The sequence below is a fragment of the Melanotaenia boesemani genome, chromosome 12 (genome assembly GCF_017639745.1).
Source record: "Melanotaenia boesemani isolate fMelBoe1 chromosome 12, fMelBoe1.pri, whole genome shotgun sequence".
NCBI lineage: Eukaryota > Metazoa > Chordata > Actinopteri > Atheriniformes > Melanotaeniidae > Melanotaenia > Melanotaenia boesemani.
Window position 1 is genome coordinate 29919426 of NC_055693.1, and position 72089 is coordinate 29991514.

Below are 72089 nucleotides of genomic sequence, written 5' to 3' on the forward strand. Positions count from 1 at the left end.
GACATGACTTTTGATAATTGAAAGGGTGTACTTTCTTTTTGACATGACGTTACACTTAAATATCTTCTGAAAAGGATGCACACAAGCATGTTTTTGTTAATGTCCAACTGCAGGGGCAGGCACACAGAGGGCAGGATGCTTGCACCTACGTAGTCTCAATAGTGTGTCATGTATGGGTACATATATCAAGCAAATTGATTTTGGCATTTCAGCTTTTATTAGTTGGTGGTTTTTAAATCAAGATGATGTGAATGCAGCTAACATTTTCTCAGACTTGTTTCTCTACATGCATTTGTAGTCCAAACCAAAGTACTAAGAGAAAAAAGGAAGAAAAAGTTGAAGTTGAATGTTAACTCTCCATTGGTTTGTCACTGCAAGTGACCCCTTCTGTATTACATGTACTCCTTATTCAAGGTTTCATCACAATGCATTAACCTGACAAAGCATCGTTGTCCTGGATAGAGGCCCAAAGCTCACAACAGGGGGTTATGAATAATTTCAAGGGGATTTGGGAAACACATGCAGCAGCATAGATGGTACAATGTTGTTATACTGCTTACAGACTTGTATTAAAATGTTGCACCAGTGCTACACTGAACACCACAGACAGAAATTGAGTTCAGCTGAGTGTTGCAATATATCATAGGTGGAGTTATTTACAGCACAGGTTAAAGAACAAGCCATCACAAATTACTGTAGCATAAAAAGAAATATGAATTAATGTAGCTTTGCAGGTAGCAATTTTTGTTTGGTTGTTTATTTGTTTTTGTTTTTGTTTATTGAGGGAGCTTAATTTTTTTTATCTATGAATGTATTTATGTCAAACACAATGTCATGTTCTTATTATTTTTGCTGCAGCAGCAAACAAAAAGCTCAATAGGTTTGCTGGCTGTTTTAATTTGATTGTAGCATTACTGCGTTTAGACAGTCTATGAAAGTTTTTTTTCTTTTTTTCTTCGTAGTTACCTTGTTGGTCAAGAGTTGTGTCCAAGTGCCTATTCTCTGGGATTTCTACACCATAGCACTGTGCACTATAGTGGACAAGTGAGTGTGAAGCCCTCTTCCTATCCATTGTAGCCATTGCAGAGACAAAACCAATTTTAAGTGTTACTGTTTTATGTTTTTCTGTGGTTGATGACTTCCTGTACTTGTCCTTATGTGGTAATTGCAACTCATCTATTTGTTCAAGCAGGTTAAACTAAAGAAAGTCATTATTTGCAACAAATATACTTGACTCAGTCGAGGTAGAAACTTGTTTTTCATTTAGCATATTGTATTTGATAAAATGTTCTTTATAGATATATGTGTATATATAGATATATGTAGGTGTCTTTGTTACTGTCTGTTTGTGCAGTTTTGACCTTTCATATAACAATGTTTGTGCTGGCCAGTGTGTAAAAAAAACTTTTACAGTTTTCTGAAGGAATGCACATGCCATCTGTGTTGGTACTTTGTAAGATGTGTCTTTGACAAAACCCAGTGTAAGTATACTTGTGACTGGTTAGTTTATTTTGCTAAAGGTCCCATATTATGCAGAACTCATGTTCTAAAGGTTTTCTAACAGTCATATGTGTCATTATAGCCTGTGTATGAGGTCCAAAGAGAATCTTTCCCTTTGTGACCTCATGAAGGGAAATAACCACTAGTAGTGGATACTGCCATTGACTCCTCCCCACCCCCACCGGCTAGCTGAGCCTGCCCTCTAAAATCTATGAGTGGGCAACAGCAAAAGCCAGATCCTCTCCCAGATAGGGGTGTGGGCAGGTACCACCAAGAGGCAAACTCCAGCAGTTAAATGTAAAGCATATGCGGAAGTGCAAAATATTGCAGTTCACCCCTCATCCACTAGGGGCTGACTCCAAAACAGAGCAAATCCCCATAGACTCCAATGTTAAAAAGACCAACTTCACAACAGAAATAAACATGTTTAAAGCCTGGTACAAAAAACATTTTAGGATAAAAAGTCCAAGTTTACCTTCATGACAACTGTGAGGGGGGTGATTTTTTTGTAACTCATCCGTTTGTATGTTTTTTAATCTTAAAATTCGGCATAATTAAGGGCGTGTCCTTTTGATTGACATGTATCCAATTTCCGCGGCAAGAAGGGTGAGTGTAGCGCAAACGCGTTTTTTAGCCGGCTAACAGCGCAGCGCCCCTTAACTTTAGCCCACTTACCTTCATTAGCCGGTTAGCTCTTTGCTACAGGCAGCTCGGCGTTTGATAGACGTCAATCATCCACCCCCATGCTCACAGCCCCCCTCTCAGCTCTGCCACTTTGCCCATTTTTGTTTTTTCCAGAAGCAACGGCAGGCGTGATGCTGCCAAGATGGCGATGGTAGAAACTGCCCAATGAGATTCACTTTTGCTCTTCAGAAACCTACGGGTGACGTCACGGAGGCTCCGTCCATCTTTTATAGTCTATGAGTACCACTCATGAACATTTATGGGTTCAGACACAGAAACAGCCCATTTTCAGTAAAGCTCAACAGAGCCATTTTTGGAATGGCTGAAATTATGGACCAAGGCTGAAAATGGGGTTATACACTTTCAAAACAATGTTGTTGGACCTCTGACATGAAATAGTTGAAAAAAAATGAATAATATGGGACCTTTAACTTGAAGGGGGATTAGTTCACAAGCTGTGTATTTCTGTGATGGAACTGAAAGGGCTCCAATAAGATTAGGATAATCATATCAATTTTCTATCTGTTTTAGAAAGTCCTGTGTTTGTTTTGTTTCTGAGTAATGATGGACACTTTACCAGCATTTGAAAATAAAAAATTCTTTCCTAGTACAGTTCAGTCGCCAACTGAGTTTCTGTATTTTGTCCTCTGATGCAGTTACATTCTCCAAAACCTAAATGTCATGTAGTACTTGAAAGTTTCTGAGTTTTATATTTCTACGTAACATTACCTAAAATTTGATACATTTTTCATTATAAGAAAGAAAGAAAAAGAGAGAAGTCAACTTAACACATGAGAAAACATTCTCATAAAATTTGGAAGGACTAGTTTTATTTTACTTTAAACATGAAGCTCTGCATCAAACTGGTAGGAAAACATAAGAATCAAATTAACACCTATTAAGATCACTTTAAGGACTCAGAAGTGCTTCTAACACCATTAGTTTCCCTGTTGTTACCCTCCTTGGAAAGAAACAACTAACAAAGATCACTTGGAGGTCCCAGAAGAAGCCCTACTAAAGATCTCTTTGAGTGGGTAATGTTAATGTTTAAAAGTCCACCGTCAGGAGAACATCGGACAGCAATGTTGTGTGTAGCAGGACTACAAGGAGAAAGCAGTTGCTAACGATAAAGAGAACAGCTGTCCATCTGCAGTTAAAAACAAATTAAGTGAACAGACCAGAAATTTAAGTGCAAATATTTAATTTATAGCAGGGATAAAGAGTCTACAATAAAGCATTAAAACATAATAGAGAGAGAGTGAAAGTATGATAGTATGGAGAGGATTTAGCTGCATCTAGGCCAGGATGGCTTTCCATCTTTGATGGAACAAAGAATCCTGGAATACACCTATGAATTTTAAAGTAGTGTCAGAAAATACAACACCTGTCAAAGTTCTGAACGTACCTCTTCATTCAAAAAGAGAAGGTAGGTGTGTCCAAACCTTTGACTGGTGCTGTATGTCTTCACAGTCTCAGGAGAAAGTGGGTCATGCAGCCAGACAGTGAGCCAAAGCACACAAATATTTCTACAAAAGAGATGTTACAGGATAGAAAAACAGCCAAATCAGTGTTCTTTAACCAATTGAAATGTTGTGGACTTCATAAATGTAGGTGGCTTTTCTAACATGAAAAAGCAACCTACATCTCAGAGTTTAAGCCATAAAAATCGTATTGAAGATGCACCTCCTCTGAAAAAGTAACCCAGTGCAAAAAAAACCTTGAAACTTGTGTGAAACAATTATTTGGCAAGATCTATTTTGAGAGTTCCAAATACATACAATCCAAAATGTTAACAAAGCTAATATCTGAATATTAAAAAAGGTCAAATTTAGGTTTTGGGTGTCTAACAGAGGTGGGAAGTAATAAAGTAAAAGTACTTCATTATTTAGGGAGCTTTTTTTAGTACTTTACTTGAGTATATATATATTGTTTTTCTTTGGTTTACCTTTACTCCCTACATTTTACTCCTATCATAAAGGGCCCACAAATTCTCAATAGGGTTTAGGTCAGGTAAGGGAAGGAGTCATGTCATTCATTCATTCCTTCATTTTTAATCCCTTTACTGGCTGGCTATGCAGTCATTAGAGGGATCTTTGATGGATGCGATGAAGCATTGTCCTGCATAAAAATCATGGTATTCTCAAACAATCCAGACTTTTCCTGCACCACTGCTTGAAGAATGTGTCCTCTAAGAACTGAAAGTGGTTTGGAAGTTAATAAACAGCTTGCGATGGACTGGTGACCTGTCCAGGGTGTACCTGCCCCTGCCTGCTAATTGCTGGGATAGGCTGCAGCTTCCCTGCAACCCAGTATTGGACTAAGCAGTAAAGAAAATGGATGGATGGATAGTTTGATTCAGTGCCCTACTCTGAGCAAGCAAGGACAGAAATAACTAAGAAATCCCTATTAGACCTCCAGCAGAACCAGACTTGGGAAGGGCAGCCATCTGCCTTGGGGTGGTAAAAGGACAGGACAACAACACAAACACAAAAATATTATGCCAGTGGTGCCTGCTCTGGGGAAGCAGGGGGTGAAAAGAGAGAAACAGGTTTATAACAACAAGAATTTACATTTATAGAGTGTAAAAAGAAAAGACTGCTACTCTGGAGATGCATGAACCTCTATCAAATGTACAAATAACAAGAACATACATAATAAACTCAGAAGTAGAAAAAAGTTGTCAGAAATCCCTAAATATATATAATATATAATATTCTTTCCACCTGGTACACATGAAATTGAATCCTCTGTATGCACACACAACATCAGCATGATTGATCATCTCAACTATTAACCACGCTGGCCATTGATTTTATGATCTCAGTGCATTTATACAGAATAATGTCCATGACATGGTTTTTGCTAGTGAAAGAAAAATTTGCCCCACCTGAAGGGCTTCTCATCAGGAAGGAAGAAAATAATGATATCAAAATTATTCCTAAACTATTGAACAAGCAGAATATAAATTCAAAAGGAATATTTGTGTTTAAGGGTCCACTAAAAACACTGCAAGCAAGAGGATTAAGTGACAACAATGGCTGCAAAACACATGGGAATAGCTTCACTACTGTAACTAATTACAAGGAGACTATAACCAAGGTTTGTGGACAAATACAGAGTTTAAATGAGTATATCTAGCCATTATTTTTTATTATTATTATTAAAACAACTGTGTAAACAGCATAAATGTAATATGTTGAGAAATAACACGCATGTAATTATATATTTAATTGGGTGTATAATTGCTCTGAACCCAAAGCCAATTTCATGATAGCATTATTTCCGAGTAGGAATGTTCTATTCCACATTGCAACACCCAGCCTTGGCTCCAACCCACCACCACCACCATTGTGTTACGCTCTTGCTTTGATTGCTTACTGAGGTGCTTCATGTTCAAAAAACAAGCGTATATTGAGGAAGAGTCTTCTGATTGCAGGGGCCAGGCAAAGGTAGTCACCTGTGAATGCACACTTACTGGCATGGAAAATTACAGGAGGTTATAAATAAACTAAATACTTTTGACAAACCTGCAGTTTTTTTTTTTTTTTTTTTTTTTTCAGGATGACCACAGTTGTAATCCAGTTGTACATGTCCGAGTTAGAATTGGACACAGACTATGAAAATGAACAGCAGGACAAACCACCACAACAAAGATTGCCCTTTTTTTGCCCATATCAAATTTATTTTTATTTTCAGTCTGAACAATGCAAATCTGATTTTTTTAATTCAACCCATACGTATCCGATCTGTGTCGAAGCGACCTCTGTCTGAACGGCCATTTTATCTGACTTTGATGTCACAGAAGTCGTATCACAATTCTGCTGCTTCACAATATTTACTGTGTTGTTGTCTTTTCCTGTTTTTTGGAAATTAAATCAATGACAAAACAACATCACAGTATATGAACGAATTAAGAAAAGTAAAGCAATGAATGGAGGGCCACATACTGTTCACACTTCAGCGTGATGAACGTCACATTGAAATTATAATGTGAACAGCCACAACATTATGTGTCCAAACATAAGGTGAGCTGACTACCGGAATACTGAATGAGCAGATTATTCCATCAGTGGATTTTTTTCCCCTGGTGGCATGGCAGTATTCCAAGATGACAGTACCAGGATTCATGAGGAATGGAGTGGTTCAGGGAACAGGAAACATCATTTTCACACATGGATTGGCCCCCGCAGAGTCCAGACCTGAACCCCATCTTTGGGATGTGCTGGAGGTGGCTTTGTGTAATGGTCAAACTCTCCCATCATCAGTTTGGTGAAAAATGAATGCAATGCTGTGATGTTGTTAAAGCTTATCAAAACAACAATGCTGCCATAATTAAAGCTAAAGGTGGTCCAACAAAATATTTTTTATTGTAGCCATTTTTTTGTTTTTGGTCAGGCAGTGTATAGACTTCCGTGTAGCTGAGGGAACAACCTCTACAGTATAGATCTTCAAAGAACAGGCCATTTGTACCCTTTTTATATTATGACAAGAGAGATGAACAAATTTTTAGCACTATCATCATTAATATGTATGGAAATCCTTTTTTTCAATTAATTTCTTATTAATGTAATCATAAAAAATGTGTTCTTTCTGGGGCTGGTTCACATCTTCATCCCTATGTGTGAATATAACATATAAAACTCTTATTGTCATCAGCTGGCAGTTTTGTGCTCTGACACATTCAGATCACAGAATTGTCAGTATAAATCAGACAGCGTTAACGTTTATGTACAGTCTGTCAAACGTTATCAATCACATGTTTACCACTTTATGTCTATGAATAGTTTTCTTTCAATTGTAGGGCGATTTACTCACCTCTGGCAACCCCAGAACCGGAACCTACCACCCTCCTGCATGAGAGATGCTAATTTAATCTGCCACCCTTAGTTTTAAATTGATATTTACAGCAACTTTTTAATCCTTTTTCTAAAGGCCAAGTCTTAGCATCATAACTTCTCCTCCGTTTGGTATAGTAGTAAGCACCTGACTGTGTTATCTGACTTTTGTAGCAGAATAAAAATACTGTTTCAATAAAATAAAATTCTTTAAATAAAATTCTACCAGCAACTTCTTGTCAGTATGGAACCTGAAGTTTACAGGAGCAGACACCACATAAGCATTGCTGCTACCGGTTGTTCCAGCTACTATGAATCTGTATTCACATCCACTCACAGTGAAGTTGTGGCTGAGAAGGGTTCAGGTCTGAATAGCAGTGTGAGTCAGCACATCAAATGTGGTGGGTCCTACATTTCATATATTATGGACTTGATACAATGATAGCAACGCTTCCTTGTAGCTGATGGTACAACCTTTACACTATTATGTTTATGTTTATTGAGATCCCCATTAGCGTCAGCAGCATGCTGCATCAGTTATTCTTCCTGGGGCCAGTTTACAGTAGAAAAAGTATACAATTCACATTTTTCACAGATTATTGATCTTTAAAGAACAGGCCGTTTGTACCATAGCTCAGGTATATGTAGCAAAAACAAAATATTAGTTGAAATTTCTTAACATAACGTAACTTAACATAAACATTATGTTTTAATGTTAAAGCATTTCACTTGTTTTAAGTAAAGTTTTAACTTATCTTGAGAATTATATACATCCAATTTTTCTGTTGTGTTATTTATTTGCATATTTTAGATGTATATTGCTTATATAGATGTCTATCATCTAACATATTGTGTACTATGGTATTATGCTTTGATACATTATTGCCCTGCAGGGGTGTAGCAAGTGGGGGATGTGGTGTGGTGCTACTGGCTGTGTTATAACCAGAAGATCTTACAGCTGTGGCTCCTGCAAAGCTCAAATAATAATGAAAATAATATAAAATAAATGCAAACAATAGGTTCTCTAATTAAAAAGGGCTTTTGCGTCAACATTCTGCTAGTTTTCTCTACCTCAACACGAGCTGAATGATAAACAAGAGAGACGATATCTGCGGCAGAAAAGCTGATCAGCTGATCACTGACAGTCAAGTCATGATTCAAGGAGCAACAAGAGAGGGAGGAGGAGGAAGATGTGCAGCACACAGACACAGAGCAACTGGAGCTAAACTGCACCAAAAGACAAAAAAAAAAAAAAAAAAAACAGGAAAAAGTGCGGGTGATTGACCCTCTCACCATGAAAAGTGCGAAAATACCAACATCCCCAACGGGTACAACGCAATATGTTAAGACTATGGTGACCAGAACAACATAACATGTTTTCCTGTGTGTTTCTCACAGAACTGGTTTCCTCACACAAAGAGCTTTGGATGTAGAGATCATCAAGGGTGACATAAGTAAAACCAGATTTATGATAAAAAATATAGGGCACACTTTCTCGTGTACTACCGTCACCTTTGATGCAGAAGGAAATGATAACAACAGGCTTTGCTAAGGAAAGTGCTAGCATGCATTGTCCTGGTGTATAAAGGATGCGGTGACTTATGGTGACACCTGGTTGTTTTGTAAATAGTAAAAAGAAATTAAAAAATAAAAAAAACTTGCGGTATTGCTTGCATTTTAATGTAAATAATTTCATTGAGGGGCCCAGGGTCCACAACTTGATAGGAGCCCAAAAGATTTGCAAGATATATTTGAAAAAATAATCATACCTTCATTAGAAAAAATACATATATATTTAATAAGAAAATATGGTACTAAAATAAACTATCTCTATGTTCTCAGTAAACTGCTAAACAAAAAAAAAAAGAATATTGATGTTGACCAACCACCCCCGTGAAAGTGCATGAAATGGTTTGGTCCTGTCTTAGCCATCAGGTCCCTCTTCAGCAGCAGTTTGCAAGAACCGAGCAGTTTATTAAACCTATCGATCACTAAAAATGCAGCACGGCAAGAAAAGAAAATCTAGTTTTTAAACAAGGACAGCGAGAAAGGAGAGAGATGAGAGACAAAAGAAAGGGTGTCAATATGTGACCCAGTTTTTCTCCAAGAAAGATGTGTGGCCTTTATAGTTTGTCAGTGGTTGAAATGAACCTGCTGTTCAGTGAAATAACTGAGGTGCACTTAATGACCCCCAGAGCAGCCGGTACTCAATGCAGGCTTTTGACTCTGCACCAAAATTTGACGGAATCTGCAGTGATGAAAGCATCTGTGTACCAGATTTTTATTTTGTATACATTAGATGCATTTAACACAAGAACAGCCAAGACGGTATCTTTAAAAACTTGCATATTTAAAAGTCCCAGCCACTGCAGATCAGGGGCCTCATGCATAAAACTGTGCGTAGTAAAGCTAACTATAGGTAGCGACTGCAGCACAAAAAGGAAATGTGGTGCACTTCAGTGTTCAGATCTATAAAGCGGGTGCACGCACGTCCCACGCCGTTTATAAATCTGAATCAACTTTAAATCGGGCGCACGTAAGGAAGCACCTTCCCACGCCCACATGGTGGCTATAAATGGTCAGATGAACGCCTGGAATAAATATTCATCACATCATTTCCATGAGTGCTTTGGAGGGACAAAAGAGGGAAGAAGCGGAATTTTTCAGGGTGTGAGACTGAGATCCTGATGGACCATCCTGAAATATGTAAAAATGTTTAATTGGTGGGCACAGCGTGGGCATTACTTGTGTCAGAAAGGCAGAATGGCAGCAGGTGGCAGATGCTGTCATCGCAGTGTCAGAAAACAAGACACGCCAGAGGTATAGGATGTTGCGGCTGGATATCTCAGTTGGTATAGCATCAGTCTGTCATGCGGGAGATCGAAGTTTGAATCCCACAGGGGTGAACAGTAACACCTTCCAGTTGGGGCCTCAGGCAACATGCTACAGCACACAGTAAATCGTTTTGGAGAAAAGTGTCTGCTAAATGACAGTAATGATGCCAGTAGTGTATTCTTCTGTTTCAATGTATAAAATAAATATTTACAGATACATCTGAGATTGGTAGCAGTTTATTTAGTGATAAATTATAGGTCCTGGGTGTTCCAGCTGGGTCGGTGGTGCTGCAGCTGTGATTGGAGAGGGTGAAGCTAGAGACTCCACGCAGCACCACAGCAGCCGTGTCCTCAGAGGAAGTCCTGCAGGTGCAGATAGACACACCGCTATTAACAATGTGGCCAAGGAGTTGCAGGAAATAGGGACTTTCTTGATGGAAATTAGGATAACAATTACAAAAGGATTGTGTAAAAATAAATAAATAAACAAAGGAAATCCATCTCTTGTGTGTTTCATAAGCTTTGACCACTTCTAGACGCTCCAGTCTGTCCCACTCTGCTGGATCTCAGAATAAATGACCGAAGCTTACTTTTCACATTTTCTTTTACTGGCTTGTAAAGTTTGGCAGCAGACTCTCCACCTCATCATTTCCTTGATTTTATTCTGGACCGTTGATGTTGCAGTTTCCCGTTTTCCCAAATTTTGTGCGTACGCTATGCTCAGAGTTTCCGTAGCGGTAGGAACATTCTCCTGCCAAGTTTGGTTTTTATAAATCCCAAAAGTTGACAATATTTGGCGTATGCCGGTTTTTGTACCTACGCCAGCTTTATGCAGAGGCCCCAGATCTTTTCTCCTGTTGCACCAGGCTTTGCCTCACGTGTTGCAGTCCCCCCCCCATCTATGTGCTACAGCTCACTTCTAGACTTCACAGAATAAAACAAAATGGTTTAAAACTCATTGGAGTTTTTCCGTTTAATTTTTCCTTTTAATTACTTTTTAATTTCACTTTACAGATCAGTGGAAGAAAACTGTTATATCAGCTGATCAATCAGCTGCTGTGTAAAATCATTCTGTCACAGATCTGTTAGAGAAAACGCAATATTTAACTTTCTTTAAAGGCTAAATAAGTAGCTTTTTTTTCTGTAAAAACAATTTAAAACTTTCTTATTTGTTGTGAGGGATAAAAAAAAAAGCTTCCCTATAAACAATCTGTCTCTCTACATCAACAATGTTTGGTCAAGCTTTTCTCCTTTCAAAATAGGAGTTATGTGATGGAATAAATTCATGCACTGTGTAGCTCTTTACTACTTCCTGGTTCCTTAACCAATCATATGCGTTAAGGAATTAAAATAAAATAAAGTTTGAGTCCATCAGTTAGTCTCTTCCGTAACCTAATGAACTTACAGCAAAATCAGGTTCATCAAGTCAGTAAAATGTTCTACAAACTAAAGTCATTCATGTTAATTATAATCAGTAACACAAGTTACTGAAAGCCTAATTTATTTAAAGCAACAATTGTCATAATTTTTTTAGTAAAGCCAAATAGTTAGATTTTACGGTGTGTGAATATAACATATAAAACTCTTATTGTCATCAGCTAGTAGTTTTGTTTTCTGACACATTCAGATCACACAATTGTCAGTATAAATCAGACAGCATCACCGTTTATGTGCAGTCTGTCAAATGATATCAATCACATGTTTACCACTTTATGTCTATGAATAGTTTTCTTTCAATTGTAGGGTGATTTACTCTCCTCTGGCAACCCCAGAACTGGAACCCACACACACCACCCTCCAGCACGGAAGATCCTAATTCAACTTGCCAACCTTAGCTTGAAATTGATATTTACAGCAACTTTTTATTGCTTTTTCCAAAGGCCAAGTTTTAGCATCATAACAGCAAATTGAAACCATTGATATGTTTTTTTTTCTAGATTTTCCTCAATTTGGTAAATCAGTAAACACCTCACTGTGTTAAAGAACTTTTGTTGCAGAATAAAAATTAAAGATATTAATAAAAGATTCTTTGATTGCTTTTTTTCATTCCTACATGTAAAATATAAAGAAATATTTCTGCCTGGACAAAGGTAAGAAGAGCAATGGCTTAAAAGAACACAAAAACACAGAATTTATCATGAAAAAAGAAAAGAATAGGAACACGATTTTTAATCTTATACACAGTTGCATCTCACAGAAACCTGCTGTTTTGTGAGCATGTCAACTTTTGGCCTATCCAGTTGGTACTTTGAGTACACAGGGCAGAAATCGATATAAGACTCATTACAGAGTGAAGTGTGTGCCTGCACTGCATTACTTTCCAAAGGTCCTTCGTCTCCAGAGTTGTGAATTGTACTGTAGCAGGTACAAGTCTCCTAAACCTTAAGGATTTTTTTTTATTTCTTTTTTGTGGTAAAATATAAATAGTACCACATTGCCTCTGTTTTAAACACTTAATTGGTTCAAATTATTCAGCGATATAAATGCAGACTCTCTGCATTTAACTAGGATGTGCAAGTGCTTCATCTGGATCAGAAATCAAGTAGGCCAACTTAAAAGCAATAATTCAACAAATGTCTGCAGAGCTGTGCTGAGTTATCCTAATTCATTGTGACCTGAACATTTGTGTTACGCATGGACTCCTCGGAGAAAAAGGAAGATTATCAAGACTTTATTAATCAACAGAGATTGGGTGAATAATCTTACGTCTGGGAGGAAACCGGTGGAGCTGACAGAGGAGCAGGCATCACTGAGCTGGGGTGGGGAAGACGATAAGTCCATGTAGGTGCATAGGTTAAGGTCCAACAGAGAGCATGTGATGCTGGGGTAGATAAGGACTGGTGAAGAGATTGGGGACAGGTATGAATGATTAGGGATCCGGAGAGTGATTGGTTGTAGTGCATGACTGGAGTGTCTGTGGCAGGGTTATATACATGTTATTCATTCAAAGACAAATTAAAAATAATATCTTACAGACTCTATAACAGAGCGTATAAGATCCACCACAGTCTACCAGGTTGGACTCACCACTGTTCTGCTCTGTCACTGTCTAATGCACCAACTTTTCAGAACTTTGTACTGAGCCATGGGACTAAATTGTATTTCTACCTACCTACCTTAATGTCAAAACTTAACCGTCAGATCTGATTGTTTCACCAGATCAGTAACAAATGGATTTTTACCAAAACCACTCCTTAGGAACTTTTACAGTCAAAGATCTTTCTTTTATATACTGACCAAACCTGGAACAACATTCTGCATCACATCAGAACTACAGTGTGTGCAGAATTATTAGGCAAATGAGTATTTTGACCACATCATCCTCTTTATGCATGCTGTTCTACTCTAACCGGTACAGGCTTGAAAGCCTACTACCAATTAAGCACATCAGGTGATGTGCATCTCTGTAATGAGAAGGGGTGTGGTCTAATGACATCAACACCCTATATCAGGTGTGCATAATTATTAGGCAACTTCCATTATTTTGGCAAAATGGGTCAGAAGAGAGATTTGACAGACTCTTAAAAAGTAAAAAATAGTGAGATGTCTTGCAGAGGGATGTGGCACTCTTAAAATTGCCAAGCTTTGAGGCGTGATCATCGAACAATCAAGCGTTCCATTCAAAATAGTCAACAGGGTCGCAAGAAGCGTGTTGAAAAAACAAGGCGCAAAATAACTGCCCATGAACTGAGGAAAATCAAGCGTGAAGCTGCCAAGATGCCATTGGCCACCAGTTTTGCCATATTTCAGAGCTGCAACATCACTGGAGTGCCAAGAAGCACAAGGTGTGCAATACTCAGGGACATGGCCAAGGTAAGGAAGGCTGAAAAACGACCACCACTGAACAAGACACACAAGATAAAACGTCAAGACTGGGCCAAGAAATATCATCAGACTGATTTTTCTAAGGTTTTATGGACTGATGAAATGAGAGTGAGTCTTGATGGGCCAGATGGATGGGCCCGTGGCTGGATCAGTACAGGGCAGAGAGCTCCACTCCGACTCAGATGCCAGCAAGGTGGAGGTGGGATACTGGTATGGGCTGGTATCATCAAAGATGAGCTTGTGGGACCTTTTCGGGTTGAGGATGAAGTCAAGCTCAACTCCCAGTCCTACTGCCAGTTTCTGGAAGACACCTTCTTCAATCAGTGGTACAGGAAGAAGTCAGCATCGTTCAAGAAAAACATGATTTTCATGCAGGACAATGCTCCATCACACGCATCCAAGTACTCCACTGGGTGGCTGGCCAGAAAAGGTCTAAAAGAAGAAAAAATAATGACATGGCCTCCTTGTTCACCTGATCTTAACCCCATAGAGAACCTGTGGTCCCTCATCAAATGTGAGATCTACAGGGAGGGAAAACAGTACACCTCTCTGAACAGTGTCTGGGAGGCTGTGGTTGCTGCTGCACGCAATGTTGATCGTGAACAGATCAAGACACTGACAGAATCTATGGATGGCAGGCTTTTGAGTGTCCTCGCAAAGAAAGGTGGTTTTGGTCACTAATTTGTTTTTATTTTGTTTTTTAATTGCCAGAAATGCATATTTGTAAATTTTGAGTTGTTATACTGGTTTCCCTGGTGAAAATAAATAAGTGAAATGGGTATACATTTGGTTTTTGTTAAGTTGCCTAATAATTATGCACAGTAATAGTCACCTGCACACACAGATATCCTAAGACACTAAAACTAAAAAGAGCCCCACTCTAACTTCCAAAAATATTCAGCTTTGATATTTATGAGTCTTTTGTGTTTATTGCGAACATAGTTGTTGTTCTATAATAAAATTAATTCTCAAAAATACAACTTGCCTAATAATTCTGCACACCCTGTATAGCTGTTTCCCAATTCAGAATCTGCACACTACGTAACCTGCACACTGTGAAGTCTGCTTAACGTTCGTGAAATGGGACAGCCTACCTAGCCAGCAAGAATTTCCCATAGCAGCAACATAGGATGTTGAATCACGTAAACCTCTGAAATTACTAAGTTTGCATATCAAAAGACACTTTAGTGAAAGTTAACACCAACTGAGTAATTATGTTAAAAAAAAAAAAATGTCTGACGCTCTGTTGTTTTCCAGCGGGTTGACCCTTCATTAACCCCTTAAAAAATCCACAAATATCAAATATTACATGTTTTTAATGTGGTTAGTTTTGTCACGTTTCTACTAAAGTGTAGTTTAAAAAGAAAAAACATGCTCTTCTGAGCTCGGTTGCTCATTCGCCACCGTCTTGTGCGCAATGAGTTCTGGGAGAAAAGAGGCCATGGAGTATGCATCACGAGCAGCCTTTGTTTCAGGCCAAAGGAAGTACGGATTTGTAGGGTGGATTTGTGGGCTCCTTCGAATTAGGACAGTGCTTGGTGCACCACAATGACGAAAGTGGTCGACAAAGCTGCACTTCGGAGTGTGCAGACCCTGAATTGGGACCCAGCTTCAAACATCACCAGGACTCTTTAAAACCACAAAGTTCTGTTTTTGAAGATTTGTTGTGTGTCTGTCTATTGTTCTACAGAGCAGGAAGCTGCTGAAAATCAGTTTTTCCTGAGTCTGGCCCAATTGCTTTCAATCGTTCCTGCATAAAATAAATAAATAAATCTGTGTCTCAAGAAGCTAATTAAGTGAGTTCTTGTCTGGACAGACTCAAAATCATGATTTAAATAAAAATCACAGACAGCAACTAGTTAGATAAAAATTAATTATAAATTACTAGACTAACACTACAGATGATGAAATATGAATATTTACAAGATAAGGAAAAAGGCACATTAAAGTTAAATAACATGACAGAAATATGCAAATATGACATTCAACCCAAATTCTTATGGTAAAGTGGTGTAAAATGGTGAGCAAATCAAACTAATTTATTAAACTGTGGTGTTAATTACACAATATTAAAATCTGGAAACTCTTACAGTTTCCCTTAAAAACTTTTAAAAACTTAAAAAAAAGTTTTAAAAAAATAGTTTAATAATACTTCTACCGTTTGGAGACTTCTTTTGTTTTTTTTACCTGTCCAGATGTTCTGGACTGTTTTGGTCCTTTGTATCAAAGCTTTTTTTATGTTTTATTCTTTCATTATAGCCTCACTGCCTTCACACAGAAGACACACAGCTTTACATTGGCAAACATATATGCCGTTTTCAAAGTCCACTTTTCATTTAGCCAATTTTTGGGGAGACGAGTTGTTGACAAAGGTGCACAGCTCAGTCAGGCTGCTAGAGAACCGGCAAGATATGGGCCAACTACTGGCAGTGCACTGTGGGTGTGTGAAATTCCACTTTTTTCTGTGTTGACGTATAGGTTTGCTTTGTGTACGTAATTTATCACCGGCCAGCTATTTTACAGTGTTCGTCTGAATCTGATTTATTTGTGTAAAACCGGGTGATAATGGGGCTAGACCATCTGTGCGTGTGCGCCAGATCCCCTTTTCTTTGTTGGTAGATTCTAGTGATGGGAACTTCGACTCTTTTCACTAACCCAGGTCTTTTACTCTCGAACAGTAAAGTGAACGAATCTTGAACGAATCATGTCGTTCATTTTTACAGCAGGTGGCGTTGTAAAAAAGTCCGCGATTCTCAAGCAGTAAATACTGAAGGCAACAAAACTACTGGTAATGCCACAAGCAATTCAAACCATGTGAAAACATAGGGAAGCAAATACACACCACAATAAAGTGATTTGTGTCCTACATCCTCCCTGCCATTGTTTAACAGCGCAACAGTAACTCGGTAGCTATCACGTGACAAATAAACAAGAGACCGAGCAGAGAGCGAACGTACTGCTGAGCTTGATACAGCTTGAGCTGTGAACGAACGAAGGAAGACCCGTTCAGAGACCGAGTTGCCTGTCACGTGACAGAGAGAAGAACTAGAGAGACCAATCCGAGAGCGAACGTACTGCTCGCCAAACAGCCTGAATGATGAACGAGAACAAGACCGAGAATGAGACCGTGGAGCCCGACTTGCTGCTCGCCACACAGCCTGAGCAGCCTGGCTGTCACGTGACAAAAGAACGAGGACCTGAGGACGGACCTGAGCGAGTCCTGAACGAATCATTTCTGTTTCCTGTCCTGACCTACTGACTGAGTTTATGCAGCTGCCTGCCATGTGGCGAGAGGAGGTACCGCATGAAAATGAACGAATCGCTCACTGAGAGGACCCGTTACTCCCGAGTCATATAAAGGATTAGTTCATACTGAACAAATCGTTCATGACCGACACATCACTAGTAGATTCACCGCTGTCTGCTGGTGAGACTGTGCTAGTGGGACGTGTAGTAGTTGATAAACTATAATGTTTGTGTCCACACAAATGTGCATGTGTACGTCAGTCATGTGTGCTTGTTGTTAATATTGTGTTTTGTTTGCCTTTGTGTCATTACAGTTCAGTAACAGGTTTTTCCGGGTAAGATGGCAGACTGAACAGCCCTCTTAGCTCGGTAGGCTAAGTCCCGATTTTACTGACTCAACAAGCAAAATTCCACTGCTTAATTGCTCACTACAACTATCTAACCCTACCGAAAAAAGGCACAAAATAAACAAGGCTCCTGCAGCAAAGTCTCTCACATTTAAACATGCTGAAAACCAGGGGGGACATGCTTATGCTACACTAATAGAACGTTGGGCTCAACAAATGGAACAGAGAAAAGGAGACGCCGATAAATACCCTGGAAAAGAACCAACAAGACAAAAAGGCGGCAGGTACCCCCCAAGAAGAACCAAGTAAGCAAACAATGGATGCTATTTTAGAAGCCATTAACTTGCTTGGTAAACGAGTGGATGAACGTATGGATGAAATACACGTGCAGATGAGACAACATAGCACTATGCTAGCTACTATCGCTAAAACGGTCGAGTTGAACTCTGAGGAGTTGAAGGAATGCAAAACAAAAGTGAACCTTTTGGAGAAGCAAGCAGATACCCTCAGAAAAGAAAACAAGGTCATGAAAGATCGAATCCGAGAACTAGAGAGATACAAGAAGATGGTGTCTTCGCAATAAAAGGGAAAAAAGAAACAAGTAATGAAAACTTGAGGATGGACAGTATTAAACTTCTGGGCCAGATTGCACCAGACCTGAAAGAGAACATTGACGATATGGTAGATCAGTGGTAGAGTGGGGAGGAGATCTGACAACCGACACCGACAGATCATCATTCTCTTCTCCAAACGAATAATAAGAGATGACATCTGGAGGAGATCAAAGTCGTCGACTGTGTGTAAAATAGAAGGACTCTGCTTCGCAGAAGATCTAACGAGAGAGGACTGGCTGGCGGGACAGGCGATGTGGCCTGTCTCAGCCCCATATAAATGTGGTCATTGGATAGCCTGTATCCTAAAAATTAATAGCACCTTCTTGATTTTGGTACACGTTGGTTGGAGGTGATTTTAATCTAACACTAGACGAGTAGATGGACAGAACAAAATACTCACAGGTTCACCTGTATGGTGTCAGATTTAAGCCATAAGTCTAGGGGGCGCAGTAACACACCCACGATAAAATGACACTCTCTCACACGCGTAGATATTAACTTTGTGCGCACAATCTAACTGTCTCACACACGTAGATATGAAGTCTGCGCACAATCTAACTCTTCAGACGCTACACTACAGGCTGCGAGCGAGGGTGTCAGCTCTGCGCAAGCAGGACTCCACCTGCGCGCGCTCTCTCTCTCGCCGTTTATGCTCGCGAGGTGAAGCTCTGCTCGCGCGGAGACAACACTTTTGACACTTGGGGGCGGATCAGGAGACGTGGGGGGGTTGAGCCTTGTCCTTCTTATGATTGGTCACTTTCAGCCCCGATCCCGCCCTCACGGACATCATTTTTTTCCTGCAAGACAATTTCCGGTCATTCGTCGGCCACGTACGTCATCGCGGTGCGCGAAGTACTGTCCCAATTCACAGAATTAGAAGGACCCTCCGAATCCACCCTTCGAAGCCGCACTTCGTTGGGCCTCAAACGAAGGATGCTGGTGATGCATCCTTCGCGGCCTCTTTTCTCCCACAATTCGTTGCGCACAGGACGGTGGCGAATCAGCAACCTCAGAAGAGTCGTATTAAGTTTAAATAAAGTTTTATTTTAAAAAAAGTTCGTTTTTTTTTAACTACACTTTAGTATAAACGTTACAAAACCAAGTACATTTAAAGCATGTTTGTTAAATGGTGACATTAAAATTCGGTAATATTTGATATTCAGTTACTTTTAAGGGGTTAATGAAGTGTGTACCGGCTGGAAAACAACAGAGCCTCAAACCGTTTTTTTTTTTTTTTTTTTTTTTTTTTTTTTTTAAACTGTCGGTGTTGCCGCTCCGTGTTCAGCATCTACTGACGTTTCCTACGAGTAATTTCTGAGGTTTAAGTGATTAAACGTCCTGTGTTGTTGCTATGGGAAATTCTTGTAGAATAGGTAGGCTGTCCCATTTCACGAACGTTAAGCAGACTTCGAAGTGTGTAGACTACGGAGGACACTCTGTAGCCTACGTAGTCTGCGCACTTCGAAGTGTGCAGACCCTGAATTGGGACACAGAAAAAAAATGATGTCCGTGAGGGCGGGATCGGGGCTGAAAGTGACCAATCATAAGAAGGACAAGGCTCAACCCCCCCACGTCTCCTGATCCGCCCCCAAGTGTCAAAAGTGTTTTCTCCGCGCGAGCAGAGCTTCACCTCGCGAGCATCAACGGCGAGAGAGAGAGCGCGCGCAGGTGGAGTCCTGCTTGCGCAGAGCTGACACCCTCGCTCGCAGCCTGTAGTGTAGCGTTTGAAGAGTTAGATTGTGCGCAGACTTCATATCTACGTGTGTGAGACACTTAGATTGTGCGCGCAAAGTTAATATCTACGCGTGTGAGAGAGTGTCATTTTATCGTGGGTGTGTTACTGCGCCCCCTAGACCTATGGCTTAAATCTGACACCATACACCTGAACCAGGTTATTAAAAGTTGGCAGGTGCATGAGATGGTCTGCTGTAGATCGCTATGGGGAGATTGCCAGAATGGACCACGCAGTGGACTCTGAACGTCTCGAAAAGTTCTTCCCAGGTTATGTCAAACCAGGGGAGTTGATCTGTCCAAAGAAGGTCTAGTTACTCATCGGCACCCGGGAAGGCCACCTTGGCCCCCAGCGGATGGCGAGGTGTGGTGATCTAGTGTCTTGGTAAGACTGAACCCCATCTGCGCAGTGCTGCTCTGCTTCCGAGAAGGGGAGCATGCAGCGATCGGTGACATGTCCAAGATGTATAAACTCTGGTTGGAGGATCAGGAAGTGCATGTCCACTGCTTATTGTGGAGGGATTCTCCGACAGATGACATTGAGAACTATGCAGTAGTGCGGGTGAACATGGATGATAAACCAGCTGGTTGTATGCTCAGGTGGCTATGCGTGAGACTGCCCACCTGCCACAGTTCGCTGATCAAGTGGAGGAAAGATGTGTTATCGTAGACAACACCTACGTGGACGATATCTTGGTGTCCCACAACGACCCCCAGTGGCTGAATGAGATTCTTGAGGGGGTTGAGGCCATTCTCGCAACTGGTGGGTTTTACCTTAAGCCTTAGGTGCGATCTGGCCAAAGTGGGAGGCCCTAGGGGTGGGTTACCACATGGGGAGGACAAACGTTTCCTTATGGTGGCGATCAATTTCGCCACAAGGAGGAAAAAGATGCACAATGGGCCTGACCTCACCGTGGAGGACATAGAGGAGAAAACACCAGATCTGCTTACCCCTCGTATGCTGCTGAGCCAGGTAGCTGGTCTTTATGATCCTCTCGGTCTGGCGACCCCCCCGGAAAAGGAAAGGTGTCATCCTGGTTAGGATGGCCTTCCAAAAGGCCGGAACACTGACTAAGGACGTGTGATAAACCACTGTCTGATGAGCTACGCAGGAGGGCAATCAAGCTCTTCATAGTGTATGCCCGGTTGAATGCAATTGCATTCCCCAGGAGCCTATACTCCAGGCTGGGTGGGCAAACCCTGGGGCATCACGTTTTCCGACAGGAGTTGTGACTACCTACTTGTAGTCTACCTGTGGTGGGAGACATCTAGTGGGGCTGTGGTCCGGTTTGTGTATTCGAAGGCAAAATTAACCCCGATCGACCAAAAAGGCGACACAATTAAAGCAGAAATCTGCGGGGCCGTTTTTGCTTCTGAAAGGTTTTGTACTGAAGCTTGGGTGCTTAGAAGTGGACAGGTGGTACCACTTTGTTGACAGCCAGACTGTTTTGGGTGCCATCCAGCAGGACAATTACGGGTTCCAAACCTTCTTCGATAACTGTGTGGGTGAGATACAAAGGGCCAGGCCTGTAACTGTTGGATCCCAGGCCTGTACAACTTGGCTGATCTAGTCACAAGGAGGTGCTCGGCGGAGCAGTTCAGTAGCGACTCCCCGTGGCAGAGGGGCCCGAGGTTCCTAAGAGGACTGTAGGGGCTTGGCCCATGAAGTCTGCAACAGAGGTGGCTTCTGGTGCCAAGGAGATACTGAGTGAACTCCACAGGAAGGCTTTCTCCGCTGTGATTACTAGGGCGTAGGCTACACTAGGAGGTACCAGCGTTATCAGCGCCAGCACAAGAACTGCTCCAGTTAATATTTGGGCCCCCTCGCCAGGTGATATGGCATGGTCTAATGCAGGGGTAGCCAACGTTGGTCCTCGAGGGCACCAATCCGGCAGGTTTTCCAGATTTCCGTGCCCCAACACACCTGCTTAAACTAACGAGTCATTGTGGAGATCCTTATAGGCTGTTGGATCCATTTAATTTGAGTCAGGTGTGCTGGAGCAGGGAAATCTGGAAAACCTGCCGGATTGGTGCCCTCGAGGACCAACGTTGGCTACCCCTGGTCTAATGTCTGCTATACCAAGAGGCTTTGGGGCAGGGGTCTCATAAGTCAGGTGGATCTCTCGAGGTTTGGTACTGTTATGGCCCAGGCCTGTTAGCTGGAGGTGAATATATGTAAATGTGACTGCTTGCAGGTGATTGGCTGGAGTTCCTTCGGCTTCGTTCCAGGGGCGTTTCCTGGACCTGGGAACATTAGGGGCTAAACCCACACCCTCGTAAAGAAATCTCAGTTAACCAACACAGCAAAAACTGCTTTTTACTTATGCTTTCTTGAGCATTGTGTCACCTTGTTTAAAGCAAAATACTGTAATATGTGCTTCAATATGTATTTATTTTCAATCTTAAACGTGACAATGTAAACAAGATCACCAAAATCAGTATTAAACTTTTACTTTTGCAGACATCTGCTGTTTATCTCCACAACCTGCTCTTTAGTGCACAGCTTCTGCAACAAAAGGATGAACGTGAACTGTTGCAATTTCTAGAATAAAGATCATGCTGTAGTATTTACTGTACCTCTCTATCATCTCATCTGTCTCTTCCTTCTTTCCCTACAGGCTTCATCACTTGTTTTCCTTCCATCATTTCCCTTCTTTCTTTCTTTCACTTACTGTTTTCCATCTTTACCATTACTACTTTTTCAGTAGTATAGCCGAGTTTAAACTAGTGGTATACTCTGATTTTTCCTTCCCAGTCTCGAACACCCCTGTCCTGGAGCAACACACACATACAAGAACCACCAACCTCACTAATACATAAGGTAAACACCCACACAAAGGTGAGATCATGAAAGACTGGTTTTGTATTCCAAATATAAATGTATTGTGAGCAACATAAAATGTAAGACGCTCTTTAAAACGTAGGGTTACTTGCGTAACTCCTGGTTCTTTGATAACAGAGTGAGGTGTTTCACTATGGGAAATCGCCTTGGCGTGACCAACTACGGAAGCTCCAATGACATCACGTCTGTCAGTGACAGACCGGTCAAGCCGTGCTCGGGGCTCCGCCCCCTCATATTAACACGGCCGACCGACCCCTCCTACTCATTCTAAGCAGGTTTCTTTCCGTGCCCTGCAAGGAGGGAAGTGTTGGTGAAACACCTCACTCTGTTATCAAAGAACCAGGAGTTACGCAAGTAACCCTACGTTCTTTTTCTAACTTCGCTCGGTGTTTCACTATGGGAGATATAGCCCACTCCCGAATTGCATCAGCTCCCTGACGCCGTGAACTTTAATGAGTAAAGAGAGACCTTTACCCTAGATCAGCAACACCTGCCTCCAGCACAGCGTGAGACAGTGACTGACGAACAACATTGAGCCTATAAAAACGCACAAACGTGTGAGGTGTTGCCCAACTTGCTGCTGTGCAAATGTCCCGAACTGACACTCCTCTGAACAGGGCCCACGATGAAGCCATGCTTCTAGTAGAGTGGGCTCTCACCCCCAGAGGAGGCTGGGAGCCCTTACATCTGTAAGCAACAGAAATGGCCTCCACTATCCAGTGTGACAGTCTCTGACGAGACAACGGTTTACCCTTATGAGGAGTGGCCCAAGACACAAACAACTGATCGGTTCTCCTGAACCCAGCTGTCCTATCCACATATACCCCCAGAGCCCGCACAGGGCACAGGGTATGAAGCCGCTCGTCCTCCTCCGAAGAAAACGGTGGAGGGTGAAAAGCCAACAGCTCCACAGACGGACATCTGTAAGAATGCCCCATCACCTTAGGCACGAACGCCGGATTAGGTTGTAAGTGCGCCTTAGCCCGCCCCGGGGCTAACTGCAAACAAGAAGGATGGACTGACAGAGCCTGTAAGTCACTCACCCGCTTTGCAGTGGTCAGAGCCAGAAGCAAAGCTGTCTTAATTGAAAGAAATTTCAACCCTATTGCCCCAATGGGCTCGAAAGGGTGGTTAGAAAGGGCGTCCAGCACCAGCGACAAATCCCACAATGGCACCAGTGGCCTAGACACTGGGAGCTTGCGGCGGGCCCCCTTCATGAAGCGGCACACCAAAGGGTGCTGCCCCGCCGACTTATCACCGAAACCCACATGACAAGCTGAAATTGCTGCCAAATAAACCTTAATTGTGGAGAAAGCCTTTCCTTTATCCAACAATTCCTGTAGGAAACAGAGCAATGCCACCACTGAACACTGAAACGGGATAATGCCCCTAGGCTGGCACCAATCCTCAAAAATCCGCCATTTACCACTGTAAAGGGAGCGGGTGGAGGAAGCCCTAGCATTCTGAATAGTGTCAATGACCTCTGGAGGCAGGCCCGCAGCATTCAGGTTCCACCTATCACTGGCCAGGCCCAAAGAGACAGCCGGTCCGGGTGAGGGTGATAAATCTCGCCCCGAGCCTGGGAGAGAAGATCCCTGCGTATGGGGAGTGGCCATGGTTCGTCTGCCAGAAGCTGTATTATCTCTGCTATCCAGTGTTTGGACGGCCACCGAGGAGCCACCAAAATCAGTGTTAGCCCCTGCTCCCGCACTCTGGCCAGAGTCGGAGAAATCAGGCTGAGAGGCGGAAAGGCATACAGCAGAACATCTGGCCACTGGTGGGCCAGAGCGTCGACGCCCAGAGGTGCGCTCACGTCCGACAGAGAGAAGAACAGTGGGCAGTGAGTGTTTTCTTGAGAGGCGAAGAGATCTACGTCTGCCTGGCCGTATCTCCGCCAAATCTGTGCTACCACCTGTGGGTGGAGCCTCCACTCTCCATACAGCGGGTTCCCCCTGGACAATAGGTCCGCTCCCCTGTTCAGAATCCCTGCTACATGGGTTGCTCTGAGAGACAGGAACCTTGAACTGCTCCACACAATTAACTTCTGAGCTAACCTGTGCAGCTGCAGAGACCGTGTGCCTCCCTGGCGGTTGATATAAGCTACCACAGTGGAGTTGTCTGTCTTCACTAAGACATGACGGCCGTAAAGATGGGGCAGAAAATGTCTGAGTGCCAAAAACACTGCATGCATCTTCAGTACATTTATGTGAAGTTGCGCCATCCGCTGGGGCCACACGCCGTTGGCTGTCCTGCCCAGAAGCGCCGCACCCCACCCCGAAAGAGAAGCGTCCGTCGTCATGGTTACCCTGGACGACACCGCCCCCAGAGGTACGCCAGACGTTAATATCGTCGGGTCTCTCCACGGCCGGAGTGCCATAATGCACTGCGCCGTTATCCTCACTCTGCGGCGCAGATGACGCTGAGAGCTCAGATGCAGAGATGCCACCCATCGCTGAAAATCCCTCATCATAAGCAGCCCCAGCCGCACCACAAATATCACGGACGCCATGAGTCCGAGAAGCCGAAGGCATAGTCTGAAACTCACTGCTTTCCCCAGCTGGAAAAGCGCGAGACACTGACTGAATGCCGTCACCCTCGCCTCCGACAGCCTGACGCGATACGAGAGGGAGTTTATACTGAGCCCCAAATACTCTGTGCATTGTGCCGGCTCCAGGCGACTCTTTGCCTCGTTTATTCTGAAACCGAGGTCTGTGAGGTGATCCAGCACCGTAACGGAATCTTTGATCACCTGTTCCCGAGAGTGAGAGCAAATGAGATAGTCGTCTATGTACGAAAATATCCTGATGCCGCTGTTCCTCAGAGGAAACAGCGCTGCTTCTACACACTTGCTGAATACCCTCGGAGCTAACGAAAGGCCGAAAGGGATTGTCTGAAACTCGTAGGCCGCCCCTTGATAGGCGAACCTGAGGAATTTCCTGTGTGCTGGATAAATGGCAATATGAAAATACGCGTCTGCTAAATCGATCGTCACAAACCAGTCGTTTGGACGAATCGAGCGGCAGAGCACTTTGTGTGTTAGCATTCTGAACGTGTATTTTCTTAAGTGTTTGTTCAATACACGGAGGTCCAGAATTGGCCGCAGGGATGAGCCTCCCTTCTTTGGAAAGAGGAAGTACCGGGAATAAAAGCCCTGATGTATTTCCTCGCTCGGAACCACTCTGATTGCGTGTTTGTTTAATAACGACACAATCTCTTCTTCCAGAACATGAGCCGACGCTCCGTTCGCTACTGAAGCTAACACACCGTTGAATTTGGGTGGTTTCATAGCAAACTGCAGTCTGTAACCCTTGGCAACCGTTGACAACACCCAAGAGTGAACTGCGCATGCGCGCCACCTCTCCACCCGAGAAGCCAGAGGTCCCATGTCGTCGCACTCGAGTGACGTCATCACTCCGCGACGGCGAGAGCTCTCCGCCGGAGGAGCGTGAGCTCCCCCTTCTGGGGACAGCGGACCCAGGCGGGGTTCCCTCTTCAGTTCGATTATTTTTGTGTTTTTTATTTTTGGGGAGCATTCTGCCCTCAGCAACTTGCTTGGATGCAGGAATGCATTCTTTAATCGTTCTTTTTCCCCTGAATGAGAACAAAGGTGCTGTAAAGTGTTTGGTGGCACTAACAGAAACCTTGGAGACATTTGGTGACACTGAATGAGTGCTTGGTGACACTGTGTAACCTGCCCTTGAGTCTTCACTCCCATCATTTGTGAGGAGAGAGACTGAAGGAGGGCTCCTGAAGAACTGGGAACAATGGGAGCCTCCAAACTTAGAACCAAGGGACTGTGTTCCTCCCTCCTTCTTTTGGGTGGAGGAAGAAAAGGTTGAGGAGGCTGTGCTAGGTTGCACGCTTCTTCTTCCCCTCCCCGGGGTGGGAAGATGGCCTGTTCCTGGCAGCCACTGCTGCAAAGGAGTGTTTTCCCCAAGGCTTAGAGCTCTCTGCCTTGGGCTGGTGGCCTGTCTGCTGTGCTGGCCCAGGCTTCTGCATCCTGGTGCTGCTGGGTTTCCTCCTCATTGCTGATGCTGCAAAGCCAGCACTGGGAGGCTGAGGAGGGCGAGGCTGGGGTTTGCGCGGTAAGCAGAGGTCAAAAGCTTCTCCCTCCTGCTTCCTGCGCGTGCTGGTTTCCTTCATCCTCTCCAGCGCAGGGCCAAAAAGACCTTTGGTGGGGTCATATGCTGCATCCATGATCTCAGCCTTCTGAGAATCACTTAAACCAGACAAATTCAGCCACAGGGCTCTCTCACCTGTGACTGCTAGCCCCATGATGCGGCCACATCCCTGCACTGCTCCCCTGGAGGAGCGTAGGAGGAGATCATTCACCACGCATATTTCATCCCAAAGGAGGGGGTTGGGGGTCTGGGAATCCAGCTGGCGACCCATCTCCTCCAAAATCTCAGCCTGGTACGCTGACAGAAGTGTGACAGCGTTGAGGGAGCACACTGACTGAGCTGCATACTTATACATCCTCTGGTAAATAGATGCGGTGAGGCGATCTGATTTACTGGGCAGAGAAACGCTGGATGAGGCTGAAACTGACCTGCGATTAGGATGTAGGTGGTATGCCACTGAAGGCTCCACCGCTGGGGGTTCGGCCAGACCCAGCTCACTCATCCCCTGAATCTCCAGCTTGGAACAGCCCTTGGTTGGGAGCTTGCTCTTGAAAGGGGATGGCCAGTAACGGCTCATCTCCTTCATACAGGCTGGCACCGCTGGTAAGAGCTGTTTAGGTGGAGGCTGAGCTGGCGGGAGCCTCTTACCATCATACAGGTCCCGCTCCGCCCCCTCTGCACCCTGGGCTGCAGGCCATGCAATTCCCAGTTTGGCAGCAGCACGCTTACAGACTTCATACAAGTCGCTGTCCATGGGTGGAGCAGCCTCGGCACCGCTAGGTGGCCTCGACTGTTGGGGTGGAAAAGAATCGTCCTCCTCTTCTTCCTCCATATCCACCATGTCGAGGAGGTCGGAGTCAGCATCGCACTCTGCGTCCTCATCCCCCAGCACCCCCTGATCTAGGTCGTCGAACAGCGGGGGCATAACCGGGGATTCAGTGTCCATCAAGTCCGCCCAGCTCGTAGAGACTCGCGGCTGATGGACGTCGGGCTTGGGAGTGGCGGCTGCCAGACAGGGGTCCTGACTGTTAGCCACAGCTACTCTCAACCTCCTTTCCAAAATTTTCTCAGGCATTGAAGCACAGTGAGAACATGATTGTGGGTCAGCCAGCGAAGCCTGGGCGTGTTTAGGGCCCATGCACGCTATGCACATCGGGTGAGGGTCCCTGCCCGAGATGGTCGAACCGCATGACGCGGGACACGGGCGGGATACAACCTCCTTGGCCTTGGGCTCCGACCCTTTGGCGGGGGTGACAGCCGTAGACATACTAAAGGAAAGGGGACACGACAGGTTAAAGGACTAGACTCGTCACAACACGTTAGCCTGTATCCACGCTGACGCTAGCAGCAATGCTAAAACCTAGCTATCAGCAGCTGTACGAGTTAGCTCGTCATGACACGTTAGCTTAACTCGAGTAAACAGTCCCGGTAGCAAGTTAATGTCACCGAACTGCAACCACTTCAGCTCGCCTTGACGCGTTAGCCTTAGCTACACAGATACACGCTAGTGCACGGAGCAATTACACCGGCTCACCGCGGGAACAGCTCGCCCTGACGCGGACACTGCTCTTTACTGCGCAGCTAAACAGATTACTTCCTACGAAGTACTTACTCGGCACAATCCTGACTAGGGTGAAACTGCGTTCGGCAACGTACTCCTTGACGGGACGCCTGTGAACTGTTAAGCAGCTAACCCTGTAGCCTGGAACGCGCTGAGGGAGCAAGTAGTTTCTCACGGGAAGAAAGCGAGAATGAGTAGGAGGGGTCGGTCGGCCGTGTTAATATGAGGGGGCGGAGCCCCGAGCACGGCTTGACCGGTCTGTCACTGACAGACGTGATGTCATTGGAGCTTCCGTAGTTGGTCACGCCAAGGCGATTTCCCATAGTGAAACACCGAGCGAAGTTAGAAAAAGAACTCTTTGACTACTGACCAGCCAGTGACTTGGAGGTGAACAAAAACATCAGTAAAGAAATTTATAACAAAACTGTTCTTTATTTATCTATATTTAAAATAAAGCAGCATCTAGAAACCAAACACCCAACACTAATGGGAAAGCCGTTTCCATCCACTACAACACAAACGCATGCACGCGTGCGCACGCACACACTCACAGCAGCGGGTAAACCAGTGAAATACGTAGACTTCACCACTGGATTTAATGCAAATGTGTAGAACAGAAAAGGGCAAGTCTAACGGTTTGGTAGCGCTAGCTTAACCTTCGAAGTACCAAGTACTGTCATAATGATCTGCCTAACGTTCATTTAATTTTAAGACATACAGGGTTTAAATTATTTGTGGTTTACCTGTTTCGTGTGTTGGCCAGAGTCTTGCTGCCCATTGGCAGCGACCACAACTGAAGAGTTGTCTCTCTTCTCTAAATAAAAAACCGTCTGATGTCCATTTTTGACTACTAATAATGACCGCTCGAAATAACACCAGAGTTCAGATTAGGGATAAAACACCAGGCTGTTAGCCAACACAGAGGATTCCCCGCTTCCATAAAATTCCTCTGTGATTGGTCATATTGTACCTGTGTTGCATTCACATAAGCCAGGGAATTACAAAACTACCATAGTCTTTAATGTCATAAGCTGGCTGAGAGAATGTAAACTTATTCCTTCTGGGATGAAAAAACATTTGGGGCTTGATGTGAAGTGTTCGGGGCTAGAGCCGGGAATGCCCAGGCCAGGCGACACCCCTGCTTCGTTCCCTCCCTCCTTTGTCAGGATTGGATGACGGTGTCTCCGCTCCTTTCCAGCCCAGCCAGTCTGGAACTCTCCCTGCTATATAAGGCTGGAACTTCATTCAGTCCAGGCAGTTGTGTGTGATTACAGCACAGCTTGCCACCTCCTCCGTATGTCTAGTGACTGCACCTGTGTGTGCAATTGATCGTTGTTACCTAATGGAGATTTCGGTTTGGTATTTGAGTGACTAGACTTGGTAATCATTGGTTTGAGTGCTTTAAGCCTCCAGTAAGACATGTCTTGTTTTTGTTTGTGGTTTTGTATCTTTGTTCTCCCTTTTTGATGTTAAGTTGCCACTTTTTGGCTTTACCTGATTGCGGGACACTCTAAGTTGGTTAAACGAGTTATACTTTTGTTGGTCGGAGTTAAATAGTAATTGTAAGTTGTTTTTGGTGCCTTTTTTTTGTTTTGGTGACTTTTTAGTATTGGCACCCTACCTTGGTTTGTACATTTATTTTATTATTGTAAATAAATTTATCATGTTGTGAGTATTTGTTTCTGACCTTATTTGTTGCTACCCCTGTTACCCCTAGACTCCCGAGGGGTCGTAACAGGTATGTTAACCAAGCTCTGTAGGGCTGTGGTGTATGTCCATGGAGCCGTGCACTCGGAACGGTTAGAACCAGCGAGCAGTGACAGTGGGAGGGGGTGCTCACGGTCCAGGAGCGGGAAAAGGTGTTGCTGGACTTGTGCCTTGCTGCCCAACAGGTATGACTTTACCCACAACGACCTTTAACCACCTGGCCATAAACAAAGACGGGGCAACGGGTCTTTTGATGTGTTACGGTCGGGTCCAGTCTGTTGACAAGGAGAGGCATGGTGTTCTGCTGATCCCCTACAATGCTCAGATAGGCGCTGTCCTTGCTGAAGGCACCCATCGCGCAAACCTTGAGGGCATTGCTGGCACCCTTCTCCGGATAAGGAAAAGGGCCTGGGTAGTTCACTAGACACTTCGTTAACCCCGTAAAAATCCACAAATATAAAATATTAAATGTCACTATTTAACAAACATGTTTTAATATACCTGGTTCTGTAATGTTTCTATTAAAGTTTAGTTACTAAACTGTAATAAAAAGTGCTCTTTTTTTTAAACAAAACTTTATTGAAACCTAAAACTACTCTTCTGAGCTCAGTTGCTTATTCGCCACCATTGTGTGCGTAATAGGAAAAAAGGGGCCGCAAAGGATGCATCACTAGCAGCCTTCGTCGAATTTAAAGGGCAGATTCTGAGGCTCCTTCGTATTCTGTGAATTGGGACAGTGCTTGGCACACCACGATGACGTATGTAGCCAACGAACCCGCACTTCGAAGTGTGCAGAACCAGAATTGGGACACATAGGCTATGTGCTGCAGCCTTAAGGCTGATCGCAGCAACTTTATTCAATCATAATGCTTGCAAATTGGCGTGCCCAGTCTTTATGAAGCCCCAGAAAAGCCGTGATGCTTTCAGCTGGTATATTTTTGATGCTTGGAAACCACATCGATCTCGAGCAGAGCGGATCATTTAGACATGATGTCAATCAATGAAAAGCAAAGTGTATTCAGTGTATTTTAGAAATAAAACAAACTATGTCCAGACTTTGGATCGTGTTTTACTAACATCATGTCATAACTGCCGGTACGGGCACCAAGCCATCAGGTGAGAGAGGGTCTTGGAGGTGGGAAGTCACACCATTGGTGAACTGGCCAAATCACCTTTTGCTGGTTAATTGTTTTCTTTAAATGCCCATAAATATACCAACCATAATGCGATGTTGCAACCCTCATGTGAACGATTGAACTGGAGAATCCATCCGTGGCAGATGGCTTTTTCTTTTTTTTATAAGTTTCAGCCACTACTTAATGTCTTCACCATTACAAATAATAGAGGATATCTAATTTATTATTTAGATATACATTTAGCTAAATTCCCCAGAATGATATCAAAACGTCTGGTTATTGTGAACTTAAGTCAGTTATAATTCATATGAAATGTGCAAGTCTATATGTATATATATTTATTTATTATTATTTTTTTTTTATTTAATCATTTTTTAAAACTTTTTTATTTTGCACTCTGCCTATTTGAAGAAATACTGCCCCAACCCCCCACCCCACCCCACCCCTGCCCTGCTATTTGACGAACAACACAACTCCAGAAAGATAATTACAACAGAAAAAATAAATTTGATAGACCCGGGGCTTTTCCTGAAATTCCTTAACAATAACATCAGTTCAACAAAACAACTTAAAAACACAGTTTAAAGATTTTGTGTTCGTCTTGCCATCCTCACAATCTCACAGTCCAATAGTGTCATGGTCTCATAAACCTCCAACCTGCCCCATATCCAAGGGGTCCTCTGCTACGTGTTCTTTGTGACATGTAGCATTTCACATGTAGTAAGATGTCTTCGATCCTCTCCCTGATTATTTTTGTTTGTCACCTCTATGAAGAGTATAATATGCTGCATTCATAATTAACATGTGAACCAATGCCCTTAGCTGGAATGTGACCCGTTCGTTTGCCTGCTTGTGCTTGTAAGTTCTATCTGTTTGCCCTTTGGGCCATCTGCTCATAAAAATATCATTAACATTTTAATCAAAGACCATGACTCTTCCTATGAGCAAGGCAAGAAGAAGCTGATGTCAGTCTTCCTCATATAGAGGCCTTTGAATAAGGAGGGTAAATCATTCAGTCTTCCTAATCCATATGGTAAAAATAGGGGCATATTTTCCATTGTTTCTAACACCTTTTGCATAATTTTGCAAAGATAAATTAAGTTTTGCTTTGTGTCCACGTCAGAAAAGCAATAGAATTACATGTATATAAAAAATGTGTTAAAATGGGAGTATTATTCAGCTGTCTTTCTATACAATAGACCTAACAGACAAAGCTAAAGGCAATTGGCCTGAAATGTGCAATATATTGGTTGTTAAAAAAGAATAGAAAAAGAAGTCACTCATCATATAAAGGTTTTTATTGTCCAGGGTAACTGTTCCTTCTTTAACGTGTTATTCTTCAGCACTGTACAAAATAAACTAAAATTAAAACTGTATGCAAGACTACACACCACTAGAGGAACACTGAATCAGAAAATTGGACTTTAGATGAGCTGAACCTTTTTGGATTAAGAGTGGGCAAAGTTGGCAACTAGCCCACTTCAGACTCTAAGTGGTCCCTGAATGGGTCTCCCAATGTGATAAGTGCTTTTTTCTTAACTTGATTAATTGTTAATATGCAAAACCAAGTGGCAATAGTAAATGCATCACAAGGTTCAGCTCTGTCTGGTGGCAGCATTAATCTGTGTATAAACTATTTCTTTTAACGTCTTTAAAAATAGAAGGATAAAGTTTCTTTATGCAGTTGATCATTTCAGTGATGTTCTATGTCTCAAATGATATTCAAGAAGAAATTAATTGTGGGAAATAACTTTTTGTTTAAGATAAAATGAACACTGTGCACTTAAGATTTTTTTTAACACTGCCGCCATACTTGGTCCAATGTTAGTCAAGACTGGGTTTCTACAGATCTCAGATGCAGGCAGTTCTACACACTTTTCATAACTGGTGGTTAAACAACATTCAGTGATGCCACTGCAAGGGAGATCCTCATAGAGTCAATACTTGGCATTACTTCTCATTACTTTTTTTATTTTTACACAGTTGTCTTAGGAGTAATGAAGGGCTGTATTTCATCCTCTTTTCTAAATGTTTTGGACAGGTTTCATCAGGGGTCTCGTTAAAATATTTTTCTGTCGTTGATCAGTCATTTTACAAAAGTGATTAAAAAATCTGAAGAACATCTTTGATTTTGACAGATTTCAATTTACACCCCTGTCCACTTGGTAGCGAGTTAACATATTAATTAGCTATTATCTCTCTTGATGCATGACCTCGTTGGGTTCAGCTGGAAAAATTACAGCAAAGGGTCACAGATTGAACCACTGGTGCAGAAGGAGCGATGCAGGATTTCCTCCCACTGAAGCGAGTGTTTGCGGGATAAGGAAACCTGTTGTTCAGAGTGTTGTCAACTTCCCGTGTACAAAAAATAGCGGCACACTTCCGGGTTACTGTAGACGTACAATAGTTCCAAACACCAGATCAGACTGCGGTCATCGGCAATGCATTCCATTCGTTTTCAGAGGTAAATCGATGCAATATCAGTCATATAAGTCACGAAAATGCAAACACATTTTTTCCGGACGTCCTGCAGTAAAATAATTATGTCTGTTCAATGTGATAAGTTTTTGTTTAATGGTATTTTGCCTTTGTATGTTGACCTTTTACCCTGTGGCCTCCCAGTTTTTTTTTTGTTTAGTTCGAATAAGTGTGGTCAAGGTCTTATTTATTTTAGTGTACTGATCAAGTGCATTGTTATTTATAGATTCATACAATTTTATGTTCAATAGGACTTAGGTTAGTAGAAACATAATAGAAATTAATAAAAAGGTATTGTTCTGTCACCTCTGTAAACATACCTCACACAGTTTCTTATTGTTGCTTATTCGTGCAGCTATATTAAAATCCTTCCTGGCGATCAAGCCACCTCTTCCTCCGTTCTGGGTCCCTCGGAAATCCATACATTGGGAAGCCCCTCTCAGACCGTTTGGAGCATCCAAATGCTGCACAGTTCACCATGATTGACTGTTTTCTTGTCTGTAAAATGTTATGGTTATATATATAACCATTGCATAAAATAGAAAATCACAGATTGGTTGACCTGTTAGGTAAAAATCACCCACCTCACAGTTGTCATGAAGGTAAACTTGACCTATTAATTCTAACATAGATATTTGTACCAGGCTTTAAACGTGTATTTCTGCTGTGATGTTGGTCTTTTTAACATGGGGGTCTATGGGGATTTGCTTTGCTTTGGAGCCAGCCCCTAGCGGATGAGGGGAAAAATATTTCATATAGGCTTCATATTTCACCACCCGTGGTTGCCGCTTGGTCTGGCTCTAATTCAGGTAATTGTTTTTTCCAGACCCCCCTGCACACACACATGCTGTTACGGCTCACAGAAAGAGTTGGTCATCTTTATTTTGGTCAAGGCTGTGTATGCCAGGTTCAGCAACTGAGGGAACTGTCTTAAATGAGTAAGCAGCTGATGTGCCAAAAAGCTGCAAAACATCATCAGGCAGCTTGTGCTCATAGCAAGCCTCACCAGAGAACGTGAGACCATATCGAACATACAGGACGGAGTTAAGGGGTCTGCAAGGACATTTGATTTTTAAGTTTGCTTTTTACCACACTCATCTGGCTGAGTAATCTCTCAACTTCAGCATGTGTGGCAAGGACAACACAGACAGCAGCCTTGGCAAGTTCCTTAAATGGGTTAATATCACCCTTTTCTGCCACTACCTGCTTTGGTGTCTGTACTGTAGTTACACCTGTTTCGTCCACATTATAAATCATGTTTGGAGGGAATTTATGCCTGTAAAACAAAGTAAAGAACAGTGAAGATAATCAGAATAGTTAAACCTTAAGTAATGCAAAAAATATTAGACAGTACACATTCCTTAATATGCCAAGGTGTAGCTGGTAAGTAAACATATATCATTTTTTTGTTTGGTTACTTAACTCTTGTATGCATGCAGTTGTCATATATAATAAATTTTTTTTTAATATATTAATTCTATTACCTATCTATCACGTTAGCCAGATTGTCAAAGAACTCTCCAACTGTAGTTTTATTGAAGGCTGTAGCCCGTCCCAAAGATGTTGCTTCAGGCATACGGCAGGAGAGATGGTGGCGTGCCGTGAAATTCTTGAATCAATCTTTACCAAATAAGTAATAGTACTTTATTGAGCTTCACAAAATTAGTGAGTCCATGCCAACTACTGAGTCATGTCATTTGTTGCACATCCTACCGGCTAAACTTTCCTTTCTCCAGTTGCTGGGGGTAGGAGTATTGTTTCTTTCTGCCAATTCCAATGCTAGTTCACTGCATTTTTTAGGAGTGAGACCATGGAACTGCTTGATATGGTCTGCTAGCTCCTTCTCCACCTCCTTTGAGAAAACCCTCTTTGCTTCTGCTGTTCCAGTGTACCCAATTGTTGTTATTTGCTTTGCCTCCCTCTTTTTCATGTACCTCCTCAATGTTGACCTATCAATATTTCTCTCTTTTGCAACTGATCTGATAGACTTTCCACCCTTGACATCACTGGCTGCTCTCTCCATGTCTTCAAGGGGTGTTGAGCCCCAGCTTGTTTTCCTCTTGTAGGTTCTTGGCATGATACCTTTTTCTACAAAGATTGACATATGAGAAACACACCAAACCAGTTGAGTACATGCAAATTAAAGATAATTTTAAGAGACTTAACTTAATTTCTGGCCTTATGGAGGGGTAAGTTGAACCACTGGCTTAATTAACCCCATAGCCTTTGGCTCACTTTGCCCCATAGCCACCATTTTAGAAAAAACAAGCTAGCTTAGAAATTTAAGCTAATCTTTAGTGAAGTGTTTTTCATGATTTTATAGGTTAGCAAGTCATTAACATGTAAGACATTTAACTTTTTAGCTGGATTAATTTGCTTTGATATAACAATCATTTCATCTGATATGCAGAAAATTTACTTTTACAGGCAAAAAACAGTTTTTCGTGTAACAAAAATACTTACTTCTTCTCCCATGTGCTTCTCTTTATCACAGCAAGATGGAAAAAATGGGTGTGTCCTAAATTTATGGTCACATGACAAAACATGTGCAAGGTTACCTAGATACAAGGTGTGGGTCAACTTACCCACTGGCTCAACTTATCTCACTCTCCCTATGTTTTTTTTTTTTTTTTTTTCTTTATGTTTTTATGTTTTAAGTTGCAGTTGGGCTGGAAGAGTTATAGACTGTTGTGTTGGTTAATTATGAACAGCTGTTGAAGTTTAATAGTTTTATAATAAGCAAATGTAAAAATAAAGAGTTGGGTGTGGCTGAAAGTTCACTGCTGCCAAACCTTGAGTGGCTATGCCCCCCAAAAAAACATTTAATCTCTCAGACTTTAAATTATATTTGTTTTAATAATAAAATCTAAACAAAAATTAGAGAAAAAAAATAAGGTTAAGATCAGTTATTTAGCTCTAAAGTTCCTTTAGCATCTTTGGGTAACATTAGGTTAGTTTGCTAACTGAAAGTAGAGTGGTAACCTAGCAACAGCAGCAGTTAGTAAGAACTTAGAAAAGGCCAAAACGTTTTTAACCAATTTTAACTGCTGAACAACTTTACAGGAAGAAACATGTCTATGATGATTTTATAGAGTCTGGAGACTTTGAAAGACTTACAGCTGTTCACAAGAAGAAAATGTCTAATTTCAAAGACAACAAGAAACGCTACAAAATCCTGGATGCCATATTCAACCCCAGAGTTAACTTGTACAAATTAGGTTTGTGTCTTTTCACTTTTCATGTTAAGTCTAAGCTACAGTTAAATGTTTAATAGCTTGCTAGCATCTGACTAGCTGTGCCTTTGAGGTGCTACACTAACTGTTCTGTCAGTGTTTTAGATTAGCTTGCTAAATAATATTTGATTGACATATTTTTAAGCTAGTAACTGTAAAGATTAGTGGCTGTTTGGCAAAATTGTTTGGTTTTAATGTCAAATAACTGAAATGAAAAACTTCTATGGGGAAATATGATATCAGGTAGTAATGTGCTTATTTTCTTTGAGGGTGTGTGAAACTGAACTAAATTAAATTGAAGATAAAATCTGACATTTTCTGGAATATGTAAAAGTAATAATAAAAATAAATGCTATGTTCCCTGCAGATGGTTGTCAACTGTTGGGGATTAAAAAAGAAATTCTTCATGAATACAGCTCCAGTCTGGACCAAAATGATCCAGAACGTCTCCACATTAAAGAAGAAGAACTCTGGACCATTCAGAAGACAGAGGAAGCTGATGAACTGGAGGAGGAAATCACATACCAACTAACCACACAAGACTTGAAGAATGAAAATGATGAAGAGAAACATCAGTCCCCACAACATCAGAGGCAAACTGAAGAAGATATAGTGACAGATTCTGCAACCACCAACTTAGTTCAACAGATTCAGTTAGAATCAGATGTAAAGACAAATGAAACACAAGAACAAGCCACAAACCCACATCCAAATACCAGTGGAAAGACCTCTGAATCATCTGAAACTGAGGTCAGTGATGATGAAGATGCCAGTGATGAGGACTGGCAGAAACCTTTATCGGATTCTGGAGATGAAACCGAAGACAGTGACAGTGGTTGTAAGATGAGCAGGGCACAGGTGTTGGGTGAAACATGTAACATTGTAAAAATCGTCTTTAGCTGCTTTGAATGTGGGGATGAATTTCTCTCTAAGCGGTCTCTGCAGAGACACATGAGAATCCATCCAGGGAACAGGTCATCCAGATGTTTGGTAAAGAATACGTTTTTGAAAGTGAACCAAAATATAGATTCACAGATAAAAGTCCACACAGGAGAAAAACCATCTGCTTTTGATGTTTGTGGTGAAAGGTTTACACGGCACGATAATCTTAAAACACACATTAGAGTCCACACAGGAGAAAAATCATTTGCTTGTGATGTTTGTGGTAAAAGGTTTACACAGCATATTACATTTAAAAGTCACATGAGAGTCCACACAGGAGAGAAACCGTTTGATTGTGATGTTTGTGGTAAAAGGTTTACACAGCATATTACATTTAAAAGACACATGAGAGTCCACACAGGAGAGAAACCGTTTGATTGTGATGTTTGTGGTAAAAGGTTTACACAGCATATTACATTTAAAAGACACATGAGAGTCCACACAGGAGAGAAACCATTTGCTTGTGATGTTTGTGGTAAAAGGTTTACACAGCATATTACATTTAAAAGACACATGAGAGTCCACACAGGAGAAAAAACATTTGCTTGTGATGTTTGTGGTAAAAGGTTTACACAGCATATTACATTTAAAAGACACATGAGAGTCCACACAGGAGAAAAACCATTTGCTTGTGATGTTTGTGGTAAAAGGTTTACACAGCATATTACATTTAAAAGACACATGAGAGTCCACACAGGAGAAAAAACATTTGCTTGTGATGTTTGTGGTAAAAGGTTTACATGGCATGATAATCTTAAAACACACACGAGAGTTCACACAGGAGAAAAAACATTTGCTTGTGATGTTTGTGGTGAAAAGTTTACAAAGCATTATAATCTTAAAACACACATGATAGTCCACACAGGAGAGAAACTATTTGCTTGTGATGTTTGTGGTAAAAGGTTTACACAGCGTATTACATTTAAAACACACAGGAGAGTTCACACAGGAGAAAAAACATTTGCTTGTGATGTTTGTGGTGAAGTTTAAACATCTATATGGTCTTAAAGCATGCAGAAAACAAAATAAAAGTGCATAGTAGCAGATGATTGTGAAAGATTTGCTGTGAGTACTGAACAAAAGCAAAACTGAGAGAAAATAGAAAAAAAAAAATCTGTGAGCATTGCATTTTGTAAGGAATAGTCTCTTAAGTGTCTTGTGGTGTTTTAGTTTTTTATCAGTCTACCGCCTTTTATTTTATTTGTTGCTTTGTTTAACGTAAATATTTTCTTGTAAATAAACTTCATATTAGTATCCTAAAGTAGCTGTTCTTTAGTACTTTTATGATGTACTTCCAGCTAATTATTTGTGTTGCGTTCTCTTAAAGACAGAAAATTATTTAGTCAGTTAAGCTATGTTTTATCTGTTGTTTGTTCAATAGAAGAGTGATGTTTAAATAAAGAAGTTTGTAAAACAAAAAAGCTCATTGATGTAGTGTCATCCTTAAATAAAAATAGAACATTTTAGGAGAAAATGTTTTAGAATTTGTCATACTGTTTGTAAGTTATTATATCAACGCTCACATTTCAACATCTGAATGGATCAAAACAAAATAACACAAATTCAGTAATAACTATGGAGGCTGGAGGTAGGGTGACACCATCTTGAGTGTCCGGTGTGCAGAGTTTTGTGGCAAAATATGAAGGAAAATAACCAAATGTTGACTATCGTCACAATGAGTTAATCTACCAAGCTTTGCTTTTGTAGCACTGTAAGAGTTTACAGTTGACTAATAGACCACAGACCAGAAGATGTTGAAATGTCAGCTGATTTATCAAAGAATACAGTTGTAAAAGACAATATAAATATATATATTGGGTACCCAGTTACACACTTTAGTTGCACAAAAATTGCACAAATCCCCTTTAAAGCATAAAGGAACATACAACCAAAATTAGTCTCCCTCTGGTTGTTGTACTCAGTATGAATTAACTTTTTAACCAGATTCACTTCTTATGCTGTTTCCTTTATTCAAGTTAACCCAATTCTACGATCCTAATTTATCTTAGTTGGGCTTTAAAAGCTCAGTTCAGTTTCTGTCATGTCAATCTACTGGTGCTTCCAGGGATTTCTGTAATCACAGCATCAGCATTCAAATATCTTTCCAAATCAATAACAAAATAATATGCACTTTCAGCATCAAAGAAATACAATTTAAATGCCCAGACCATGTAGTAAAGAACTCAAATTCTGAAACTCAGTGGACACTCAGTCCTGTGGAATCAAATCTTGCAAGAAAATAAAAGGAAAAAAAAAACAGTCTAAATTAATTCTGCTGCATGCTGCAGCACCATCAGAGGTACTGATTATGTTCTACCATGGTTTAGCAGTGTGAATCAGTGTTCTTATCACCTAAATGAAGGGAGGAGTTGAGATCCGGAAGATTTCCTTGAACGCATCATCTCTGCGGTTTCCCACGCTTCTTAGTGGCTCACCATCTTGTTTCCACAATCTTTGGTATGTGAACACCAAGAACTTCTCACAGCAGGAAAAAAAAAACTGGTCTGAGTGTAATAGTGCAATATACAAATACACCAACTTTCAATCTGCACCTAAATACAGGTCAGTAGTCACTCAGTGCCGAACAATGCCCTGTAATGGCAGCGTCGTCTTGATGTTTTTTTTTTTCTTTAGCACAACGTGCATGCCTGTAGCATGTTGCTGTTTCCATCTTACAACAACATAAAACATCACATAACTATGCCACATTGTCTTGATAACTGAGTAAAACAATAAGCAACACATTAGGTATACAAAAGAAAAATCTCTGCTATGTCAGAAAACGTTTTAACTCACCAAATCCGTGATAGGTTGCAACAAAATACAGAATTCAGGAATACAGACACATGAACAAAATAACTAAATTAAACTAAATAGTCACCTTTACTTTAGTTTGTCTGCTCCTGTTAACTTAGTTCTTCTGCAGCTTACGGTCTCCTCACTCTCATCTGTGTGTTTTTGTTTTTTTTTTTTCCAACAACAACAACATTGTTGTCACCAAGCAGCAACCTCCGGCGGTGAAATGTGAAGCCTAACTTTATTTCACTCAGAACAGTTATGCAATCAGAACATAGAGCTATCAATTGAACACTGAAAAACAATATGGTTTGTATGTGTGAGCCTGTGTGTGAACCTGTGTGTAAACCTGCGTGTAAACATGTGCCTAAATGTGGCCAACTGTGTTCCAAGTGTATTGTTTACATGCATGAATCACAATATGTGATGGTTTTTGTGTGCTCCTTGCAGATGTGTTTCTTGCATTTGTGGCAAGTTGTGCTTGTTTTTCTGTCCTTGTTGGAGGGACAGGACTGGCATCTCTTTCTCTTCGTCCCCCTAGTGTCCTCTGACTGGTTCCCTGTGCAGGATGCTGGTGAGGGTGCAGCCTGAAGCTCTCTCACCAAACTGGCAGAGGTTTGGGTTCTGGGAAGATGCTGCCGTCTTTCAATGTGGGGATTTACCAGAGACCTCCCCAGTTCCTCCAGGAAAAGCCTTCTCTTGAAGGGTTTTCCAGCATTCCATCCAGGATTTATTTCTGTCCACACCACAAACGCATTGTATGCAGAGACATCCAGTATATTGAATAGGACAGCCATTGGCCATCGTTTTGTCTTTCGCTTACATGTGTAGGTGCCAGTGACCTTGTCAAGATTGTCAACTCCTCCTTTGTTTTTGTTATAATCCAGGATTATTTCTGGTTTTTTGTCCTCCCTACTGCTCACAGCAGCATCCTTGTGGAAGGTGGACATCACAATGACATTTTTGTTTTTTTTGGGACAGTACGACACGACTGTGGTTCTCCCCAAGAATGCAAACTTGGAGGAGAGAGGGGCCCTGTCCTTTGTTCCAAGAAGTGCAAGAGGAAGCTCAGGTTTGTTTTTCCTGACTGTTCCCACCATGGTCAGCTTCTTCTTCAGCAGTTCTTGGCCAAGGTCATATGATGTGAAGAAGTTATCACATGTTATGTTATGGCCCTGAAGACCCTTCGTCATTTCCAGGACCACCCGTTTGCCCTGTTTCTTCTCTGGGACTCCACTGGCAGGTTTTCCAGTGTATATTTGCATGTTCCATGCATAGCTGTTTCTTGCATCACATACTACCCAGATTTTTATGCCATATTTTCCAGGCTTGTTCGGCATATACTGGCTGAAGGGACAGCGGCCTCTGAAAGGAACTAACCTCTCATCCACAGTAACTTCTGGCCCTGGATTGTACATGAGTGGCAATTGCTCCACCCACTTGTCCCAAACATCCCGAATTGGAGCAAGTTTGTCATTCACACGTCGAGCAGCTCTTGTTTCCCTACTATAAAAGCGAATTACTCTTGACAGCACATGAAAGGTCTGAAGTGACATGGTAGCACGAAAAATAGAGCGGCCTGACTCACCATCCCATAAGCTGGCAGTAGCTTCATTGCAGGATCGGTACACCCCAGCAAGGAGCAGCAGTCCCAAGTAAGCATCCAGCTGTACTTTGTCAATATCCATCCAACTTTTTCCAAACACTCTTCTTCCTTCCATATTTGTCATCTCAAGCAAGATCTTCTCAAGAGATGGTGGTATGAATAACTCAAATGTTGTTTTGATGTCATGTGCATGTGATACAGCAAATCTAGTTGGTCCTGGAGTCCTTTTGATAATGTTCTCTGTTGGTGCTCTGCTGTGGGTGTCATAGGGGCTTGATGACCATGCCATGTCACCTCTTTTGGACTTGAAGACTTCGCTTTCAGCATCTGAGACAGCCGGGTCCTCCTCTCCAACAGATTCATCCTCTTGTTCGGGATCATATTGAAGATTATCCTCTTCCTCCGACACATCCTCCTCAGTTTCGCTAAGTTCTATGTCCTCAATATCGCTCTGGTGACTGAAGATATAATCGATCACTTCATCGACAGTGAATCTCTTGCTCATGTTGACTGATTCTGCTGCAGACTAAAACTAACGTGTCACTTAAACTCCTTTTATAGATGGAGAAGTTTATTTTTAAAATTCAAATGTATCAATATTCTGTGAGACAGTAAGGGGGGGGAAGGGGGGGGGGGGGCAGTGCGTGTGTATCAACATTCTGCAGGAAAGTTTGAGTGTCAATGGCAGAGGGACAGGATAAGGTGTGTGCGTGTGTGAGGGTGTGTGTGTGTGTGTACGTGCACACGTGCTTGTATGTGAATGCTAGTTTCTGTGTCTGTGTAATTGGGCAAACTGTATTTGATCGAAAGAGCAACCCATGGCTTTTAGTTTGCATGCAACAGCCAGTATTCTCTGTCGGGTCAAATTTGACCCAGAACACCACAAATGTCACTTTTTTGGAAGGGGACCCTTAGAATTGACCAATTTAAAAAAAATGTCTTTTGTTATGTTAGGATAATAGTTTCTGAGGATATCATGAGATCTTGTTCCAATAAAAAAAATTAAATGGTACTTCTTGCATATCTAAACTTGAAAACGGGTCAAAATTGACCCGTAGAAACTGTTAATAAGTGACTGTTTTTTTTTCTCTCTCTCTCTCTCTCTAACAGAGTAAGTGAAATGCAATTTTCTTATTTGTGCATTTAAACTTAAAGTAGGAGAGACATCACAGTCGGAGATTTGTACAGCAGGGAGCATTCCCTGGAACAGTATTGGTTGGATTGGGTTTTCACCCGACCCACGTTTCACCCGAGTTAACTGAAGGAGTTATTTACAGCGTGAATCTTAGACATGCCTGGTCATAAGTTACAACAGCATGTGTCACTTCTTTCAAACACATTTATTTATGTATTGTTTGTGTGTAAACCACATTAGACCTTCAGTCACTTCCAGAAACCAGACCTTGTAGATGTGGGTGCAGAACAAAGAATACACCCTGGTCTTATACTAAATGATGTATGAAGATGATGATAATAAAATACTTTGATAGGACTAAACCGATGGGGAGTGGTGAGCAGATTTAAACCCTTCAAAAGAAACCCTCACATGGGCTGTAAACATCTGTGTTTCAACCCGAGGGTTTAGAAACACCTGAACCTGAAGTCTGATGGATGGCTGAGCTGTCGATGGTTCTGATCGTGTAGCAGCCTGCACCTGAAAAAAATAAATTGATCCGAAAGGTTCCACAATGACCAGAAACATCAACAGGACGACAAACTGTGGAACAAATTTATTTATTCATACTCCACCACCTCCACCCAATCCATCGTCCATGATGCTCATGTGAAGTCATTTAACCTCAGGTGAGTAAATCAAGTAACCAAAGTGCCTTATTCTATAACAACATTAAATATCCTGTCATTTAGAAACGAATAAAAAATACACACACACACACACACACACACACACATATATATATATATATATATATATATATATATATGCTTACAGTCATGGGAGCCAAATTTAGTTATGATGTTCAGAGACACTAGTAAAAATGGTGGCATAAATATGTCAGTTGCCATGTTTGTAGACCCAAGGCTCATTGTAAAAGAATAAAAACACAGTTATTTCATTAAAATTATTAGATTCAAATAGAAACAATATTTTAAATTGAAGGTACTGTATGTTGTGTTTACACTCACAATGAAAATTATTTATGGCAGGCCCGATTCTTTTCTGGGAAATGGCAAATAGCACATAACTGTTAGGGTTCCTGCGTTTAGGGGTCCAGACCATCTCTGCTTGACACATCCTTAACAATAACAACCAAAAGTGGGTTTGTAGGATTTGATTTTCATATTTTAAGCTGCAAGATGCTGCCTTGCTTTTGGATTTTTTTTCTTACCAGAGATCTCCACACCAAAAAATAGATAAAAGAAAAACTTCATAAGATAAGTGCACTTTTGTACTAACACACACACAGACACAAACGCACACACACACACACACCCCACCCCCGCGCGCACACACACACACACACACACAAATATGTCATTTAAGATTATTCAGTTTTGTAAGGCAAATGTCACAGTAGCAACTTAGGGTAGAGATTCAGTCTCTATTAGGGATGTGCAAGCATCATCGATTAAGCAGAACGGAGCAAAGCGTTGACATCTGTTTCTCAGAGTCAACTCTGGATGGCAACAAAACAAAGGGAAGCATGGCAATACTTCACTCAACTGGACATCAAAGTCAAATGCACTTCATGTGGGATGAAGCTAGCGTACCAGCACGATGAGGACACACTAAACCTTCATGCAAATGTTGTATTTCAGCAGCAAAAAGACCAGTCTTAAAGATGAGAATTGGTTTTGTTATAGCTGAAAACACGTGTGTGGGTGACATTTAGCTTACCTGGTAGAGTAGCTGCCCCATTTCAGAGGTCACAGCTCCTCAACACAGCCCTCCCGGGTTCGATTCCTAGCCTGCGGCCCTTTGTTGCATATCATTCCTCTCTATTTAACCCCCTTTACTGTCTATTTATTGTACAATAAAAACCCAGAGAAGCCACAAAATCTTAATAAAAGATGAAAGAGAGCAGTGACTATGAGTCCATATGGTTGTCTGTGTGTTGGCCTTGTGATGGACTCGTAGCCTGTCCTGGGTGTACCCCACCACTCACAGCTGGGATAGGTTCCAACCTCTCCACAACTCAGAACCGGAATAGATGGATGCATTGATACTACATCTGTACTTGAACAAAAGTTACAACCGGACGGAGAAATAGGAACTGAAAAACAACTTAGGAATAAGGACATGATTTTTACTGTCTTATTACCCAGCAGCTGGTCATACCATGGCTTGCCCAGTCCAGTCTGGGATTGGATATTCAGGCAAACCAGATCAACAAATGATTCATGATAAAATTGTGCCTAAAAGAAGAATCAGTACAAGCTGTCTTGATTTCCACTGAAGTATTTTTTCTATTAGTTGAGTGTGTGGAAGTTAGCTTAATTTGCAGAGTGTGCTAATGTGAGGGTACTCGATCATTTCTGTGATAGCGTGCCTTTAGGGTTGTTGACTGTGCAATATCTCTAATAAATAGGTTTGTTTTTGTTTGTTTTTTTGTTTATTTAAAGTTAGGTAATGTATCAGAGACAAACTAAGCAGCTGTTTGAAAAACATGAAAATCCATTAAAAAGAATTTGCTACATAAAATGTTTTGAGTTTAAATATTTTTGTTTTACTTTTCACGGATCCCTGTTCTGAGTGGTTTGAACATTAGCTTCCCATCACAACACCTCCCTCTTCTCCAAATTGAGAGTGCTCTGAATGTTGTTTATAGCATGCAAGACATGAATTAAGCAGAAGGAAAATCCCTTTAATAACGTATTTGCATTAAAAATGAAAGAGAAGTATAACCACTATTGGGTGTTCATGCCGTGAAGTCAAATGAGATTACAGGTTATACATTATTATTATTCCAGGTTTCTTTTCAGTATATAAAAATACCACATGGAGCTGTTTAAATAGATTCAAGACTAATTGGCTTGTGTTGCAAATTAACCTTTATACTTTTGTTCATTCTGGCCTTAAATGACACCACCCTTTATAGTATATGACAGTTTGGGTCTTCACAAATCCTCATTTTTTCCTCTGACCTCACCTACAGTTCACCAACCCAAACTCTCCAGCATCACAGATCTAGACAGTTGGGGCCATTTGGAGGGCGTGGGTAGCAGGTGGCGGAGAGCCTGCCAAGGAAGGTCACAGTTTGATTCCCTGAAATTGTGAATGTGTCCAGCCGCATCAACGCATCCTTGAACATGGCGACAACCAGCCACATGTCAAAATCTTTCTAATGGCATGGACATTGATATGCTGAATGGTTGTAGATATCTCTGCTGCTGCATCCGCTGTGGCAATCTATGCTCAAAAAATGAATTATGCAAGCTTGTAAATTTCAAAAAGGACCAAGTACAGCTTGAGAAACCAAGAGAGACTTGTCATTTTGAAAGCTTGTCACAGCTCTTTGGCCAACTGTTTATTTGAAAACCCTTAAAGTGTGAAGCTTTATTTCTCTTCCCTCCCTTTCTACAACACCAATATGATTTGTTTCACAAAAAGTGAAGCACTGGTTAATTCAGAACTTAAACTAAAGTAACCTTTTCTTTTAATTAGATCTTTCTGAGCTACACCTATCAGCAGGTTCTGTGCACAGCGCCCCTGAATGAGGTGTCTCTGCATTGTTTTCATTAATCTCACTCTGATGAGAAGGGACTTTGCTTTCCCACAAGATCAAAAGCACTTCATCATAATGCTTTCTTTGACAACTATAATCACCACCTCCTCTCCACAGGTGCTGATAGGAGAAAGTGTTCAATTAGCCCCCTGCTATATTTCGCCAGCATCTGCTGGCACAGTAAGCACCCGTGCTTTGGTTTCAGCTCAGGCTGAAGTGGTCATCCTCATTCCACATGATTTCGCCCTCTGTGGGGGGCTTGTTTTATCAGTAAACATTGCCTCTGTAGCTTTTCCCTGATTTAATTACACCCAGTTTTATGAAGATGAATACTCCTATTTCTTAATAGTGATAAATTTGGAGTAGTCTATATTTTTCACTTGCATGACAAGCACTGATTTGTGTGTGCAGGCATTTAGACATGTTTAGAAAAACCCAGAAAAACAGTAAGGCAAGTTTATTTGTATACCACATTTCATGTACAAGACAATTCAAAGTGCTTTACATAAAACATAAAAACATTACAGCGAGGTGTGGGGAAATAAAAAAAAGAAAGAAAAATAAAGATTAAAAAAGATAAAATTGATTACATAAAAACAGCAGGAAAAAGCTCAGATAGAGGTAAGGTAAAATAAAGGTAAGATTTCAGCGTAAAAGAACCAAATGCAGATCTGGATTTCTAAATAAAAACTAGTGAAATGCAGCAGAGAACAGGTGGGTCTTCAACCTTGATTTAAATAAACATGCACTTTAAATAAAATATTATCTCATGGAGTCCCAAAGCCTCCAGTCCTCTGGCTCCAAGTAGTCACTCTCTACCCCTGCAGTGATTAATAGCCGTCTGTTAAGTACGTGTAAATGCTGGTCATACATGACTGCAGATTTTGGAGGGCATTGGACTTAAATCAATACCTGAGTTTCAATAACACGATGTCAGAAACTGACAAGAAGCACAGTGCAGTAAATCAGATTTTCAGCGAAGCCAAAGAGGAGGTGACCTGCTTCAGTGCAACATTTAGTAAATGGATTTTTAAAATGGGGACATCCAGAGCTGTGTTAGACACTGAGGGAGGGGTAGGGGGGATGTGTGTCTGCTGAGAACAAAGTACAGGATGTAGTGACTAAAGGAGCATCAATCATTGCACCTTAGCAGCCCTATAAACAGTTCGTTACATTAATTGCCAGGTTTTTTTTTTTTTTTTTTTTTTTTTTTGTGTGTGTGTTTTCATTGCAGAATGTCTGCAGGAAATATGGTGACATACAGTAGTAGACAAATTAATTCAATTGTTTTTACTTTTTATTTTCCCTTTGCTGAAACAAGAATTCTTTGTCTGTGAGATGAGAAACGAGTTAGCAGGTAAGATTACATCATAACCAGATTCATGGGTTTTAAAGCTGCATCTTTATGATTGTTGGAATGAGATTGCACCATCTAACCTATGGCAAAAAAGTCTGTAACTTATACCTCAATTATATATTTGTGTTCATGCATCCCAAGACCAGTTGTGTATCGTGCTAGTTTGAGCTGCGTCTCAGACATACATCACTGACTCAAGGCATTAATTTTATAGTCCATTACTGCTGAAGAACAGCTTTCCATAGCAATAAAGTGGATACACGAGATATTTTTAGGACCTGGCTGCTTTTTTCTTGCCTTACAATAAATACTACTTTCCAGGGCAGCCTTTATATTAGCAGGATTTATATGTGTGGCCAGGATTTATCAATAATTGTGGAACAAGATGTTGGCAATGAGGACATGGAATGAAGAAAACTTAATGTCAACTTTGTGGGTTGTTTCTATCAAACCAAAGAGGTCTTTGGAGATGAATAGTTGCATTACCCTGGAAAAAAATCCCATACTGTCTGAGAAGACAATACAATACTTGTTTGAAAATTTGGCAACCATATTTATATTATATAGAAACATCTCTTGTGCAAAGTGTTTAACCCCATCCTTAACCTTCATGTTTGTTTCTTCCCTTTAGTTCTAATTATATGGACTTTGTCTCATGTTGTCATGTTGACTTGTTTGTTTGTGAATGTACAGATACATTAAATTATTAATAAAATAGTCCAAAAAATATGTATAATTTGCTTCAAACCAGGTCTTAAAATGAGGTAAATACAACTTCAAATAAACAACAGCATATGTATGTCAGATTGCCATATCATTGTTTACTGGTCAAAAACTGAGCTAAAATTCAGAAGCAGCGTATGAAATCCAGGTCAGTGCTGCTTTTATAAGAATTAAGAGAGTAAGTAGCTGCCAGGTGCTGCTGATCAACTATTTTTGATTAAATGATCATAAATCAATGTGAGCACCTCTGTAAAAATAACAAAGTTCTGGTAGTTTGCTGCTTTAGAGCATTCAGATCTGTGTTAACGCAATGCAAGGAAGAAAGTCATCAGCAATGATCTTATTGCTGCTCATAAGTCTAGGAAGTTTATGGGGTCTTTTGCAAACTATTTGGAGTGAATCATTTAACAGTGAGAAAGAGGATTCTCAGATGGAAAACTTTGACCAGGAGTGGACGTCCCAGCATGTTCACGGTTGTGTAACGCTCAAAGAAACTGCAAGAGCTACATCTCACACTGTACAGGCCTAGTTAGCATATGAAATGTAAAAGTTCATGACAGTAAAGTTTGAAAAATTTAAGAAGGATGGCTTGTTGGAAAAATTACTAGGAGAAAAAAAAAACTAATTTCTATAAAGAAAGAAAAAACATGCCAGCAGAGCTCAGTTTTGAAAAGGTGTATCTAAACAAACCTCAAGCATTAATGTCCTTTGGACAGACCAGACCAAAGTAGAGATGTCTAAAGGTAAGTACAGAACCATGTTTGCTGAAAAACATACCATGAGCCAAGGTCATTTAACCTCAAACGCAAGGCCCCTGTGGTGACATCAGTATAAAAAATAAATAAATAAGATGTGGTAATGTCTTACTGAAGGAAGAAAATGAGATCAATGAGTAGTGGTGACACACATATTTAAAGGCAGTTATGCCCTGTTAATTCTCTTTTAATGATAGGATGGGTTACAGTATTATAACCAAGCTAGTGGACTGTTTTACTTCAGAACAACAAACTTAGACGGGACACCAGGTACGCCAACCAGCAGCAGCTCTATAGCAATATTTTCCCACAAAAGCTAAATCCCAAAAAAGTCTGTCTCCAGTATATTGACCCTAGGGACATACTACTCCTACTTCATAACCCAAAACTTTATTTATAAAAATGGTTTGTTATAACGATACTTGCAATCTGTTGTAATTTATCACAGCAGGAAACTTAATAAAAGATGTTAATAAGTAAAAGACACTTAGTGTAGATGCTGAACGTGCACAGTTTGAAACAGTTTAAAACAAGATGTGGACATTGCAAGTTGTTACAACTTAGTTATCTCGTTTCCATGTGTCAGTCTGGACCAAAACCTAATAATTCACGGCTGCTGGATAACATCTTGTGGCCATGCATTTGTAACGTGTGGCCACAAGTTTTTTTTTTTTTTTTTTTTTTTATATCAATATCAGCAGAAGGGCTCAGTAAGGCGATCTGTCTGATGGCTAAAGAAAATGCTAATGAATCAGGACAATGATCACATCAACTACAACAAATCTACAACAGAATGACTAAAAAGATAAGAATAAAGGTGTAGTAATGGTCCAGGTGAAGCCCAGACCTTACTTAGCATGTTGCAAAGGAACTATGCGTAATTTTATGTAAGACCAGATATTATTTTTATATTATGTTTTTTTTTTACACATTACTGTTTATGATGTCATGTTTTCCTTTACCATGCATTGCATTTAAGATATCTGGGAAAATCTCTTTATATGCATAAAGGTTGTGATGAGTAATTTAATTCTCTCCTGCTACAGATGCCATACAACATCATTAGGTCAGGTCACTTTTCATGCACAGAAAAAAAAGCCACTTTATAGGCCTGCAAATCATAATGCCCTCCTTTAATGTAAATCAGACTGAGGATATAATTGATTTAATTACATAAAGCAAGGTCACTGAACCTATCTCCAGCAACAATCTGGGTCTATGTCTTTAGAGCTGTCCTTTCACAGTGACCTGCCTGTGCTAAGAAGCCATCTGACTGAGTCACAGTAAAGCAAACGCTGAGCTAAAAATCCTTAAAGCTCTGCTCTTTTTTTAGCCCTTTACTTCCTCTGTCACAGCTGGTCTTGAGGAATCAGTGTGCTTCAGCTGAAGCCCTCTCTATCATAACTGTTCAGCATTAGAACTATAGGAGCTGTATTTAAAGGACCAGTGACATGCTTTTCTTCGTGTTTTTGGCTAAGGTGGTTCTAGTTGCAGAGAACTGTAAATATATGCCTGAGTAAACAGGCAGGTATATGTGAAGCTTTTCATTCAAAAGTCCCCCTTAGATATATTAATGAAACACCTTTAAACTGCAAAAAGTCAGTTTATTGTACTGCTTCCTTTTCTTCAGTTCACCATTTTTGCAATGTTCTTGAATTTCTTGTATCTATGTTCTTTATGATGACATGTATATAACACATCAATTTTACGCATCATATACACTGGCAAATTGCATCACAGCACAGCTACACTTATCAGGTTGGCTGCTTAGTCTAGACATTAAACTTAGACATTAGAAATTAAGGATGGACATACAACAAGGCACTAAGTGAGGACATGCTTTGCTAACATCTGACGTTAAATCTCAGTACAAAACTCGTAAATACTAATACTGGATCGCTGGGCTAAACCACAGTGCTGAAGTGCCACCTACTGTTCATAGTTGGAACAGTATTATTCAGGATATGATGATATAGAGCAGTGGTTTTCAAACTGGGGGTCAGGACCCCCATGGGGGTTGCCAGATAATTTCTGGGGGTCGCCAGATTATTTTGAAAAATATATAGCCTACATTTATCTAATAAGTTTGGGATTTTTACCAGGGCTGTCAAAATAAACAATTTATGACGAGATAAATCTTTAAATTTAGCACCATAGTTATTTTTAAACATTAACAACAGAGTTAGTACACCCACCACATTAAAAATCTGAATTTGACATTATCTCCACAGGAGAAGCTGATTTTGGGCATGTAGGTGCTTTAATCTCACTTTATGCTCCTTAATTATGGTGAATCTGACAGTTATTTCAGCCTTATAGTTAGAGGATGGCTGCAAGATGACCTACAGTAGTTGATACATTACACAATCAATCACTAAGCTGTTACGTGGGGGTGGGGATTGCAAACACCAATGCATCCTATCTTGGTGGGTCGTGACTCAAAAAATTGGAAAACCACTGATACAGAGCACGGATCATCTACTCCAGACCTCTTGAGTTAATGTCCTGCAGGTTTACGAAGCTTTCCTGCTGCATCAACACTGACTCAAATAATAGGTTGTTAAGAGGCTTGTGCAGAACTTGATTAACTGCTGGAGAACCATTACATTTGAAGCATGTCTGTAGCAACAGGGAAACATCAAAAACCTGCAGGACACTGGCCCGGGAGGTCTGCGGTTGGTGATCCCTGTTATAGAGTTTAATGGCTAATCAAGACTAGTTATTGCTATCAGTAGTTAGTTAATGTGGAGCGCTGGGTGCCGCCTCCATCAAGAAGACTACCCCCCTAAAACATAAATTTATTAGATCATGAAAAATGTTTAACTACATTAAAATGAATTACTCATGCAGTGTGATAGGCTGTCTGTCAGCATTTATGGAGAACTGCTTGTATTTGGTTAATAACGTCCTGTGTAAATACACAAGTTTTATCTGCAAGGGCCTCCAGCCAAAATGTTCTCACATTGGCTCTGTCAAGATTTTTGCTGGGACTCAGCTTTGCACCACTAGCCAGTCAGAACTGTCTTTAGTTTCAGATCTAAGAGGTCATGAGTCTCAACCTCAAGGTAACTTAAATTTGTGTCATGTTAACATCAGGCATGAATGCAGTTTAGTGCAAAGATCATAGATACACTAAACGAAAAGGCAGCTAAGGGGGGCACCAAATATTTTAAGTTGATTCAATTATTGGACAATAAAAAAAATGTCAATTTGTTGCTTCTAAATGCTGAGAAAGTTTGCAGTAAATAAGTCATTTTCGTCCTGACCAATCAAGTTTTGGATTTTCTTCTTCTTTCTGCTTGGTCAGTGGTTGCTTCAGGGAATATTGCCCCAGCAAGCAGTTCACTGTTAACTGCGTGACATTGTGAAGTGCAGAGTAGAAGCAAAATAAAACCAAATGAAGATGCAAAACTTTTCAGAATTCCCTGCCCAATCAAACCGAGTCCCCCCGGACGATCCTGGTGTGGACTGAGAGTAGAATAGGAGGCAGCTCGTAACTTCCTTCCTTCCATTTTCATCTCTCTGCTCTTTATTTTTCATGTATAAACGTGTGACAGTATTGGTGTCATTAACTTGTGTTTCTCTTCTCTATCAGCAGGTCTCCCTGGCTAGAAGTTGTGGTACTTGTTGCCCCCTCCTGTCTCCTTCAACTCCAACCAGTCGAGCCAGATGGCTGCCCTCCCTGAGCTGGGTTCTCCTTCCTGTTAAAAGGGAGTTTTTTTTTTTGTTTGTTTTTTTTTCCTACTGTCGCCCACCTGCCTGTCATCCTATGAATGCTCAGGATGTGGGATTGAACTGAAGACTAGATTCAAATTGGTTTTCCTTAGCTAGGGAATTATCTTTTATGAAATGGCCTGTATGCACAGTTATTATAAACTGGACTAATATGGATTTGGTTTAATTGGATCACAATGATTTGGGTTCAATTGATCATTTCTGTAAAGTGCCTTTAGATGACTTTGTTGTGAATAGGTGCTATACAAATAAAGGTGAATTGTATACAACTGTATCTCTACATATACTTGTCATGGATAATTTATTATCCACATACTCACATTTAAATCCATATGTTTCACTTCTGTACAGAGAATAGAAAAATGTTATTATCACCATAAACCACAGCGTTCTCAAACATCCCTTTTCTCGCTGCTATTATGAGCCAAATAAATCAAAGCTCATATTTTTATACATGCTCTATATGCTCCACATTATTGAACAAGCTACCTGCAGAGGATGATGACGATCCTCAGCAGAAAAACATTAATGATTTTGGTCTTCCTGCTTCACAGTGATTGCGGTGATCACTCCTAAGTGCTCCTGTGACAGAGGTATTGATTTACTGTGATATTCATCATGCAGGTCTTTGTGTTTCACATTTGCTAGACCAATGTGCATTTCTTTGAAACTCACCACAGGTATCCCTTTAATGAAATATGATCAAAACATGAAGCATTCGTTAATTGCTCACTTTTCTAAGAGAAAAATCTATACAGGGAGAAAAGATGAAACTAGGTTGTCACAGTAACAAAAAATATAACAAGTAATTCCAGTCCCCAGGAAATATGCTCATGAAAAGCCATTAATTGATTTTAATTACTACTTTTCTATTGTGAAAAAAATGCAACAAGGCCATAGCAAATGGAAATATGAAAGTAAAATGCTGTATTAGTCTCGCTGGAGCAAAGGACAAGCTTCAAGGTAATTAGATGTTTCTCACGTCATGTAGTGACTCCATCTAAGCAGTAACCTCTAACACAGTGTGCTACAGTGTGTTTGAGTCTTCAACCCAAGAAATGTTCATCTCTTCAAAAATGGACTCAGATGTGTTTGGGTTGGATGGAAAATGAAAATTAAATGAATAAGGCAAAAAATGGTGTAAAAAAAAAGAAGTGATGATGCTTTATTAAACATGTAATATGATTGAGCCTTTAATCTTCAATTTATCAACAAATATGCAAGAAAATCATTTTAATGTTAGAAAATAATGTTTCTGGAAGACGTTTTGTAAGGGATCTCCATAATTTTCACAATTGTTTAATCAGTCTTTGAGAATTTAATCATGAAAAAGTGCAAAGGTCCAAGCCTGAGCAGACACTTCATCTCAGATCCCGCAGACAGCACTGACTCAAAAACTTCATTCATTAATAACAAATGATTACTGACAGAACCCTTTATCAAGTTCCACAATATGGACTTTAATGGATGAAGATCTATTAAAACCCAGATGATGTGTCAGCTTCTTGTATTTGGGGTCATTTTGTTCCTGAAACCAAAGACAAAAATGAGAATCCGGATAGTTCTGAGCTTTTAGAGCAAAACATGTTGCTTTCAAGATGACAACTTTTCCAGAGACAGTACAAAGCCGCATTCTGCACATTTGACAAAGACATACCTGAGGAAGCAGCGAGTAAAGATCCTAAATAAATTTAGAACAAAAACTGGCAGAGCGATGGCCCCATATTGGTTAACATGTTAGAGGAATAATGGGATGTTGGGATATAATGAAAGCAATTAATTACTTGGTATACTTAATGCCCAAACCATCTTTTAGGTCTCAGAAAAGAATATTAAAGCTTTACCTTCCTTTTTCTTTTTTACATGTCCTGACCAGCATCATAGCAAGCAAAATGATAATCTGGCTGCTGTATTGTGCTGAACAAATTTTCTCTGCCAAGGGGAGGCCTATGGGTAAGGCTCCTCTTGATAATCTGATTCATTTATTTATTTTAGTGCTGGACAACGATTAAAATTTTTAATAATAACGCAATAACCTAAAAACGGCGTTAAAAGCGCCATTTTACGTGGCAAAAACGGCGTAAACTACGACGTTTTTGGTGGTCATTAAACGCCGCTTTTTGCGTTAAAGTGCAACAAAACATGCCTAAAAGGTGCCGTTTTGTTGTATTATAATTATCCCAGCCCCTTTTTTGTACCGACAGTAAAATTGAACCATGATCATCCAATCAGTAAAGAATAAGAGCAGACCACTCCAGTTCATCACTGATCTTTGCTGAAGGATTGTTCCAGTAACCCTGTGGTCTGCATGTGTGCTTACATCTCCAACCATATTCAAATACACTGCCAGGATATAGATTCAGATATAGATAAAGAAAGGAAGAAAGAAAGAAAGAAAGAAAGAAAGAAAGAAAGAAAGAAAGAAAGAAAGAAAGAAAGAAAGAAAGAAAGAGAATTCTTTCTTCGACATACGTACATTATTGTCTGAAACCACACACTGAGCACCAACCTATTGACTGCAATGAGACAGACTAAATTAATAGCATCTATATATTTAATATTATAGATAATAAAGTGTATTTACTACTATATTTACTATAGTATATTGTACTTAAAGAAGAACAGCATAAAAGATAAGATAAGTTTTGTGGTAAAAAAAAAAAAAACGACGTATTTTACGCCGTTTTATTACAAACCCACCAATATAGTGGCGAATCACGGCCCCTTTGGCTAGCCATATTAACGTGCCCAGCACTAATTTATTTATTTACTTTGAATCACAGAATCTATGTAATCTTGCTGGACCTGACCGGAGGGGACAGAAAAAGATGGAAAATAGCAAAAAGAATCAAAAGGGAAAGAAGAAAGGAGACAAAAAGATCACAGACAGAAGGCAACGACCCTTTAACTCACACCATCACCAGACAACAAACTGTTACACCTGTACATGAACACACCAGAAAAAAACAAAAAAAACAGAGCTGTTAGTCATTAAGAGTTTTTAAATAATAACCAAATCAAAAAGTCATATCATGAAAGTAGCACAACAATGACCAGATACTAACTCACAGGAAAAAAAAAAAAAGAGAGAGAGAGAGAGAAATTATCTCTTAGAATAAAACCCACTGGACAACTCAGTGACTGTGTTAGCATGCAGAGCATGAGAAATAAGGTGTGATCAGTGATGAAGAGTGGTGGGTGAGATCATGCAAATGCGACAACGCCTCTACGGAGGTCAGAGTCAGACCAGGGCAGCCCAGAGACCCGGGCCCTCAGCAGCAGCCCCGGAGCACTACCCCAAGCAACCACACCATGAAGACGACTCCAGCCCCACCCGAAGGGCGGCAGAGGAGAGCCCCAGCAAGAGCCCTCCATGGTCTTGGGGCACAGGTGCCAGTGGGCCAAGATCGGCAGCCAGGGACCGGCCACCCAGGGCGGCCCAAGCGAAGGGCCCAGGGCCCCAGGAGCCCAGAGGCAGCCCACCCACCCCCCAAAGGCAGAGGGCCCGCACCATGCCCAGGAGAACCAGGCCCCCCCAGACAACCACCCGGCGTAGGCCAGCACACACCCCAATGTTCCAGTCGCACACCCCGGGAACCAGGGCGCCATCGACCCCCTCCCCCCACCCTCCACCTACTCCAATCTCCATCCCATATAGCCCCACACTCACACCTCCCCCATGCCGTACCCACAAGCACTCACTATCACACGGTCACGTCTCACATAACCCATCCACCATGCCCCGTGGGGGACACCCCAGGCGGACCAGACAGCAAGCCCCGAGCCCCAACAACAAGACAAGATTCTCACCATAAATCGGGTCCTGTCCTTTGATAAAACCAAAGTTAAATGAACGACGTATAGCCTTACTTTGTTGTCGTTTTTTTTTTTTTTTTTTTCTGGTTCAAAAGGTTTTCAGTGTTTTCAGGCTTCCACAGCACCAGCTCCATGTGAACGAAATGTCCAGGGGTCTCATTTATAAACTTGGTGTACGCACAAAACAGGGCCTGAAAGTGGTGTAGGCCACTCCCTACGCAAGTTGTAATCCATAACAACGAACATGACAGGAAAATGTGGACACCTTTACGTAAACTCTGACCAATGCGTACAGACATTTTGGAGATGGGGAAAATTGATGATGCAGGTGGTGAGTTGGGGCCACACAGCATCATGCTCCTCTCACACATTTACTCAAACATCAGTTATAGATCCACGTTATCATAAAAATTCAAACCAGCATCGTTAACATTACAGCGGCTTGTAGTGAGCCACAACTGTTCCATTAACATCTTTCAGTTTAAAAAGGTATACAAAACACCTCTCAAACCCTGCAGCAGAGAAAAGGGTCGGTCTGTGTGGCAACTGTGACCGGGTACAAAATGTTGTCTTGTAATGCTGAATGGTAATTTAAAAAGTGTGTGGGTTAAAACAGTGAAGCGTTAAAAACATTTATAAATTGTTTCTGCTGTCATGTTTACATAATTTAAAAACTGTAAATTTGTTAAATGATTTAAAAGGAGAACTGAAATTCATTATTTTAAGTCATTTGTTTTATTTTGAAAGTTCATGGCTATGTATGCTATTTTACTTTGAAAGATTTGGCAACAGGAAGTGCTGAGTGAGCGACACCGTTGCGGGTTGTTGATTGGTGGACAGAACGAGAGGGAAAGAGAGGGACAAAAAAAGGGTGGAGACAAAGCAGAAGCAAGGGAGAGGATTTTATGACAAAACCTGTCTGAAAGTTTATCTCAGTTATTTGTAGTCAGTGTTCTGGACTCTCTTCTCCTCAGTCATGAGTAGGACACTGAAAATATATGTTTTGGACAGCTGATGCTACTTTCACTCGAAGTTAACACACAGTTGTTCAAGTGTGCTTCATCTCCTCAAGCTGCAGCGTGCGTGTTAGCCAACACTAGTCCAGTGTGGGAACTGTTAGCCGCCAGAAGCTAACTCAGCTTCCATCAGGTATTATTCAACGCTTCCGAAGTTGACACGTGGGAAATCGAGCAGCTGGCAGCGCGACCAGATAAGGGCCAAGTTTGGAGATCAAAGTCTGCACGGAGCAAGCTACTCTTGGGACCAGCATCCATCATTTCCAGCGTCTTCTCTGGTACCAGTTGCAAAAGAGAGTTTCAACAATTGGAGGTACTCATTTTATTTTATTGCTATAAACCAGCCATAAAGTTGTGGGCTGCATCGCTCCCGAGCAACACTGCATCATTTTATGTATTTTTCTCATCTGATATATTGGTAAATCATATGCCGGCTTTAGTTGAGTGTGTTTGATGAATGGGCCCACTTGACAAATTTAGTTTTTGGATTCCATTTCAAACTGAAAGTGACACAGAGGGGTTAGTTTATTTTGCATTTAATTAATTATTTGAAATACAAGTTAGAGTTCTCTAAGTTCATATCTGTGTGTTTATTTCATATTCCTTTTGAATGATACTGAGGTATAGAGACTAACTGCTCAGGTATTTTTTAAACCCAGTGTACATACATGTAAAAGAGCAAAAGACTAAACAGACCAGTGTTAACTGTATAATAGTAAAAGTGTTTGATTACTCTGGGATAAGCTGAGGGGTTAGCCTGAACATACTAAAAGAGACTAGAAACAGTGTTTTACTACTTTATAGTACACATCCAGTTCATATATTTAAAGAGCTCAGGGCGTATACCAGAATACGATTATTGGTGGGCTACACAACTAACAGGTAGCAAACAGTCTCCCCCCTGGCCTACCCCCACCCAGGAAGACCGAGACCCACAGCCCCTTCCCCAACAGGAAGGCTACACAGGAGCAAGGATCTGTGAGGATTTAATGCAGCGTTTGAGGTGAGAACAATGCAAAGGTTCATTTTTAAAGATCTTTTAATGGATTAGATGTGTCACACATAACTTTCACTGTGTTCCACATCACCGCTCAATTTATTCCTGTCCATCAGTGATGACATTAATGGTTCTGAACTTTGTGTTTGGAGTAAAGCTTCAGTCAGATCCCGACCAGTTCCACTGGACACGCTCGGCAACCACATCTCCCTTGTCGGGTCGGGACCACCTCTTCCTTACCACCAAGGATGCAGCACATCAGCCTGATGTTTTCTCTACATGTGTATAAAATAGTTTATACAGCCATGACATAAAATATGTAACAAAGCTTTACAACAGCTTTACGTTAATCTGTCTCTGCCAAGAGTCGCCCTCTTTCATTTTCTGGTCCAGTGTGTGAGCTCGGGTCTGATCTTCCGCCTCCGGTTGCAGACACACTCTGACAGTGGGAGGCAAGTCTTAGTTTGTCTGTCTGTCTGTTAGTAACATATAGTAACCCAAAGGTCTGCGCTCTCTGAGTGCTTCTAGCTTATTTCGGCTATAGTTCTGTCAGTCACACTGACCGACTGCACTGCACACCAAGACGTTTTCGTTTATTTGTGGCTCCACTGCTGAGGCCACCAAACAAAATTTTTGCTCCACTTCACCAAGGAGCACTCCAACTTCTCTCTGAAAGGTTTCTATTTTTTTTTTTTTTTTTGGCCATGATTTCCTCTTTGATTAGTAGCTCCTTCAAATTCAGTGTTATTCATGTCCAGCTTTTGAAAAGAAAACTGAATATCATGTTTTAAAATGACCCAGAAATGTCTATTGAATAGTGATATCAAATAAATAAAAATGTATTTATAAAGCACTTTTTATACAAGTGCTTTTCATGACAAAAACCATTTTTGAGAGTTACTAACACAAGCCATGGCACATTCAATTTAAAACAATTAAGAACTCTCTAACACATCTAACACAGAAAAAAACAACACGAACTGGTTCATTTTTATACTGAGTCTGTTTAATAAAATGTAGTGATCTACTTTATTAGAGGAGGTGATTCGAGTAGATCTAATAGAACCAGGACTGAGAGTGTCTGTGCGTCCAAGTTGCACCTGAGGTAATTTTCGTCTTAAGAAAGGCCGCCTAAAACCAGATTGATATTTTTATATTGTTTTTATTCAAAAACTCATTAAACTGAATAAAAACAAGCTTTTCTATAAATTTTTCTAAAAATGGTGAGTTTGATACAGGTTGGTAATTATTATTATTATTATTATTTTTAATTATTTATTTAGTTAGTTTTTTCTACCTGTCTTGTCCAGCATCATAGAAACAGAATGATGGTCAGACTGCTGTGTTGTGTTGAACAAGAAGAGCTTTATGTTATTTAAAGCCCCTGTTGATAACTTAAGTATTATTCTTTATCAGATTTGTCTATTGCTCAATTTATGCCGAACCTGACAAGGGGTGTGGAGGGAAAAAGAAATGGGAGAGTTAAAAAAAGAGAAAAAGATATAAGGAGACACCAGATAGAGGCACTCCAGACACCTGTAAGGAAACAGAAAACCACCTGCAACATCTCCAAAAAACAAACAAAAAAAAAGTCAGTAATTATTAAAAACAGTGAGGTCTAATGGGCTCGACACACGGGAGGCGACCAACGACAGCGACAGGCGAAACTCATCGCAACCTTCGTGAAACCGAACACACGGGACTCGACGGCAGCAGTGCCTGGAACCAAGAAATTTGATTGGTTATGATATTGGTGGGGATTTTGACATTTTCAAACCAGTCCGTGATGTGACAAAGTATGACAGAAGGAAAGTCAGAATATTTTGCACAAATTAACAGAAATCTTGCTGTTTACTGTATAAAAGAAAGACAACTCTGAGTTCATCCAAGTTTACAAAATAGGAAACAGCATCGTGAAATCATCATTTGATGGACGTCAAGGCTGATCGAGATAAATCCAGAACCTAAGTTTGGACAAATTCACTCTGGCGCCACGTGGCTGCCTGTTATTGAGCTCAAATCATCTATTCTTCTATGTTCAAAGTGTTTGCAGACTGCGCTGTCTAGCCTGCTCTCATTGGTCAGTCCATGAAGCCCCTCGCTGGTTGGCTGTAGTGCCGGGCGATAGCGACAAAAATGTAACATTTTTTATATTTTCTCGTGTCGCGTTGCATTTCACATGCACGAATGTCGCCTGTCGCTTGACTGGAGGAGGGCAGCAATTTTCGCCTCAATAGGTAGGTTCCATAGGAAATGAATAGAGAAGGAGTGACGTCGCCTCCCGTGTGTCGAGCCCATAAGTTCAGAAGAGGCATCACCATCCCCATTTTAAAGGCTGTGGGAAAAACGCCCATCTGAACAGAGCAATTTACGATATTTAAAAGCTCATACTTAAAGAAACCATAAAATGTTTTAAAAGTGACGTGGTATTTGAGTCTTGTGTTGGGCTAGTTGGGAGTAAACTTGACCAAGCACCTTCGCATCACCAAGGACAAAACTCTCCAGTTTCCAGGTAAGTTAACATTACGTTCCGGACCGGCTCTAATAGTATTGGTTTTACTTCTGAAGTGCTCTGAAAAGTTCTCACATGCAGCATCTGATGCTGTCATGGTGGACTTGCTAAAATCACCATTTATTAAGAGATCAATGTTTTAAAAAATGAATTTGGGATTGTTTTTGTTATCTGTCCTTAGGTTTGAGGTTTTTAAGTTGCTCATGTAAAATTTCATAATGAATTGTTAATTTTGTTTTTCTCCATTTCCTCCCTGTTCTCCTGCAACTTCTTTTCAGCTCTTCCACTTCCTCGCTTCTCCACGGCGTTTTGGATTCAGTTCATAAAGCTTTAAGCAAAGCTGCTGAGTCAATGGCTGACTCCAGTTTGTTGTTAAAATCTACAATAAAATCACATGATGCAAGTAAAATCGGAGCAGGAGTTTGGTAAAATGGGCAATAACATTTGCAGCCACTTCATAAGTTATGTATCGTTCCCTCACAATTCTCACCGGGGCCTCCTGTTCGAGAAAACTAGTGATATTAAAAAATACAAAGTAGTGGTCTGACCCAGCAGAGGACACATCAGTGGACCGGCCATCTGTTATGACCAAATCCAGGGTGTGTCCTCTGTTGTATGCAGTTATTTCAATCGTGTACGCATGAAGAAAGACAGTAGAGTGGTGCAGTGTCTTGAGATGAGGTTCATGAAAAAATAATAAGAGTGCATAGCAAGAATATCATCTGCAGTAAAGACTTGTTTTCTTGCAAAATGACAACGAGAAGGTGCTGTTGTGTTTTTATACGTTATAACGATAGCACTAGTGTTTCTTGAGGATTAGTAATGATTGTTGAATCCCACATTGGAAACACACACTCTTGCTCTGAATATGCATCATAGTTCAGATATAAACAGTGCAACAGTTTCCCTCTGCTTGAGCCATCTTGGCCATAACCAGTGACGTCAGTGTTTCCACCTGGAGAACAGCTGGTTCGCTGGTTGTGTTCACTCATTTACTGGGTAAAACAGCAGCTTGAATTTAGTTATTTTATGTCTTCCTGAAATAAATCATCTTATTGAAAGCGAGAACATTATTTTTTCACCTTCATTCTTCAACATTAACAGTGAGTCAGCTGCTTCTGGATGTTTTTTAATGAGCTTATTTGTTAATGGTTGTGGGCTGATAGTCGCTTCTTCGGTGCTTCTGGACAATATTTAGAATTAAAACCCTTTTTAAGATTGTTTATTTACCTTTTTGTCCATATTGATGCAGCTGTTTGACGTTTTTATATGAGAATAAAACAACTCTGGTCCTGACTGCATCATTATCAAAAAATATATGTAACCCCGCTAGTTTTAGGACCCAGTATTGCATTATTTTGTTGATCTAACTCAGATTAATCCGCCAGTTGTCAATCATCCCTATTGAACACACCTGTAGGTCAAAAATAGTAAACACGAAGCCTCATTGGTCGAAAAAGTTAAGCCCCGCCTTCCCATGCTCTTGACCGCCGAACTTTCCACAACAGCGTTAGACGCTGAGAGAGACTTGGATGGGAGACCGCTGTTGATACAAACTGAAAAGCTAATTGCCAAAAACCACCTATAAACTTGGGAAAATCGACCAAATATTCACAACAAACACCCTCGTGGACCTTGGAGGAAAGGACCCGAACGCTTGCAGAATATTTTGGAACTTGAAACTGACGCGATCAACACGGGTGCAGGGCGAAGCGGACCAAACCCTAACTTGAGAGCTGAATGTTAGAAGAGACCTGGTGAGTCAACTGGGGCTGGGATAAACTATTTAGCAGCTAACTGAGCAGCTAATGCTAACGCTATGCTAAAGCTAACCACGTTTTACATAGGAGGTGATGTACGGGGTTTCCCTCAGAGTGCACTTGTTTAGAAGCACTACGGTCATGTGCTAGTGTTATTTTAGTGCTGTTAGTTGAACCTTTATGTCCCAAAAAAGGGTTTAATGTTAATTTCGAAGTCATAAAACAGTAAAAGCTATTTTATTTGCCCTTGATAATTTAGCAGTGCGGCTGTAATGTAACAAGGCTGTCACAGCATAGCTCTAACATGCCGATACACTGACGTGCACTGTAAAACTATGCAATATGCGCATTTATTCATTTTATGACACATTTGGAAGATTTAAAACGAGACTAAATGTGGAAATATTTATTTTGGTTATAATCTAAAGATTTATTTTGGAAAAAAAGAAAAAACATTATTGGATTAAGTAAAGAATAAGATATATTGAAATATATTTGTAAATCAATTTATTTTACAAATTTATTTGTTTTGAACATGATTATTGAACATGATTATTGTTTAATATGTAAAGTTATGGTACAATAATTCATGTTAAAAGGACCATATTGTAGAGATTTTATTCACTGTAATTCATAGTGCATTCATGATTTCTGTCTAAAATGTGAACTTTTGATAAACGATTTAGCTGGGATTTAAAATATACATTCCATAAATAAGCTGTATTACAAAAATAGAATTGGAAATGAGTGTTAATGTTTTGTGCTATTACTATTTGGATTATAGCCTTACATTATTGAACATATGGCCATATAGTAATGTAGAAATGTGAACTTGATAAGCAGTAGCCCTGTTGTTTACAGGCTAGGTTTTTTGTGGGATCGTTGGATATGGAATTCTTCCTGACGAGGAAGATGGCGAGCCTTTTCCCTTGAACCGAACCAGAGCCATTCCAAGTTGGCCGTGAGAGAACTGGAGTTCTCCCACTACAAACTGTTACAACTGTGCGGTAGGACAAATCGCACCTCTCTCAGACTTTTGACTATTGGATCTTACTTGACTTGACTATTGAGCCGGCAGGACTTTACCGTATCTGAGCTCAGATAGGACACTGGGGTATTAATTGTATTTTTATTTCATTTCTGTATTCTTACATTTGAATGTGCACTGTTCTTTTCCAAGTGTTCAATACAATTTCAATTGAGTGCAACTTTATCTTTGAATCCAGTTTTCATTCGGCATTTTACACTACTTACCTTAGCCCTCCTACGAACCTAACTATTGGCCCAATTCTCATCAAACACCTACTTACACATAAGTAACTATATCTCTTCCTGTACTTGGCTACAGAATTTGGCGAGCCAGCCAGGAGGGCTATTTTGTGTAATTTGCAGAGTCGTTAACCCCCTACCATTAGTTCACCCCCTTAAGAGTAACTGGAACTTCACATTGACTTGTTTTTTTTTCTTGTGGTACTTTAAGTGTCCTAAAAATGGAAGCTGTGAAAACAGAGAATGTCAAAGTCCAAAATGCCATCTTAGTTAGTGGTTTAACTAACACCGAAATAGACAAAGAAATCTTTGAGTTCCTGAAAGGGTTCGGACCTGTCAATAGGCAAATTGACTTGACAACCAGTGACCAAGCTATTGTAGAATTTCAACATGAAGCTACTGCTAAAGAACTAGTGAAACAACATTTGCCTTGTGATAGGCCGTGCACAGCGAAACCTGAAGTTATTTATCACATCCAAAACCTAGCCAGCGCTTACAGTATTGAAACTAGTGCGTCCGCTACTGTAACTTATCTGTCTGAACTAAAAGATATAGCAGCGCGAAGCAACCGATCTTTTAAAGACCTTTTGATGGATGAATTAGCCAAGATTGGGGAGTCATTGGGTGGGGGAAGTCACACCACTGAGCCTTCAACTGAAGAAGAGCCCATGCCCTCCAGCGATTTGCCCCTACTATCGCCTCCTCAATCACCCAGAAGCGACCATGTAAGTGCCGAAACTTGTCCACTTACAGAAACTTTGAAGCCCACACCTCAGATTTCTGCCGATCTCTTGAACCCTCCTGAGGTGCAGCGAGTCATCGTCGAGCACATTGTCAAAAACAACGAAGTAGCTCCTCCACCAACCTCGCACTATAAACTGAAACCTTTCTCCGGAAGAGTCCCACATCCTTCTTTTGAAACTGATTATGACACTTGGCGCAGCAGTGTAGATTTCTGCCTTTCTGATCCTTCACTCACTGAAACCCAAGTTGTGCGAAGAATCGTCGAAAGTCTTTCACCTCCAGCAGCTAACATTGTAAAAGCTCTTGGTCCGAAAGCAAACCCCAAAACCTACCTTGAACATCTCGATTCAGCTTATGCCACTGTAGAGGATGGTGACGAACTATTTGCCCGTTTCCTAAACACCAATCAAAATGGCGGCGAAAAACCATCAGAATTCCTGCAAAGATTGCACACGGTAATGAACTTAGTCATAAAGAGAAATGGTATCACTTCCAGTGACATCAACAAACAGCTACTCCGACAGTTTTGCAGAGGTTGTTGGGACAGCTCATTGATTGCAAACCTCCAACTGGAACAAAAAAAGGATGATCCGCCCCATTTTGCTGAGCTCCTGCTCCAACTACGAACAGAGGAAGACAAACAGGCAAGTAAAGTCACACGTATGAAACACCATCTGGGTATCCAAAAGACTCGAGTCTACTCCAACATGCAAACAACATGCTCACAAGGTAGGAACAATTTTGAGCTCGACCTGGACGATAATTCTGCTGACCTCCACAAACAAATTGCTGATCTTCGAACACAAATCGCACAACTCAAAGCGGACAAGACAGACAAAAGACCAAACAAACCTCAAAAGGAACAAAGAAAGAAACCAATAAAGAAAACTCAGGATGAACCAAAAGAAATACAACAGATCACTGCAGGGCTCCCAAAACCCAAGCCTGGATACTGCTTTAGATGTGGGGAGGATGGTCATATTGTCTCCAGCTGTAGCAATGACCCCAATCCAGCACTAGTAGCAGCCAAAAGAAGTGCTCTCAAACAGAAACAGCGAGAATGGGAAATGTTCCACAAAGTCACAGAGTCCCCCTATTTAAACTAGAACCAGCGCCTGTCGCGGGACAGATGGGTGCTAACTCTGAACCACGTCCCACCAAGAAAAAGACGAAGAAAGTTTCATGCAAATCAGTCAGTGTCCCACCAGTACCTAAACTCCCAAAAAGACTTGTAGGCAGAAAATGTACAGCAAGAGTTTCCATCAATGAAGTTGATTGTAGTTGCTTGCTCGATTCAGGTTCTCAAGTAACTACCATAGCCAAATCTTTCTACCAAGAACACCTGTCTGACCACCCCATTAAACCAATCAGTGATCTCCTTGAAGTCGAAGGCGCAAACGGTCAGACAGTGCCCTACCTGGGGTATATTGAAACAAGTATCAAGTTCCCTAAAGATCTTGATCAGTCCGAGCCTGATCTGCCTACTCTCGCCTTAATTGTCCCAGACATTCGTTCAAACTCAGACACGCCCCTGCTAATTGGCACAAATACACTTGATCCCTTGTATGAACAGCTCTGTGAAAACACCATGCCTGATTTGAAAACCCTCCCTAATGGCTATCAGCAAGTGCTAAGGACATTAGCCTTCAGAAAAAGACAAAGTGATAGTGGCAAGATTGGCTTAGTTAAGCTCAGAGGCAGAACCCAAGAAGTCCTTCCTGCTAACCAGAAGGTACTGATCGAAGGGTTTGTGCATGCTAACCACGCTAAGTCTGATCTGTGTGCACTTATTGAGCAGCCCACTACTTCCTCCTTACCTGGTGGTGTGTTTGTAGATTGTAGTCTTATCTCATTGCCAAAGCACAGCCCATATAAAATCCCTGTTGTCCTGAGAAATGAAACTAGCCATGACATTACATTACCCACCAACTGTGTAATTGCTGAGTTAGTTGTCCCTGACCATGTCATGCCATTTCCGGAACCTGTGAAATGTGACCAAAAGGTTTCTGCGACTTGTAACTCCCAGCAACAGACCTTGAACTCGACACCCCCTCTCGATTTTGACTTCGGTACTTCACCACTACCTGAAGAGTGGAAGAAAAAGATAACTGAAAAACTGAACACGTTCTCTGATGTCTTCTCACACAGTGACCTCGATTTTGGGCATGCAACGCACACTAAACATCACATAAACCTAAAAGACGAAACCCCATTCAAACAGAGGTCTCGCATGATCCAGCCCCATGATTACGAGGCAGTCAAAAAGCACTTACAAGCCCTCTTAGATGCAGGCATAATCAGAGAATCTGAATCCCCATTCTCGTCACCGATTGTGGTAGTCCGCAAAAAGAATGGTGACGTTAGATTGTGCATCGATTTTAGAAAACTCAACCTGCAGACTATCCGTGATGCATATGCCCTGCCTAACTTAGAGGAGTCCTTCTCTGCCCTTGCGGGTTCTCAATGGTTCTCTGTGATGGACCTCAAGTCGGGGTACTATCAAATTGAAATGTGCGAGAAGGACAAACCAAAGACAGCTTTCGTGTGCCCCTTTGGGTTCTATGAATTTAATCGTATGCCTCAGGGGATAACAAATGCTCCTAGCACCTTCCAAAGGCTTATGGAGAAGTGTATGAAAGATATAAACCTGAAGGAAGTGTTAGTCTTTTTAGATGACTTGATAGTCTTTTCCAGTTCCCTCGAAGATCACGAAACCAGACTCACTCATGTCCTTGAGCGTCTCAGAGAGTACGGGCTCAAGCTTTCACCGGACAAATGTCGGTTTTTCCAAACCTCAGTACGGTACCTTGGCCACATTGTATCCAGAGACGGAGTAAAAACTGATCCTGAAAAAGTTGAGGCACTCAAAACCTGGCCAAGACCCCAAACCCTAAAAGAACTCCAGTCATTTCTGGGTTTTACCGGTTATTACCGGAGATTTGTGAAAGACTACTCAAAGATTGTCAAACCCCTCACCTCCCTTACATCTGGTTACCCCCCAAAACGAAAGAACTGTAAAACTCCCCCCAATGACCCAAAGTACCTGAACCCCAAGGAACCATTTGGCGAACGTTGGAGTGAAGACTGTCAAAAAGCTTTCCATAAAATCATAGAAAAACTCACTACATCACCTGTACTTGGATATGCTGATGCAAAACTCCCCTATCTGGTGCACACCGACGCCAGCACAACTGGGCTTGGCGCAGCCCTATACCAAGTACAGAATGGCACCACCCAAGTCGTTGCCTATGCAAGTCGTGGTCTGTCCCGTAGTGAAGCGAGATACCCCGCCCACAAGTTAGAGTTTCTAGCTTTAAAATGGGCCATAACTGACAAATTTCATGATTATCTATATGGGAACACCTTCACAGTCATGACAGATAATAACCCGTTGACTTACCTTCTCACGACAGCAAAGCTAGACGCCACAAGTTATCGTTGGCTGGCTGCATTGTCCACTTACAACTTCGACATCAAGTACAGGGCTGGAAAACAAAATCTCGATGCGGACGGGCTATCTAGAAAACCTCATGACAAACTTGAACATGACCCAATCTTTGCTGAAGAATGTCAGCGCATTGACAAGTTCAGATCCCATCTCCTGTCTTCAGTCAAGGATGTAGAGCTCCAGCTTCAGGCTGACACAGTAACTGCAGCCTGTCAAAGACACACAGCCCTAGCCCAAATTGATCCTTCCTGTGCGCTAGTCCAGTCCCTTGCCATGTCCGCAGCAGCCATCCCAGACATGTTCCAACAAGCAGGCGACGATAACAACCTCCTAGCCTTGCCCAGATACACCCATACCGACCTTGTCAACCTGCAAAGAGAAGATCCAGTCATTAGTAAAGTCATTCAACTGCTGGCAGCTGACTTCCGTCCACCAGCCAATGTCAAATCCGAGTCTCCCGACGTCCTCATGTACTTGAAAGAGTGGAAACGTCTTGAGCTCCAAAATGACCTACTTTACCGAAAACGCCAGTCAGACTCAGAGACCTTGTTGCAGTTAGTCCTTCCTGTTTCCTTACGACCCACAGTAATGCACAATCTTCATGACAGTATGGGGCATCTAGGGGTCGAACGCACACTTGAACTCATCCGGTCTCGCTTCTACTGGCCAAAAATGGCTGTTGATGTGGAAAAGAAAGTAAAAGCATGTGAAAGATGTGTCTGCAGAAAAGCCCCACCAGACAAGGCCGCCCCACTTGTAAATATTAAAACCACCAGGCCCATGGAGCTCGTCTGTATGGACTTCCTCTCTATCGAACCAGACAGTAAAAATACCAAAGATGTCCTAGTGATTACAGATCACTTTACTAAATATGCCGTGTCCATTCCAACTAAAGACCAGAAAGCCATCACTGTTGCAAAGAACTTGTGGGAACACTTTCTAGTCCATTATGGATTTCCTGAGCGACTCCATAGTGATCAGGGGAGAGACTTCGAGTCACACACGATCAAAGAACTCTGTTCACTCCTTGGAATCCGCAAAGTCCGAACAAGTCCATATCATCCAAGAGGTAACCCCGTTGAGCGCTACAATCGTACGTTGCTCAGTATGCTCGGTACCCTGAAAGACACAGAAAAACAACACTGGCGTGACTATGTAAAGCCGCTTACTCACGCTTATAACTGTACGAAAAATGACGTGACTGGATACTCCCCCTATCAGCTAATGTTTGGTCGACAACCTCGCTTGCCTATCGATATTGCCTTCGGTCTACCCCAACCAAACACCCAACCCTTGACTCACTCTCAGTACGTCAAGCAGCTGAAAAGCCATCTTGAACAAAGCTACGAAATAGCAATCAAAAACTCACAGAAAGTGGCTGACAAAAACAAGAAACGGTTTGACAAAGTCATTCGAGAATCCACATTAGATGTGGGAGACCGAGTCTTGGTTCGAAATCTTCGCCTGAGAGACAAACACAAATTAGCAGACAAGTGGGAGCCAACAATCTATGTCGTCACCAAACAAATGGAAAACTTACCCGTATACACAGTAAGACCAGAAAAGGGAGATGGACCGTGCCGAACACTCCATAGAGATCTTTTACTCCCCTGTGGATTTCTTTCACCCACAGAGCAAGAACCTGACCGAGTCACGAAGCCTAGCAGACCTCAAACCAGACAAAGTTCAGCTTCAGATCTCAATGTCGATCAAACGCTTGAAGAAGAGGACGATCAGTTCTATTATTACCCTGATCCCCCACAAGTACAAGAAAGACATTTCTTCCAAATGTTCGAAACTCCAACAGTGCGGGCCAATCTCACCAACACTGGAACTTACTTACCCATCTCTGAAATGGGAACTTACTTACCCAACCATGCCACGGGAACTTATTTACCCACCACTAACAGGGGGATTGGAACGTACTCACCTGGAGAGCAGCATGGATCTAAAACAGACTCACCTCAAATGGAAAACAAAAATGCAACCGACTCACCTCAAACGGAAAACAAAAGTGCAACCGACTCACCTCAATTGGAAAATGAAAGTGAAACAGACTCACCTCAAATGGAAAACAAAAGTGCAACCGACTCACCTCAAACGGAAAATGAAAGTGAAACAGACTCACTTCAAATGGAAAATGAAGGTGAAACAGACTTACCGTCAATGAAAGATTCAGTTCACCAAGTCTCACCGGAAAGACAAACTAAAAATGACAGAGTTGTTATTGACATGGATAACAGTCAACAGGAGACGCGGCAAACTGAATCACAGGTCAGGAGATCTGAGAGAAACCGCCAGCCATCCCAAAGACTCACCTACTCGCAGCTGGGGAATCCACTAATAACGGTAGTTAAATCACTCTTCCATGGATTAAACCAAGCCTTTATTGACTCCCTTGCTCATGAAACAGACTATTGGGATGTAGCCATGCACAGGGACGTGCATGAGATTTAAGAGGGGAGGATGTAACCCCGCTAGTTTTAGGACCCAGTATTGCATTATTTTGTTGATCTAACTCAGATTAATCCGCCAGTTGTCAATCATCCCTATTGAACACACCTGTAGGTCAAAAATAGTAAACACGAAGCCTCATTGGTCGAAAAAGTTAAGCCCCGCCTTCCCATGCTCTTGACCGCCGAACTTTCCACAACAGCGTTAGACGCTGAGAGAGACTTGGATGGGAGACCGCTGTTGATACAAACTGAAAAGCTAATTGCCAAAAACCACCTATAAACTTGGGAAAATCGACCAAATATTCACAACAAACACCCTCGTGGACCTTGGAGGAAAGGACCCGAACGCTTGCAGAATATTTTGGAACTTGAAACTGACGCGATCAACACGGGTGCAGGGCGAAGCGGACCAAACCCTAACTTGAGAGCTGAATGTTAGAAGAGACCTGGTGAGTCAACTGGGGCTGGGATAAACTATTTAGCAGCTAACTGAGCAGCTAATGCTAACGCTATGCTAAAGCTAACCACGTTTTACATAGGAGGTGATGTACGGGGTTTCCCTCAGAGTGCACTTGTTTAGAAGCACTACGGTCATGTGCTAGTGTTATTTTAGTGCTGTTAGTTGAACCTTTATGTCCCAAAAAAAGGGTTTAATGTTAATTTCGAAGTCATAAAACAGTAAAAGCTATTTTATTTGCCCTTGATAATTTAGCAGTGCGGCTGTAATGTAACAAGGCTGTCACAGCATAGCTCTAACATGCCGATACACTGACGTGCA

General features: G+C 41.4%; 1 protein-coding gene and 1 long non-coding RNA gene across 2 annotated transcripts; one reads left to right on the top strand and one right to left on the bottom strand.

Annotated features, from left to right (window-relative positions):
• Positions 1-23817: 23817 nt before the first annotated feature.
• Positions 23818-30202, bottom strand: LOC121649863. Its single transcript, XM_042000962.1, has 3 exons — positions 30045-30202; positions 26444-27847; positions 23818-26372 (listed from the first exon to the last, which is right to left on the bottom strand). The coding sequence occupies exons 1-3, from the start codon at positions 30200-30202 to the stop codon at positions 23963-23965; spliced, it is 3972 nt and encodes a 1323-aa protein (XP_041856896.1). The 3' UTR covers positions 23818-23962.
• Positions 30203-63197: 32995 nt separating this feature from the next.
• On the top strand, positions 63198-64607 carry LOC121650826. The gene is made up of 2 exons (XR_006012338.1): positions 63198-63391; positions 64256-64607. It is a non-coding gene; the product is annotated as an uncharacterized LOC121650826 (long non-coding RNA).
• The last annotated feature ends 7482 nt before the right edge of the window (positions 64608-72089 follow it).

Coding starts and splice junctions, on each gene's coding strand:
- LOC121649863 (XM_042000962.1), bottom strand. CDS start 30,202: ATGGGTGCCTTCAGCAAGGACAGCGCCTATCTGAGCATTGTAGGGGAT. Junction 27,848..30,044: donor GTGGTTAAAGGTCGTTGTGG/GTAAAGTCATAC, acceptor CCTTTCCTTTAG/TATGTCTACGGCTGTCACCC. Junction 26,373..26,443: donor ACCAGGATGCAGAAGCCTGG/GCCAGCACAGCA, acceptor ACTCCTTTGCAG/CAGTGGCTGCCAGGAACAGG.